General features: G+C 34.4%; 4 protein-coding genes across 9 annotated transcripts; 2 read left to right on the top strand and 2 right to left on the bottom strand.

The window, feature by feature from the left end:
• The first annotated feature begins 2,072 nt into the window (after window positions 1-2,072).
• LOC106644726 (BRCA2-interacting transcriptional repressor EMSY) lies at window positions 2,073-3,690 on the top strand. Its single transcript, XM_014360372.2, has 6 exons — window positions 2,073-2,406; window positions 2,605-2,779; window positions 2,861-3,030; window positions 3,111-3,220; window positions 3,300-3,413; window positions 3,497-3,690. The coding sequence occupies exons 1-6, from the start codon at window positions 2,367-2,369 to the stop codon at window positions 3,584-3,586; spliced, it is 699 nt and encodes a 232-aa protein (XP_014215858.2). The 5' UTR covers window positions 2,073-2,366; the 3' UTR covers window positions 3,587-3,690.
• A 6,632-nt stretch (window positions 3,691-10,322) lies between these two features.
• On the top strand, window positions 10,323-37,764 carry LOC106644728 (6-phosphofructo-2-kinase/fructose-2,6-bisphosphatase). 6 transcript variants are annotated; one of them, XM_089596129.1, is made up of 7 exons: window positions 10,323-11,373; window positions 13,223-13,224; window positions 33,478-33,648; window positions 34,499-34,659; window positions 34,768-35,151; window positions 35,289-35,558; window positions 35,662-37,764. In XM_089596129.1, the coding sequence occupies exons 1-7, from the start codon at window positions 11,240-11,242 to the stop codon at window positions 36,088-36,090; spliced, it is 1,551 nt and encodes a 516-aa protein (XP_089452255.1). In that variant the 5' UTR covers window positions 10,323-11,239; the 3' UTR covers window positions 36,091-37,764. The 6 variants fall into 6 exon arrangements, with proteins under 6 accessions (XP_089452255.1, XP_089452254.1, XP_023246612.2 ...); XM_089596128.1 differs by lacking the exon at window positions 13,223-13,224 and having other exon boundaries at window positions 10,323-11,387; window positions 33,484-33,648; XM_023390844.2 differs by lacking the exon at window positions 13,223-13,224 and having other exon boundaries at window positions 10,323-11,387; window positions 33,481-33,648.
• On the bottom strand, window positions 20,568-26,360 carry LOC149373700 (uncharacterized). The gene is made up of 11 exons (XM_089596046.1): window positions 26,211-26,360; window positions 24,436-24,528; window positions 24,140-24,358; window positions 23,605-23,962; window positions 23,229-23,443; window positions 22,741-23,130; window positions 22,279-22,649; window positions 22,084-22,194; window positions 21,462-21,956; window positions 20,861-21,136; window positions 20,568-20,778 (listed from the first exon to the last, which is right to left on the bottom strand). The coding sequence occupies exons 1-11, from the start codon at window positions 26,358-26,360 to the stop codon at window positions 20,568-20,570; spliced, it is 2,889 nt and encodes a 962-aa protein (XP_089452172.1).
• On the bottom strand, window positions 37,214-44,165 carry LOC149373699 (uncharacterized). Its single transcript, XM_089596080.1, has 5 exons — window positions 44,033-44,165; window positions 43,807-43,984; window positions 43,341-43,730; window positions 43,023-43,227; window positions 37,214-37,327 (listed from the first exon to the last, which is right to left on the bottom strand). Exons 1-5 carry the CDS (start codon window positions 44,163-44,165, stop codon window positions 37,214-37,216), a joined length of 1,020 nt encoding a protein of 339 aa, XP_089452206.1.
• Window positions 44,166-60,686: the final 16,521 nt, after the last annotated feature.

Raw genomic sequence — 60,686 nt, 5'->3', positions numbered from 1 at the left:
AACGAAAAAATTGCTTTTTCATACAATTAAAAAATGATATGTATTATTAAAAAATAATGGAAAAGGAAATTGGGAAGAAATGTCACTACACTCATCAAAAGAAAAGTTGCTACTTAGTAAGATTAAACTTTCTAAAAGTAAATGTGACTGCTACTCAAAGTAGATAAAAGAAAAGGTTTATGTTGAGCAGATCCTACTTTTTGAAATAAGACTACTAAATTATTAAATTAGATCACGAAATTAACGGATACAAAGTTGGTCCCACAAATGAATATTTCAATCATATGTATTGCAGTATTCTGCAAGGTACAATAGGTTGATTTATCAAGTGTTCATCTATATACTAAGATCTTTTACTATCTAACGTATTTTATAATCTAAATAAATATTTTAAAAATTTTTTGAAGAGGTTATTATGAATACTTTATAGAGTTGACCTCATGCTTCCGTAGGAAAAATTCAAAAAGAAAATGACATGTGTACTACGTTTGTACTCACTCAAAATAAAAACAAGGAAAGAACAGAAAAACTTAATGTTAAATTCATTTTGTCATATAAATTTTTCTAAAAGTTATTAAGGTTCGTTAATTAATAAACAATTAGTATTGAAGATACATTATACATATACCATGTAAATAATTTTACCAATTATTCACCAGTTTCCATAAGCTATCATGTCAGAAGAAATCCATCATCAATATTCAAATATTGAATATACAACAAATGGCTTAATTTAAACAAAATATGACGTCTTGTATGTAAAGCACAACTAATCCATGAATTGCTAGAGCAAAAAGTGTGTAATACAATTAGAAGAATTTTATATTTTTAGATCATGTTTGTAGCCTAATGTCATATCCCTAAACTAAAAAGTGGCCCGAGAATTCTGAAGAAGAGCTTTAGCGCTGAGAGACACTTAGCATATTACAAACCAGCCGCAACTCATCTTGTAGCTATAAAATAAAAAAATAATTAATCATGTGTTTTTGGCGGCAAGTTAACAATCTATCTTATGCTCGAAAATTTATCTTCAAAAGTATAAATACATAGTAGGTCGATTTTTGGTAGAAAATAAACTGTTAACTTGCCGCCTAAAACACATGTGTCGTTATTTTTTTATTCTATAGCTTCATCATCAGTTGCGGCTGGTTTATAACTAATTAAATGGCTCTACGGGCAAAAGCTCGGTTTCAAAAGTTAAGGGCCACTTTTTAGTTCAGAAATTCGCAACGCTAGATGGCACTGTTCCAAATAATTATTACTTTTTCTTATATTAGAGCCATTTAATCAATTATAAACCAGCCGCAACTAATTTTATAGATAGATAATAAAAATTTAACTTAGTTTGTGCTGTTTTCGGCAAGTTTACAATCTATTTTTTACCTAAAAGTCGACCTCCAAAAGTATAGATATTCACATGGTTTAATAAAATCGACCATATGGCATTACTTAGTAGTAATTTCTTTAATTACTACACATAACTTCGAGTACATCTTACACCGTGCTCTCTTTACCAGAATGATAAAATCAGAGGCTGTAAAGTTACGTATGTAGGTCGTGGTGGTAACGCCGCTTGGGGTGTGTTTTCCGCAATCGTCGTCACTAGCAAGTAATTTGAATTTGCGCTCTACGTTACCGTCAGGTTGGTAAGTCAACTACCTAGAATTAAACTGGCACTGCATACATATATTTCGCAATCTGGCCAGATAAAACAGCAGACGACGTGACAGTCGAGAAAAAAGTGAAGATTTTATCGCTGTTGACTGTCGTCTGTTATTTTAACTGTTGGCCGCAGATTACGGAACAGAGCGCCAGTTAATTCAAGGTAGTTGACTTACCGACCTGATTATAACGTAGAGCGCAACCTTACTTGCTGGTGACGATTGCGGAAAACACCCAAAATATATTGATTTTCGGTTTATAATATGGCAACCATGACGCTGAGATGGTACAATCCTACAACCATTGGTACCAACCTTAGTGTGTGATTTCAAAATTTGTAGGTTAGCTGGAAACAATTAATAACAACCTCGCTGTATATCTATATAATACTGTTGCATCCATATAGAATTTCAATAACAAAAATGCTGTGGCTTTTAAAAAAAGTTATAATCAATTAAAGTTATCTTGTTAACGGTCGACGAAAAATGTTGACTGATGAGCATAGTTTTTTACGTTCATCAAGTTGAGAGATTTGAAGCATTGACAGTCAGAAATGGTTCTTTAAAAATACAGTGTGATTTGTTCATTTACTTTTGCATACTCAAACAATAGTACCTCATACTTGGGGTACTTTGAAAAGGTGTGGGTTATTCTGTTGTTCGAATTTGTGTAGTTTTTCAAAATAAATAAACAATAATTCTAATATGTCGCCGGAAGAGTGCAGAAAATATTTGAGATATTTGGGTAAGAGGTTACTTTTTACAGTTTTGTACATACATATAAGCCATTATTGTTTACTCAGTTACTTTGCAATGGAGAATCGTGGCGAATAGTTAAAATCTTGTTTCTTTTTTCAACCGGAGGCAAAATTTATCTTCTGTAAACGTGTGTACATGGATGTATGCTCAAAAATATTGTGATGATTATGTTTTCATATTTTAGAGTTGGATGCTTATGCAAAAATGGTATCAGCTTTGAGAGCACAAGGTCCTCTGACCGAAGAGAAACAAAAATTACTTGGAGAATTAGCACATGCTCTTCATATACCTAGTGAACGGCATAAAGCTGAAGTTCGCAGAGCTGTAAATGATGATAAATTAGCACTGATAGCAGAGCAGTGAGTGTACTATTGGAGCAATACAAACGATCCAAATATCCATCCCATTCTTACTTGTATATTTTTGTTGTATTACTCTAGACTATTTGGTCCTAATAGTGATACAGAATGGTCTGTGGAAGGTCGCAGAATGATTCCTTTATTTCCAAGACTAAAGGGTCGAACAGCATACACGACGTTTGCCAATAGTTTGTCTCTGACTACTGCCATTGCTAATGACAGACCACCATCTCATCTAAGAAAACCAGAAGGTTATTATACGTGAATTGAATAACGATGATAAATCATCGTTTCATACAGCTCTGTTCTATTATACAACATTTTGTTTCAGGAAAATACAAAACTAACCCTTACTGCCATCCCAAGTACAATGACAAATACTCAAATAATGATGGTAAAAACACATTTGTACCTAGAAAACGAAAAAGATCATCACATGAGGTATTTCATTGATTTTCATTATAGCACTTGTACTCAGTAATATGAAAAAATCTAATTGTAATAAACTCTTGCACCTTAGATCAATAGCTTCAACAATGGTGCAATAAGTTATCCAAGCACAAGTTACAATAAAAAGACATTCAAATCGTTGAATAATGCAAAATCGTATTTGCCACAAACAGTTAAAAGCCAGGTAACAAAATACTATGTAAGAGCAACGAAATTTTTGTACAAGAAAAAAAAAAAAAAATTAATTTGTTATTAAAATTTTTTCAGAACACAGTCAGTAGACAAAGGATAGATTCCGTAAATACCTCAGAACCAAGCCACAGTCAAGAAAATATCGAATTAAGATTAGCATCTTAACTAGCAATTACTATTAATTATAATTATAATTAGTTGTTTGTAAAATAAACATGTAATATATCTTATTCGATTAAGAATTTTGTAAAATCTTACCGTGAGTTAGAAAATAGCAATTGAAACTTTTGAAAAATAATATTTGTATTATTCTGTAAAGAATTTCGGAATTAGTGCATGCTGATTCAAAAACTTGATTTTCGTAAAATTATATTATTAAGAATGTTAAAGTCTTTTTATACAAAATAAATTATTATTTTTTGAAGTAAGCCACGTTCTTGTGTTGTTCTTCACTACCCACTGGAACTACAATCGGATGGATCGAAAAAATTGAAAATATTGATAGCCCGATCTCACTATGTCATTTTAAGAGTATTTTTCCATCATTTCGAAATTCAACTTATTTACAACCAATACTTAACAAATGGATGGTCTATTGCACAGTGCCATGTGAAAGAAGAGATCTGTAACATTTTTGTCTTACATTTAAGGCGTTTTTTTTTCTAGTCCTTCTGCTCGTTTCCAATTGTGTAAGTGTGTATTCATCCCCCCACACAGCCTGACTCTCTGAGCACGTCTAAATGGGCTCAACGAATTCAATTCGCCTTAAACGTATGTATGCGTACGGACTAAAAGTTGTTATGCAAAAAACCCGCCACTCAAACGCAAATCTGCTAATCGAGAGTAATTACAGTCAATGGCGAGAAAGAGCACAAACAGCACTAGTGGCAACTTTTTTTTTTTTTTAACGTTTCGAGCCAGTCAATATTGTCAATGGTCGGGCATTGGTCTTAACGATTTAGGGTATAGAGTCTCCAACGATCAACAGAGTATATATATGATTTACCAAGTTTTTGCTTGCTGTTCAATTTTTGAGCGTATTTTTTTTTACCAGCACATCGATGATTTTTTAAATAAACATTTTACAAAAAAAAACTACTAGTAGCTTTTTGTGTTCTTTCGTTAAGCTTGTATCTTCTTCCTATTTGCACAATTTTTTAGAGGAAAAAAGTACAACAATTACAAATTTTATTTAGTACATTTTGTAAATATTTGGCTTTTTGAAAAAGAAAATTATTTTTTGTAACTTTTTTCTCAGACATTTGGCAGAGTGTAAATTTTGTAAAATGCCCCAAAATCGAAAGCCTCACAACTTCTTACGTATGGAGTAAAAATCATTAATTAATTAATTTTCTGTATTTGTTTGTGATTGATTATAATTTTTTTGTAACTATTCTATATTGTCCCCCTTTAAAGAATTGATGAAGGAATTCAAAATACATACATTGGAAAAACCCTTGTGGGTTTGTGAAGATGCAAGTTTCGGATACAACAATTCCCCTGGTCTCAAAAATAAATTTATATTATCATGGACAGTTTCTAAATTATCCAATTAGTCGAAGGAAACCGTTAATAGCATTTTTCGTTCGAAAATAATTTGATACATCGTCACAAGCATTAGTGTCTAAAGTTTAATTTTGACAAAAATCGTATACTTATTTAAAAAAAAATTGTATGTCTCAAAAAAACTATATAAATACGTCATACTTCTCAATACAGCTTTCAACCTCAAAGTAAAGTATCTCTGAAAAGTAGCAGGCCCAAAATGTGTCCATGGGCGTAAAATAGCGTAAAAAAAACATCATTTATGAGTTGTATTCAGGCCTTTTTTTAACTTTCAACGTTTGTTGCACCCTCGGTGTAGAAAAGGTAGGATTCTCCACGTAAGGACCATCCAACCGGGTCTACCCAACAGTCCCTTGGGTCAAGGAATGGCTCCAGTGACGATTTTTTTCTGTATAACAAAAACTCTGTTTTTTTTTTGTTTTTTTTTTTTACATAAAAACTAACAAAAATGTTTCCAAATCTTTGTTAATTTGAGAGAAAAAATGGGAATATCTCAGTATCTGGACACTCATAAAATTACGGTTGATTATTGTTATTAAGTTTGAAAATAAACAAAATTCACCTCGTAATTTTTTATTATATGCTCAAAAATCTATGCACTTTCAAGCCCATGTAAGTAGGCACATGTACATCTAATGCATAAATTGTTTCTAATCGAAATTCAATAGAAAGTTTTTTCTTCCCAATATAATGCATTTCCAAGAATGTCAAAACGAAATATCAAAACATTCTTTTTTAGTGAAAATCGCAGACACGGCATTGAGCTTTCACCAGTTATTCTCAATGAGTACACTGAAATTAATTAACTTGAGTATTTAAGAGAAAAAACAATTCGCCTAAAATTGGCGTTCTATTAAATTTCAAGTCATCTAGAGGCATTCTCTAAATGTAACAGTGTATTTAAACAAATGATTTTTAAAGACAACATAGTTTTAGCAGTTTTGTCATTTTCTTTTTTGCTTACAATATTTTTAGTAAAACAGTAAAAACTATACGGCATCTCTTTTAGTTTTTACCTACCCTGAAGATTGACTTACATCTCAAGAAAAATGTTATTAAAAATTTGATATGCAAAATTTAAGATTTTTGGAACTTGAAAACTATGTAATACATAAATAATCGAGGTTTTTATTTATATAAAAAAATTAATGTCATTTTTTAAAATATTATTTTTTTAGAATTAGAAAATTTTGGAAGATTAACTGTAAGAAGCACAATTTTTGTATGGTTTTATTGTATAATTTGAAACAAAGTATTCTGGTAAATTATATGTATTTTATGTTTAAGGTAAATATTGTTAAATACACACTTGTTTTTAAGTACTCTACATAAAATTCAAGTATTTTTAAACATCGGTGTATTTAAAAACACAGCAGAAACTTGGGTCATTAAACGTAAATTACAATTTAAGTATTAATTAACTATTAAAAGTTAAAGCGTGAATGTTATCTTGAGATTTTATTTTATTGCTGTAACAAATAATCATTGAAAATAAGAAATCTAACTCAAATTATAGCTCATATCATTAACTATTGTCAAATGATGAGCTCTCTTATCTTCATTTTTTAAATCGTCCACAATAAATAGTTCTACACCCGTTTTAAAATAAAATTAACAGAAACAGCTGATAAAAAAAACTGATCTAACAATATTAATCTAAATTTGACGTGGCCAAAAAAAAATTAAATGTGAGAAGTTCATTGAAAACTTATGTATAGAGATGTTTTCATTTATAGTTAATACTTTTTCTAGTCATTAATATCACTGAATGATTTGTCAGCTCGGATATAAAAATAATTTTATCGAATAAGCTAGCTATAAGTAAAATTATGGTTGTATGCTGATTAAGAAGGAAGTTTTTAAGATTTATGTTTATATGATGCAAAGTTTGTATGATCTGGATTTTTCTGCACTTATTTGTTTAAATGAGGACACAGTAGTACATGAGAATGTGTACGACCTACGCAACTATAATTCGCAATCATTTAGACTTGAGATTTCTAAATTTAACCCGCACAAGTGCTTTGCCATAAATTTATTTCTTACGTATTACTGATGATTGAAATCGTTCATTTTTCAATTACTTAGAGGTATAATCTATAAAGTAAAATATGGTGCTATAAGCGCTCCAAAGACTCTTAATTATTTAATTTTTTAAAAGTTTTTAAAAATCTTTATTAATTGTACGAATCATTCATTTATGTAAAGAAAATATGTTCATTATTTGTTAGAAAAACATAAACTTTCGTTTTCTATGAATGGTATTTAAAAAAATATTTTCTTAATTAAAAGAAATCATACGAATTAAATAGGTAGAAGATTTCTTGAGCTCCTGTAATGACTTGATAAATAAATTAACACTAACATTTTGAAAAAATCTGTTTTTATCAAAATGAATGTATTAGTAGCACTTTTAAAAAAAAGAAACGACATGGTATGAAAATTTCGAGACTAAAACAAATTATCCGCACATGTTTTAATATATAAAAAAAATTTGCAATTTTTATTTTTAAAATTTTTATTTAAGTCATTAACAAGTTGAAAATATAGAGGTGTTGAAAAAATATTAATATTAAGTGTAAATATTTTTAATGCACAAAACGAGCAGTTTGTTACAAAATGTCTTCCCTTATAAAATATGTATTTTCAAGCTCTCGATATCCTAGTTCTAACAAATAATTTAAAATTTTTTATAGCAATACATAAGAATATGTAATATTACGTGGGTTTTTTCGTTATTTTTAATGACAATAATAAATTAAAATAAAAAACTCGTTTTGTTTAATTTTCTTAATTTTAGTAATTAATAATCAAAATTTTGATAAAAATTCATTGACATACATTTTATAGTCTAAAAAACTGATTTTTAAAGTATCAGAGCTAAACCAGTCTATATTATTATTGGCTGATAAGCAGAGTAATTAACTAATACGTACTTTTACGGAAAACTGTAACATCCAGCTTTGTCCCGATTTTTACTATTTTTTTAAATCCACTTTAAGTTATTTAATTTTTCAATACTTGGAAATGCTTATTTAGTAGTTGTATGAAAATAGATCTCAATCTTACAACCAAATAAAATTTTATAAAAGAGAAACCATAACAATTACTGTCAAAATCCATAAAATAAATAACAGAGGAACGAAAATTATTTGTGTCACCGTAATTTTTAATTTGTTGGGTTTCGAACACATGTATTTGGTAATTCAATAGTACTTTTTCAGTATATAAAAGGCCCATTTTAAGTCGTATTTGGAAAATTATGCTGCTCGAAAGAACACCAATAATGTTGATGCTATTGTTACATCTCGAGTTGATACGAATTATATTATAACTAAAAGCTATCCGTCCGTCTAATTCAGATAAGATTCAGCTCACGAGCTGAATCCTAAGAGACTCACGAATGTCACTTAAATAAAACAGTTAAGATCATAACACTATTTTTAAAATAAAAATAATACCAATTATAATAATGTAAACAGGTTAAATTTCCATGCAATATTGTTCTTTTTGAATAAACAAATAGATTTTCTTGGTTAATAATGAACAAAAATTTCTGGAAATTAAAGGTCGCAAAAGACATTCTTCCCTGAAATTTTTAGGCTCTTAAATTTTCATATTGAATAAAAAGTTTGGATTTTTGACAATTTTTGGCTATTATTTAAATATGTAATTAATTTACTTCAATTTATCAGGATTTAAATAAATAGTTTTTAAAATATCTAGACCACAGAAAAAAAACTAATTTTCCGACCCCGGGCGTTTTTGAAGGTCGGGTGTGCCCTCGGTAGGAAAAATAGGATTTGCCATGTCAGTACCATCGCTCAGCAGCTACCTTGTAAGGCTTTGCTTCGCAGGTCCCTCGGGCCGCAAAGGAGCTACAGAAACGATGGCACTTATACGACAAAAACTAACATTTTCATTTGGAGCTTTGGCATATAGTTTTTGATAACAATGATGATTGAACATTTCGTAATGATATCTTATTTATTTTTTTCGACATGGATTTCCTAAAGATATGACTTTTTATGAATACCTAACATATACTTGTATTGGTTTGAACATTTTGACAACAAAAATGAGAGTTCTAAAAAAAATGACAGTATTCAATTATTTAGGTAATAGTTTTTATCAAATAATCATAAAGGAGATAAAAAGAGTGAGACAATTTTGCTGGCATCCGGACTGAGGTACAAAATTTGTTGTCGAGCTATTTTCACTTACTTGAGCACATCTTATACAGTAAAAGTTTTTTGTCTACGAGAGATCCCATGGAAATGTTTACTCATAAATTACTGACGATTAAAAAATGTTTTTATTGCAGATAGCTTTGGGACAAAACTTTATCCTTCCATATGACTTAAAGTATATTTAAAAAATTGTATACATGCAATAAAACAAGTAAAACAATTTTTTAGACTTAACTGTAGTTTAAGTTTTTATTGCAGTTTACACTTAAATTAGAAGAAAAAAAAAATAATAATAAATAGTTTTTCGTAACAAATAAAGTTATTCCGAACTTTCTGACTCTTTCAGATGAAATTTTAACCTTAGTAAAAAAAATTAAAAAAAGAGAATATTAAAAATTATTAAAAATTGTAAAAAACTGAATGGTTTCATATTTTTACACTGAAGAACAAATTGTACACACGTAATGAAACGAGTGTAACGATTGTTAAATGTTAAGTTTTTACTCTAGTTTACACTTAAATGAGACCAAAATTTAAATTTTCGTAAAAAATTAGGTTTTAAAATTTTGTCAACTCTCTCTGATTAAAAATTTTTTATTTTTCAACTATCGTAAAAAACTTGTGATCGAATGACCTCGAAAAATCGTTAAAAATTTTACGAAATAATAGCGACCAAAAAAATTCAAGATTCTTCAAACTTATCAACTCTCTTTCTATCTCCACCCATTATTCGCAATTTCAAACTTTTCAAACAAACAACATACAACAATAAGCGCCTTAAAAATTTTCCCAACGTTTCATTCGAAAATTCTTATCTCTATTTCCAGTACAAGTCCAAAAGGTTATCAAAGTCTGGATTGTGCTATTGCACATCCTCGAATATCCCAATCTGTTTGAAGGGTAAAAAAAAAAAAAAAATAAAAAAATCTTCCTTCCAGCCCCATACAATTAAAATCTCGAACGAGCAACACTTTTCGGGGAATCGTGCATATAATACATCACACGTATCCGACTCTTTCTCTCTTCAGAGTATAGCGGGGCAGCATGAAAAGAGAAACGGAGCACCAGGCTGCGCGCGTCACGTGCGCTGGGTTCGATGATAAAAGCCGCGGCGAGCCTGGGCGCCGGCTCAGTACGGTCCCAGCACCAGGAGTATAGGCATCGCCACCCACACACCCGTTAAATACCAGAGTCGCTTGTCACCAACAACCCACCACCCGCTCTTCGTTCTCCCGCGAGGGTACAGGGACAAAGTCAAAACACGCAGGCGTGGAACAGGAGATTGATACACATATACAAGCTCGCGGTCATCTGGAGTGGCAACAATAACAGAGAGAAGAAACTCATCAGCTGCTCCGAGAGGATAACTCGCGAGGACAGCCCCAACGATAAATCGCCGAGTACAACACCGTCGCGGCTTTACAGGGCAGATCAGTGAACATGTGAACATCGCGAACTTGTGCTTGCGACCCACCTCCACCCAATAAACTGTACATCAAGTAGTAAAGTCCTTTAAAACGTACCCTCCGCTGTCAGCTGTGCACAACCACAAGGAGAAAACGCGGAATTCGAGGTCAGAGGGACAAAAGAAAAAAAAAAAAAAGATAGGGAGAGGTGCCGGTAAAAAGGGGCGAGTGTAGTCGTCCGTACCTGGATAAAGTGCACGAAAGCCGCAAACTGGCTCCGGAAGTGAGGATCAAGCAAATTGGAATGAGGGAGGACCTGCTCTCCATCATACGGCACACGAGTAGCGACCACTTCTCGGAAGAGCTCTAGCCCGCGATCGATCCTCCTTTGACGTGTATATATACATAAAATATATACAATTACTTTGCCGTTCTCCTTTATTTCCGTGTCACCCCCGTGACTTATAATTTGCGAAACACATACACCCGTGAACTGGATGTCCCACGGGGAGGAAGATTTTACCTTCGAGAGAGAGAACCCGAACTCGCCTATAGACTATATACCGCGGGACACTGTTCAAGCGCCCAAGGACTCGTCCAACATTGGAGGTCGTCGGGGTGAATATCGTACCCGCGTCCACGTACACGCTTGACCAATGCCTTGGGTCGCCGCTTGTCTGAGCTTGCTCTCGGAACCGCTGCTCGGCTACTGCCTGCTCGCGAAAAACCTGGCCCTGCAGGCCGGTATCATCCAGAACCCCGTGAAACCCATGGCGCCCAGTATGGATCAGCAGCAACAGGCAGGTCAGTTCCACGTCCATTTAACCTTTTAATATAATATTGTGTTGTCTATAAACAAAAAAAAAAAAAAAAAAAAAAAAACTCTTTCTTCGACCCTGCACTTGGGGATGCATAGTGTAAAATGACGTAACATTACCCAAGACGGTATCAATGATAATTACTGACATGGCACTTGAAAAAACACAAAACCAAAGATTCGTATACCTGCATCAGAAATATGCTACACGATCACATAACCCGTTGGGTGACTAGTATGGGTTTTTCGGTAAATTGCGTAGTGTGCTCTACTGATACTGTACACAGGTACACATATGCACGGGTTCCTCCTGTTTTCGTCGTACACATTGTGCTCCTACAACTCCGCTTTAGTGCCTGCACGTTCGTTTCTATTGATTTTTGCTTCTCATATATTTATATACGTATACGCTGGTTGTCTTCGTGGGCCGGTCTCCCAATTACAATGTAATTACTCAATGGTCAATTGTAATCGAGCAGGCGTCGCTTCACCCGTTCGGCATTTCATCGCATTTACGATCGCGGGGTTATGCAATCCTTCATCTAGGGGCGTATTGGGAGACAAACACAACTGTCATTTGGTGCAGTGGTGGAAAACAACGGGGGTATCGAAGATCAATTATGTAAGATTCATTTGGCAAAAGCTCGTTGGGGCACGTTAATTAATTTTTTGCGCCAACGTCGGACTTTTTTTGAAAATCCAAACGGTTTCGAGGTCAACTAGAAGACATAGGGGTGGGGTGGAGAGATAAAAGCAAGATTTTTCCTTATTTTTCCAAGCGCGTTGATTATCTTTTCTTCGCCCGAGGAAACCATCGCCTTGGGTCGTACGTAGTGACGCGCGCGCGTGTATTTATAGATAAGCCGATTTTTCAGTGCTACTCTCGAGGTGCTCGGAATACAATAAAAAGCCCCGGTTATCAGTAAGGAATGATTGGATGAGCTAACAATTAATGAGTAGGTGATATTTATAAATACACAAAACATTAAATACCCTGATACGGTGATGGAGATGCAACGCGTGATTTTTTCGCGACATTGTCTGTTGGAAATCGTGTCGTCGTCATGTCGTTGTTTCGCTTTGACGAAAAAAATTATTCGTGTTCTCCTGGTACCTGTGTAGATGGTATGTAAAAAACTTACTCCCTAGAGGCGCCGGCGTTGGGGAAAAGTCGCGAATTTTCCTGCAACCGCATGACGCAACATTTTGGACCACTAAACGAGAGACTCGGGTCACGGGAGTGAGAGATGTTTACGCTCCACATGCGCCCATTGTTCGTCTCTTTCTCGGGTCACTCTCAGCTGTCGAGGAGAAAAGAGGCAGGTATAGATACGGTTACGTACTGCGCAGGTCACGCACAGTTTTCAAGGGTATAGGTCGTAAGCGCAGAGCGGGTGTTTGCTGGGATATACATGTCAACCCTCGACCCCCAATCTAATGAAACACGTTTCCCTACGACAACATCGTTACACAAAAAAACAAACATTTTTTTTGCTCTTTGTCTTCCTTTACAATGGTATTAGAGATCTACGAAAACTTGGACATTTTCTTGATTTATCACCCTTAGCGTCCATCGACAAAAAGTGTATATACCATCGACACGTGCCTCTCGTATGAGCTGAATATCATCGAACGGCGCAGCTGTTTTTTCGCAGTTGTCGATCGTCTTGACCTCCTTACTCGCACGAGCACATAGCTACATGCGGACACACGTGTGCAAAGAGTTTCTCTACTAATTTGCCACCGATATATTTGAAATGTTCTAGTTTAAGACCTATATATACTCGCTGTAAGAGTGTGTTGTTATATACACACACTGCAGTCGTGGGGGGACGAATTCAAGTTTCCACCCACATCTCTGGATCAATAGTGCAGGTTGCGATTACATTTTTACCGCTATGTACATAACTGCGACTTGCGCCTTACAAACTTATTCACTACATCGTCTTTAATTGTATGTGTTCACCTCGTGTGACTTTTGGAGGACGAAAATTATAGAGACCCTTTTTATGCTGTGGTTTTAATTTTTTTCGGTCAAAATTTTAAGTTGAAAAAGAATTGTTTTTTTCGTTATCTAACGTTTTTTATAAACGTTTTTTTTTTTTTTTATAATTATAACAAGGACTGACGTACGCGGAACCGTTTTTGTGCCAGGTGTGTGCGATCCCGAAAAAGATTTTTAATTGTACATGAATTTCGTGGTCGAAACGGGTTTGTAGAAGTTTTTGAAAAATAAACAGGTGAGAGGATCAGCGAGTTGCCAACGACACGTTTTTCCACCGCATTAGCACGAGCAACGTTTTTTTTTTTCTTTTCAAAAAAAGGTCTGTATCTAACTACACGTACAAACAAGGAAAATACGTTTGATTAACCAAAACGAGTCTGGTGCGATGGATAACCTATCTTCTAGCAAGTTGGTGGCTGTTTTTGTTTCAACTGCATAATGCTGCCAAAAACTATATTTAACTTGTTTTTTCCTTCCTTGCAATCGTTTGCGTGTCTTTGTTTTCAATTGTATTTGAAGATTTCCTCGGAGTGACGCTTTTGGGCTGGTTTTTTATTTTTTTTATTTTACCAGTCTGCAAAAAATAATACCCAAAATAAAGCATAGACCTATACAGGAAAGAGAAAAGGGTCTGCAGTAGCTTTCGCAGAGCTTACAAAATCATCAATTCTCATTTGAATTTGAATGTCGATGAGTATAGGTGAACATAATTTTCGAGAAACGGCGAAACGAGACTTTCTATGTCGAAAGAGAAATTTTGATTCCACAACGAAATCACAGACAATGATTAACTTTTACGAGTAAAATGTAGTCATGTTTTTTCGTAGAATCGACGAGCCTTTGAGTTTTGGTACCAACATTGCGGATATAGTCCGGCAATAGTCCAGGGTCAACGTGGATGTGTAGCAAATGTCGAGTCCTTGACGAAATTGGCTGCAGACTAGGTTAAGCTCGAGCTTTTTAGAAAAAAAAAAAAAAAACAACCACCGAAGATGCATACAGGAAGCGTCGAGGCTTCGAATTTTGTTTTCAGCCATTGGCTGTAATTACATGAGGATTAAATTGCAAAATAGACTCTTGGTCATCAACAAACAATTTGTGCTTGGATAAAGTCTAAAATAATAAATTAATCATAAATAATACAAGTTAGAAGAGCAAAAATAGCTGCAATAGGTATAGACTAAAGATATATGAGAGGCAGGCAGGTTTACATCGAGAGACAGGGGCCCGTCATTGCTTTCGAAACTTGTCCAGTGGTTCTCAAACCAGTTAGTTTTGCGACTCACAACGGCATAAACAATCCACATCTACCCATTGAATTTTTTAAATTTTCTTTGATCGTTTATACCGTGTACACCCTTATATAAATCATGTGGTCGTATGGTCTTGAAAGATCAGTCTAAATTCGTCGGCGTTGGACTGGTCAAAAAATATGCTAAAAATCCAGGGAAAAAATAATCAGAGTGAGCAATGAAAGGCGTAGTATTTTTTTTTTTTTTCGTACGATAACAGGAGACTAACGCGTAAATATCTAAGGCGTGGCGAATGGATGCCGGAGAGAGAGTATACACTTGTACAAGAGAAATAAAACAAAATTGAAAAAGTTCTTGCTCTTCTCCCATTCGTTCGTGTTTTATATGCTCGAGACACAGAGACGCGGGACTCATAGAGATGAAACTTTGATGCTGAAACCAACACGAGCCACTGGCCTAAAAATAATGAAGCTTACAGATACGAGCATCGAGTCGAGAGAGCGCTAGGACTTCTCGAGGTTGAGAACCACTGGGATCGTTGAGAAAATCTGTTTACGTAAAGCGCGCAAAGAGCATTAAATATTGTTATTGTTATTATTATTTATACCACCCGGTCGATACTAAGGTTCTCACGGCCGGAGAGGAAAGTTGGCTTATCGCGATTCGCAAGTAAATACAAAATATATTCACGCAACGCCAACAGTACGACCGATAACAAAAAAAAATTCGTGTGAATTTCATCTCATTGACTCTGGCGTTTTTTGACAAAGTTTTGAAAATTCATGATCGAAACACAACATAGGCACGTTCAACTAAATGTATAAAAAAAAAAAAAAAAAAAAAGACATAACACAGCAGGGGGAAAACGAGTTGGCAAAAAAGAAGCAGAGCTAAATACCACCCGCCCAACGAGTGTTGTATAAATACAGCTGCGTCTCGGTGTGAATCTTCTCCCCTTCTTACAAATCTATACGCTGTAGATACACACACGCGAACATCGTTATCGGTAGGGGGCCAGACCGCGCCTCCGGATTTCGGCCAATCGCAAGCGGCTCTCAAATCTCCTCGACCTTGAGACAAGAACCGTATGTTGATTCGATGTCTTCACATGTTATCAAATTCGATGAGATGACGAGTGTATATGTATGGCCGTAGAGAAAGAGATTGTGGTATTTTTTTTTTACATCAAGTAGCACAAACGGACTTGGTTACTTTTATTGCCTCCTGTATACAAATATGTGACGCCCTGCGCTGAATTGATTAAATCGAGCGAGGCCGGTCTTTCAACCGCGTATACATATGCATACCTGTGATTGAGACACGTTTTTCTTCAGCCATATGGTGTACGAGTAACTCACGGAGACAAGAACGCTTATACTATTTTAGTTCGACAACCTCGGTCCGACTGGTTTTTTTTTGTTTTTTGTTCTCGTATCGGTAAATACCGATCCGTTGCCATATAATATACTGTGCACCAGAAGATTTTTTTGTTTAAAGTCTGACGATCGTCAGAACACCTTTTCCGTTTAATAGTTCCAAGATTTTATCAAAGTTATTAACTTTTGAGTATCACGTACGAATTTTTACCTCCCATATACGAATGACTTATATACTTTTTACAGCAAACAATGAAAGACTTTATTTGTGTTTGTTATTCTGACGATGATAGTATTTCCAATAACAAAATACTTGGCTGGAATGATAACAAAAGTTCAAACTTTTATCGATAAAAGGATAAGTTTAACACACGCGTGTTTCGACGATAAACAAAACTTGGCGATAGAGATGATAACGTTTGTTAATTTATGAGTTTAGTGATCTCACGTTTTCCTTCAAGTTATAAAATATTTAAAACGTTTTCTGTATTATATTTATCACTAAACTGCATCTCCAACATCTATTGCCAATAAGTTGTAAAAAATCTTACAAGATATGAGGTACTTTTCGTTCTTCTGTTACTATTACTCTTAGATCCATAAAGACGTCTGAACAGTCTCCATCTGGCATCTATACTCTCGTTAATCACTTGCACGTAATATCGTGAAGATTTTTGAAATCTTTCTTGGTGGCTGATCGGTCTGAGCCAAATTTTTGGTATACAGAGTACGTGTGCACAATTAGACGTGGGCTCAGTAAATAAAGTTACGGAAGTGCTTTATTTACCTAAGAAGAGGATTTTTGTCTTGAGACGAGTAATTTTGTCAGTATTTTTCATGGCTCTTTTTTTCTCTTCAATAAATATGATTTTAAGAAACCGAAATCGCCGAATCGAGCAACAAACAGTATTAACCTGTCAAATGAATTTTTTCTTTATTTTCCTTGTAGAGTTAATTAAAGATCATCTTAATGTTACTTAAATTTACAAAAAAAAAAAATAGTTTATTGCATTGCTAACCCACGTATACATTTATCCATTAAGGGACGTGACAATTTTATTGAATCTTGTAGTCTCTAATAACAATTTCGTAATTAAACGAAAATCGTTATGAGCTCAATGTCAGCTCTGAGAACGCCACTTCCAATCGATAAAATTGCACTTGCGTAACCGATCCTTCAATACATACATTCGGTGGATAGATAGGATTGACAAAACAATAGATAAAACCATCGTTCGAGAGAGTCGCTCATACATACTGCAAGCGTATAGAAATAGAGACACATGCACACTCTTCTTTTTACTCTCAGTTGACCTCGCGCAAGTATTATGTATAATGCGACGAGCGAGAAGATAAGCAGGTATGCCGTACCAGTGCACTTGCGTGCAAATAATATATTGATAATTTATCAGTTATGAAATAATAATGTTTTAGTTATTAAACGTGTGAGGAACTTACGGGAAGAAATAACGTTATTTGTCTTAAAAACAGAAAAATTCAATCTTGTACTATAACTCACAGGTCTTTACAAATCTACATCAGATGAATTCCCTGTAATTCGTTGGGTACCCATCTCTTGAGTGGAATTCATAGTTTTTGGGGATATGAATCAGCTTTAGGTGTCTTTGGGCATTTGTACGACTCATTCTATAACTTTTGTTTTATCTGCAATACTTGAGTCATATTTTTGTATAAAATACATTATAAACTCAAAGTCGTAATTGTTTTTTGAGATAAATTTTTATGTATTACTTATTTATTGATTACTAAAGAGCGTATGATTATGGTTTGTAAAAAAGCTCTTGTTATTCAAAATTTGCATTCATTACTATAAAAATAGGGGTCCTTGTGGAATTTTAATTACTCAAACAGCGGATTCCAATCTTTTTTAGCTTGTATTCTGAATGTTTTTCTAAACCAACTGATTAAAATGGTGAGTTTTTAATTAACAATCCATTTTTGATGAAGCTACAAGTATCAATTATCTCAATAAACCTAATATAAATTCCGTATGCAATCAAATACTGGTCACGTGATCAGCACGCAATCACTGTATTGACGTAGAGTGATTTGCGTAATAATACTTCCAAAGTTCAACTTGAATAAGTAATCTCGAAATTACCGATTAATATCACATCATGACTAAATTTTTAGATTTTTTCATCAGTTTAAACAATTATTTATAAAGCTTACGTTTTTTGTCACACAGCAATCTGTAAATAACTTTGTTGTAAGAATTTAATCATACCCTTCAAAAATTATGAATTTACTTGTAAAATTAAAGCGTTAGAAATACAAAAAAAATTCTCAAAGTAAAAATCTCGTATGCTCGCTCGAGTCCAATAATAAAATTGCTTTTATTCAATTTAAACAAAAATTGTCATTAAAGTACATCAGCATACTATTGGTGGCTTTCTGTTTTATTTTTGGCATATATACAGTCTGATTTTTTAAATCCCATTTTAATGTTACAAATACAATTTTATTTTAAACCATTAATTGAAAAAGTAATTTCGTTTACTTTCGTCTTTATTGTAAAACAAGTGTTGTGTATATACATGAAATACACATGTAATTCAAATGTACTCGAAGCATTTCACATTGGCTGTTTTTGTTCACGTTGATGATGGTCTGGCTAGTGCAACAACAATGAAGTACCTAATATTTCTCTTAATCGTTCCAAGAAGTTAACATTTCTTTTTTTTTTGTTTTCATCAATATCTCAAGAACTTCCTTATAGTCTCACACATTTTCATTATTTCTTTATTCTATCGAACCCTCTGCCCATACACTAAATTGTGCTCTAACTGATGTGTTTCTAGACGCATTCCTCCTTCCCTACTGCCCCACTCTTTTTTTTGGATTTATTTTTATGCAACTGCTTATCAAACCGCTCGATATCGTTTCGCTTACGGATATGAGTTCATGAAACATGTAAATGCCCTTGTGATCGGCATTTCTACCCGCATCGTTAAATATTCACTAGCTTTGATCGATCGATGTCATCGAGCTTTTCCGATTGGCTCACTATTTTTACATCCCACGTGTACGGAAATTTTTGCAAAAATCCGAAGATTGACACAAAGTTTTGCAATCGTGCCTCGCAAATAAGCGCACGTGCCCGCGGACTATTAAGTATGTGTATCTTTTTTTAGACTGGAGCGTAACGAGATCGTTCTTTGTAAAATATTGTGCAAGCGATCGAAAGAACAAAGTTTTCTTAGGTATTAAAAAAACACAGAGCAAATTGTTTCTTCGCCATCCTCGAGCCATTAACTAATTACATTTTTTTATTGGAGCTGTAGGCCTCTCTAATTAATTTACCGATCTTTAGAACACAAAAAAGCCGGTTCTATTGGTTTACACAAAGACACGAGATCTAATAGAGTTTCAATTCAACTTTCGATTTAGAAAAAACTCACGGACCAACTTGTTTTTCTCGCTCTGGGTAGTAAATTACCATTGCATAACTAATGTATAATTGATAAATTGAACAACAATTTCAACGTTGAATTGTAATAGTGATTTTTTTCCGACTCGCACATGCACAGATATCCAGAAAAGTAAAGAAGGTGACGTCAAAGAAGAAACTGCATAAATATGGTTACGACTGCTCTCTGTGAGAAAAAGAAAGCGTTTACGTCTGCGCCAAGAGACGATCATGCACTCACTGCCTGTTATCAAATGCATGAACCGTTATACATATGTATTGATGCCCACGAAGACAAGATTAGATTTTTTCCCTGTCTTACTCTAAAACGCGTGCGCACATAATTTCTTTTTCAGCACACGTGCACCGAGTTCACTTGTGTTTCTTTCTCTTTGAAATTTAGCCATGAGTTATTCTGTTTTCGTACTGTGCATTGAATAGTATAGCTAATTACTTAGTTTTTCCTTCTTCCCCTATCTATATCTTCAAAAGCGGATAATATTATGTAAAGCTGTGAAAAAAAATTTTTTTAAATTATTTATTCCATTTTCTTATTACGCGTTTAAGTTAGATTTTCAGTATGCATCACGGTGATAGATACTATTACCCCTTTTCTTAGACTGAAAAAGAAATTATCAAAATTTCTTGAGGTATGGCACTACCATCCAACCTATGGTTAATGCATACATGTCATAACGGTCTATATTAACTTTTACTTATGAACGTAAGCTGTTTAACAGTAACTTTTTTTAAGCAGCATAAAAACTTCTTTACTATAGTTATTACTAATTTTAATAGCATATGACACATTAAAACTTGTAATTAATATTCTGTTGGAACTTATAACTGATTTGTTCAGCAGTTTCTACGATTTTTCGAATTAATTAACGCTTTTTCTTTATATATTAGTAAGATAATTTATTTAAAAAAGCTATAAAAAATATATACAAATTAAAATATTCAAACATGCACAACTTAAAAAACTATAAAAGACAAATTCAACAGTTACATAAAACAAAATTGAGCAATCACAAGCGACTGGTAGCTCGAAATAACTATCAACTCCATTGTCATGTCCAGACTAGTCAGGCAAATCTCAAGATTTACAAATGCACACACTTGAAGCTGTTGCGTTTGCGATAGCAGGTACCCATGCCATGGCACTCAAGCTTGTTACAGTACTTGTAGCTGTGCACCCCGCAGGCAGCAGCATCTGATAACTTTTTTCGTTTTGTCGGGACATTTATCTCGTGGCATTCCAACTCTATTTCTGCCAACGGACGCTTCTTTTGTGATTGAAAAGAGTAGCCAGAACTAAAAGAAATTAAAAAAGAGCCGTGTGAAAAAAAGACAATTAATACATTATCATTAAAAAAAAAAAATGAAAAAAACTCACTTGATATGGTACGAAGGCTGAGGCACACGCTTTAAGTGCTTCTGCTGGTGCTGAGTCGGAGAGATCGACGACTGTGGGTAAAATATCGTCGGATCGTGGTAGATCCGACTGTTTGTAAGATCGATCTCTCTGTAGCTGTCCGCGACTGTCACGCAATTGATAGCGTTTGTGTGGAGATCGCTCTGGGACCACGAGGATAAAACCGAAATGTTGTTCGTCGTTGACTGAGCATATTGGGTCTGACGTTTGTGGACCGCCGTTGGTATCAATTCAGTCCTGTAAAACAACAAAAAGACGAAATTAGACAAGAGCTTTCTGCACTGATTATGTGTTCAAACAGTTGTGTAGTGTTAAAAAATATAATTTTGTTGCAATCCATTTACATTCATAACTTTTTCAAAATACATTAATCGTAGAACGTTGTTAAAGCTTATTTGGACTAAATATGAAACTATTTTTCCAGTAAGTATCCAAGTTTAATTTTACAATAGCTACTTAAATCCAAGCAAGTTCGACCAAAATCTGGTATATATAGATTTTTTTATTTTATAGTGTGTTCACCTCTCATGAGGTATTTATACTGGTACATATAGATACTTACCTTTTTTTTTGGGACTCATCATCGTCATCGTCGCTGCTGACAATAATTACAGAGGCCGCAGGTGAGCGAGTATCATAAATCGTCATCGTTTGCTGCCTGCCGTCCGATTCCTGAATTGAATGATTGTTCCGCTGATGTGAGTGGTGTTTGCTCAGAGACAACGGAGACAACGAGTGATGATTATGATGTGACGTTAAAGTTGCCGAGAATTGCGAGGTCAGTATCGGCTGCAATGACGACGACGATGAAGAAGGCTTAATCGTCGACAGGGGTGAGTATTGCATTTTACTCCAGCCACTGTTCCTTGGTGGCATATTCTCTTTCACGCGCTTCTTCACGGGGTTGCGCTGTTGCTGTTTCTTCTTATGCTCGTGGCATTGGTGCTGCACCTCATTGACAGCAGCAACAGTCAACTTTTGTCGTTTCGTTGACACATTCATCACATGGCACTCCACCGAAGGACGTTTCTTTTTTGATTGAAAAGAGCAGCCAGACCTACAAAAAAAAATAAACAAAAAAAAAATGTAAAGTTACGCTTGAAAAAGTCATACAAAGTACATTGTTATTGAAAAAAAACCAATAAAAAAACAAAAAAGAAAAAAAAACAGAAAACAATGCTCACTTAATATGGTGCTGGAGCTCAGGCACGTACTTTATGTGCTGAGCATGTTGAGTCGTTGACTGAGAATGTTGGGTCTGACTTCTGTATATCGTCCTTGATGTCGATTCAATACTGTAAAACAACAAAAGGATAAAATAAGCGAGATCTTTCTAACACCAACCGATTAAAAGTTCAAATAGCGTGTGGTATATTAACCCTTTCTTCTGAGACTCGTCGTCGTTGTCGTCGTCGCTGCTGATATTAATGACAGACGCCACAGGTGAGGGCGTGTTGTAAATCGTGATCGTTTGCTGTCTGCCATGCAACCCCTCGGCCGGATCATCGTTCTGTTGTTGCAGATGGTGTTCGCTTGAGGACCACGAAGATGAGGACAAAGACAGTGAGTGATGGTCATGGTGCGATGTCAAGGTAGCCAAGGATTGTGAGGCCAGTATCGACTGCACCGATAACGGCCATGACTGTTGAATAGCATTGTGCTGGCTAAGTATCTGTTCCCAGGGATGCACGATTGTGGCCATCTGGCTGCTACCATCGGGATAGGGTGTTTGCATTGTTTGCACCACATTCTGTAGATTTTTACACCAAAACGAAAGCAGAGCCATGTGTGACGATCGAACGTACAAGACTAATGAGTATAGGAGTAGTAGAAGTACTTACCGTCAAAATCTTCTGCCGGTCGGTTTCCACCATCGAAACGGGAACCGCAAACTGCTGGGTGGCCGCAGCCACAGCAGTTGTCACCATTTGATAGTCAGGTTGTGGGCATAGAATATCCTGCACAAGTTGTTGCGGAAAGTCGTTGACCTCACTTCGGCCCCCAGTCGAGCTGATAGACGAGCTATAGTGCTGCACTTGGTTGTTGCCAGTGGTGCTTCTAGACGTTGACTCGTGGAAGTTTGCCATGACAGACGACAGTGCTGGTTGAGGTGTGGGAGTGGATTGGTGGTACGGCAAACTGTTTGTCAAGTCACTGGTACGGAAGTTGACGAGGTGGGTTAGGGTAACGAAGGCGTGGTTCAAGGCTTCGTCTGGTGTTATACGCCACTCCTAGCAAATGAAATGACAATTGTAGATTAAATTTTGCTACTGTAAAAGAGCGTTTTCTCTTGTAAAGAAAAATTATTAGTTCAATTGAATTTTACTACCTGGTCCATCGTGAGCATCCTCTTGAGTAGGTCAATAAACTCCTGGCATTCGGCCTTTTTGGAAAAATATTGACCTCCTTCATGATCCACAGTAACGTTGACTCGACCAATGTCGTCGAGAGAATTAAAGATGTACTTTCTGTTTTCTTTCGGCTTAATGCTAGTCTCGGCTTCGTATTCATTGCAAGTTTTGAGACGCCAAAACGAATACGTGACTAAAGGAACAAAAACAATGCCAGCATATGAAAATCCGAGGTTAAATTAGGAACTACTGTCATATAAAGCGAGCAGAATAATAAAACTGCGGATAATGAAAAATACTTACGATCGGCCGTGTCAGTTTTATTTGAAAAGTACATTCCATTCATATTCCGACAGAAGAAATTGCTCGTTTTGCTGGCATTGTTAAGCATTCCCTCGGTTGGCAGACCCTGGGTCTGGCTAATGTAACGAATCTGATCGTACTCCGAGCTACCAGGGTATAGAGGCCAACCCATGAATAGCTCGGCAACGACGCAGCCAAGCGACCACATGTCAATAGCCTCAGAAAATGGAAGACCAAGTATGATCTCTGGGGCACGGTAGTATCGCGTCTGGACGTAACTGTTGCAGACGGCCTTGGATACGTGACAGGCTGAGCCAAAGTCGATCACTTTGATGCGGTAGGGCTGTCGGATGGGGTCAACCAGCATGATGTTGTCCGGCTTCAGGTCTGTGTGGATCAAACCCAGTTGCTGTAAAATTTATAATTGTCTTGTTTACGTGTGTTTACATTTTTGTTTTCAAACGATCAAGAAACCAGCTCTTACTGGTCTCCTTCCATGTCATTACAGTAAACGCAAATCAAAATATTTCTTATCTTAAAAAAATTCCGATAAAAGATGCACGAAAAAAAAAAAAATTTTACTCACTTTGAGTTTGAGCAACGCCGTAAGAACCTGCTGGAGGATTGGCCTAATGCACTCGAGTGGCAAAGGCGAGAATTGGTGTTGCTTCATAAAGTCATAAAGACTCTGTTCCAGAATCTCGAACACTAAGCAGGTGTGCGATTTGTGCTGGAAGAATTCGTAGGCACGTACGATGTTAAACTGATCCGCATTTTCTTCATTGAGACGTAACAGGTTGGAGATCTGTGGAATTGAAAAAAAAATGCAACAAGTCTACATCAAACCATACTTGTATGTGAGAGTTTATGGTGCATACTCACCTCGATTTGACCCTGCTGAATGTACAACGGATGGTTTTTTAGAATTTTTATGGCCACTTTCTCATTAGTGCCTTCTTTCAAGCATTTGACAACCTGTGGAAATTAAAAAAGTTCAAAGTCTCCTGCGTGCCAATCCTCGACCTAGCTGACTGAGCCACCGCGCGCTCTTTATATATACATATATAGATAATGCGTATAGATATAACAATAGCATGTACATCGCGGTAAACGGGTGTTTACACTCACTGAAACCTTTGTTCAAAAATTTTTTCTAATAGTATATGGCATTGCAAGTAAAACGAGCCCAACTTTGAAGGTCTGTCTTCGAAAAAAAATTTTTCTGAATGGGTGACAAAAACGGGATCCTTTTTGTGGATTTTCTCATATAAATTTGTTCCCCATTTTAATGAAAAAATTTTTTTAAAGCATTTCCTCAAAATCAGGCTTATATTACTTGTACTGTCATGTACTATGAGAAAAAAAATTTGTAACACGGGTTTCAGTGAGGGTAACACCATTTTTCTGCGATTTACATGTTAAAATTATATATATATATATATATATATATAATTTGAAACATATAAAGCGTGAAAAAAGGGTGTAACCCTTACTGACACCCTTGATCAAGATTTTTTCTTCATAGTACATGTCATTGCGACTAGGATGAGCCGTATCTCCAAGTTTTGAGACAAAAAAAAATTTTTTTTTATAATATGAGGGCCAAAAACGGAGTGTTTTTTGTAGATTTCCTTACATAGTTTTGTCTCCTATTGGATTAAAAAATTTTTTTTTGTGGTATACCCTCGTAACTAGGCTTATTTTACTTGTACTGTCATGTAATATAGGAAAAATTTGGAAGATAGATTTCAGTGAGGGTGACGCCCTATTTCTGCGATATAAATGTTAAAATTATATCTATACATACGATGTGTATCGATGGAATTTAAAACATGTAAGTCGCAAAAAAAGCTTGTCACCCTCACTGAAACCATTGAACAAAATTTATTCTTAATAGTACATATTATTGCCAGTAAAATGAGCCGTATCTTGAAGGTGTGCGTAAAAAAACTGTTTTTATTCAAATGGGGGACAAAAACGGGAAATTCTTTTTGGGTTTCCTTAAATATGTTTTTCTCCCATTTAAACAAAAATTTTTTTTTAAGCATACCCTCGAAACCAGGCTTATTTTACTTGTACTGTTAGGAGCTATGAAAAAAAATTTTCAACCCGATTTTCAGTGAGGATGACACCTTTTTTTCGCAATATAGGTGTTAAAATTATGTGTGTATATATATATATATGGATGAAGTTTGAAACATTTGAATCGTGATAAAAGGTTTTCACCCTCACTGAAATCCTTGTTCTAAATTTTTTCTTAAAAGTACATGTCATTGCGAATAAGATAAGCCGTATCTTGAAGGTGTACGGCAAAAAAAATTTTTTTATTAAAATGGGGGACAAAAACGGGGCTCATTTTACTTGTACTGTCGTGAGCTGTAAAGAAAAAATTTTAAACACGAATTTCAGGGAGGGTGACACCCTTTTTTCAAAATTTACATGTTTAAAATTATATCTACATGGATGATATGTATAGATACAATTTTAAACATGTAAATTGTGAAAAAAGGGTGTCACCCTCCCTAAAATCCGTGTTTAACATTTTTTATTCATATCTCACGACATTACGAGTAAAATTATTGAAATGGGGAACAAAAATGGAATATTTTTTAGGTATTTCCTCATATTTTTATGAAATGAAATAGTACAGCACTTACCTGTCCAAAAGTGCCTTGTCCGAGAAACTCGAGGACCTTATACTGGTTGGTCATGGAGTACAGCACTTCGTCCTTAACCAGCTGGTACTCACCTTCACCCTGAGAATTGGATCCACCTTCGTTGCTTGCTTTATTCAAGCTGTTCTCCATGATGCTAATTCTGCAAGTGACGGCTTTTGTTGTTGCTTTGTGTTGAGGACTGGAGCTGGTCACAGTGGTAAAAACTATGATGATGGGGTAGAAATATTCGTCGCAAAAAAACAGAAATAGATGACAGAAATGTTTGTGGTGTCAACCTTTCAAAATTTCAATTGCTAATGAAATAATGCGACTTGCACCCGTATATTATAAGCAAATTGTACAAAGAGAAAATGTTGCAACGTCATTGTATTATTAGTAACTCCGTAATTGTGATTTAATTATCGAAAGTGGTCCTTCTTCATTAAGGAAATGCTAAGCGGTATCGTCGTAGTTTCGAAAATGCGTACAACGTGATGATTCTAGAGGTGAAAGTTGTCATTTCAAGAAACTATTAAGCCCTACGATAAGCATATGTGAAATTTACCCGTTCGCTACATCGATATTTTCTCTCTTGTTTTTGTTCACATTCGGACGATTTTAGGTGTCCTTCGTCTTAAATGTGAAGTGCGTCCCAAGAAAAAAATGATTGAGTTGCATCTTGATGGTTTTATTTCATGATCGAGTTGCGACCTCGTTGATTTTATCTTATGGTTAAACACTCGAGCTCCGTTGCAGTCATTAGCACAAACGTACTTTAAGATAAAACTAATGACTTTTATATTCATGTTGTATCCTCGGTAATTGTTTCTAATGGTTGAGTTGTATCCCTGATAATTTTATCTTATGCTCGTGTTCCGTCCAGTCATTAACTCGATGAACCATAACTTTTCTGACATGCTTCATCTAGGCTTCAAACTTGTAAACATTTTTAATTATTTCGCTGAACTTACTTATCCTTTCTTTGCTAAATCTAAATTTTATACAAAGAATTAATATTTCCTAGCACTGTGAAGTGAACACTATTATAATCCGATTATCTAGTTCTCTATAGATGATGGAATTTTCCAGCAGTGAAGAAAATAAAATTTTAGCACAGTCAGGAGATAAAGTTTTCTACTTTGTTGATAAGGTTGTTTTTCTTTTATAGCTTAATAAAATTATTTATTCAATAGCCAGAGATTTCATCGAAAAAATAAGAGTAGATGCATATTCTCGACACTCAAAAGAATGAATTAAACCCAAGATTGATTGAGAATTTAAGGTGATAAATGAAAAAATCAATGAATCTCGCCTAAATCAAGCTATATATATTTCGTGTTAGTTTGCTAATAAGTACTGTTTTATTTAAATAAGTCGATTTTTTTTAATTGTCAATAGGTATTGTCATTGACAATAAATTAGCAACAAATTGAGCCAAATACGTTTATTAATCGTATTCACGGTTTAAAAATGTGTTGATTAAAAAAGGTATATCCTTGGACCTTGTTCAGCCAAGGACACCTATTAGAAAAATCCAACTATAAGATACGGGTGTCTTCCCGCACGTGCGCGTGTAATTTCTATCTTTTTTCTCTCTCTCTCTCTGTACTTTTTTTGTACTTGCAGGTTTTTTTGTATTTTATTTATTAAACTAATTGACTTTTTTTTATTTAGACTACATAACATAATTAGAGTTTACATTTAATCTTTGCATTCGAAAAAATAAATCAAGCCCAAATTTGAGTGGAATGTTTGAAAACTCGTGGATAAAAAAATAAGAACTCGTATTTTGCATCACTTTACTTAAATTAATTTCATTATTTAGACTGTATATATTATTACATAAGAAAAAAATCGTCATAATATCCTCTTTCGGCAAGAAAATAACTATTTTTTTAATCAACAATGTTATTAATTAATACTGCAACAATCGATGAGCAATTACGATAATAAAGACCTTCCTTAAGTTACACTGCCGGCTCTTTACGCGATAACTTCTTTTTTACAGAAAGTAGCGCGCTTTTGTCTTTCCGTTTTTGACATTGTGAGTCATTTGGTTGTTCTTAAAATTCGATTATTATTCCGTCACCGCGATGACTCATGGAAAATAGAAAAGTGAACGTTGGCTGCTCGAAATTTTCTTTTTTCCACTTTGTTTCAAGCAACTAAGCCTAATGACAGTGTGTACCGCCAATTCTAGTCAATTTGAAGTAAATGGTAAATGTACCTACTACTCGAGGGTTTAGACTAGTATACGATACAATAAATGACAAATAGAGTGTGATGTAATATAAAATATTGTTATTAAAGGTTACATCATTTAATAAATTCATTAAAAAAAAAAAATAAATAAATAGTCCATGACCATATGTAACGCTATCTATATACGTGATTATAACCCAGACCGTATAGATAACAGAAATAGGGCTAAATATAAAGTCATTGACCTCATAGAACAGTGGTTTAGTCAGGGAGGAAAATTCAAGACTACGACGAGAGAGTTATTTGTTTGGTTTGAAAAGTTAGTTTTTAACACTTATTAAATAAAATAGGTGGCTTACAGTATCTGTGAAAAATTAACATTTAAGTTTAATCCTATTAAAACGCGTCCTTATACCATTTACAGTGCTAAAAAAGATTTTGAAAAAATTTCAAGTTGTATTGAGCTGATAATATATTATTGAGCGTGAATATCAAACAGGAAACTCACAATAACACAAATACTATAAAAAAGATCATGTTTTCACCATTCATAGCGCACGCGATACTCTGTTATGTTGTGTAACGATAATGTATCACATGCGATTTATATATTAGAATTTTAACGTAATCCGTAATGTTTAAGTGTACTTGTTCAATATAGTTTTATTTAAGTCAAAAAATTTTAAGGCCAAGTTTTGGGTAACGATGAAACTACATGTTCTTAAGGAAAGTCAAAATAACATATGTACTGATACAAAATATTGGATAGCTCAGGCTATAGTTAAGCTAACTTTTCTTCTTTTTTGTATCAATTTGACCAGCTCAGTCGTTTGGTATATGTATACGTATTGTATGACAGCTGAAAAACATTAGTTTTTAACCGATATCAATTACTATCAGCCCTAACAGGCAATATATATTTTTAGAGATGCCAAGTATTCCTGTGGCTTACAATTTATGCCCCATCGATTTTTATCGAGGTTTTGTTGGTAGTTCTTGTACACTTTGGAGTTTATTGTACAAATACTCCATTAGACCATTAGAAAACGCGCTAATCATCAACATTTGAAATATCAATAATTTCTTTTACATGTACTCTAGGAACGAAAGATTTTAATACATATATTTTTGGATTAACATAAACCAGTGTTTACAACTTCATTGACATCTTGTATGTCAATCCATATATGGAAGAGAAAACAAAAAAATCTGAAAAATGGAGATAAAAATTGAAATGAGACAAAAAGGTAGACGAGTAAATTATATTGAGTGTACAAAGCCTCAGGTGCCCGAGCAAAGGTCTAAAAGCTCTCACGGATTCTAAAAACTCACGGTCATGAAGAAGCGAAAGAAAAACAGGAAAAAACAGAGAATATATAAAGCGCGACGGCTCGTGTCATACCGTGGAGCGCGGAAATTTTTCAAACGGACCCGTCGCGATACTATCCACTCACGAGGGGTATATACTTAATCCGATGGCAATAACAGGAAGTCTCGTCTGCAACACCCCGACTAGTACACATCCGTTGGCTGCACTCGACGATGGAAGAGTCGGAGCACGAGGCCCATTGTTCCCCCCCCCCTCCTCGTTGAGCTTCTTCTTTCTCCGAGTCTATTATCAGAGTCACGTTTTTCGGAGCGCAAAGTGGAATCGCAGGTGACTAACTAATCAGAGGCAAAAAACGATGCGATTCAGCGGCGAACGGAAGTGAGTCAGTTCTCTTTTGGCCATAGGAATTATTTAGCGCTACCTATACTTCCTGCATAATGGTGTTGTCCACGATTATTGTCAGGACGCGATATTGCGATAATACATTGTTTCGCGTCTCTCGGCTCATTGGGATTGCAACATAAACGATTTTCTCGCGCATCGTATTTGTCAACAGACTGATAAGTAATTGCTCGGTGCGACCGATGTTTGTAAACAACCCGCGAGCTTTCTAACATGTATAGCCGTTTGCGTAATTGCTCGATTAACGCTTCGAGCGTCATTGTACACAACTGCAGTTAATGACATTGTTTATGTATTTTTTTTTCTTCACATTGGAAAATTCGACCGTTCAAACGAAGGGGGGGGGGGCATATTTACTGGTTATGTAAGACGCTCCCTAGGAGTATTTTTCTCGGTCTGCGCTAGGTAATTTATTGCAATGCGCGCTTGCATTATCGAACGAGTGAAATAACTTACAATTTCAAATTATCCTCGAGCGTATAATTTTATCGGGAGAATCGAAAACAACTGCTCGGATGAAATTCATCGGGTTTTAAAGTATGGAACCGATCGAGCGTAACCTTCGATCTTTCAAATTTCAAAAGCAACCTCCGTTGCCGAACGCCATTTATCTCAACGCGTTTTTTATTTATTTATTTTTTGTAACAATTAAAAACTTTATTGCATATCTAATTTCATACGTGCACTCGTCCACCCTACGGGGATGCGTACACCAACAAAGAAATTCAAGTAGTGATTCAATTCAAATAGTGATTATCGTCATCGGCTTTAAGAATTGACGAGACCTGATAAACATATACACGAAGTGAGTGAACAAGTAGCTCTTCGTCAGTGGTAAAAATTTATTTATTCGTCCCCCCCACACACACACACGCAACCGATCATCGAATCGCGCGCGCGCAGGCGATCGAGCGCTGGACGTATAAAATCGGCTCGCCGTTGATGCAGCCCCGGCAGTTAGCAATCGACTTGCGTAAAGACACAACGCTCATATATGTCTCTTTCAAGGGACCTCACGGCGCTCATACGTCGCAACGTGTCACACGTTCGTTTTTCCAAGGAGTTTTCGTGATTTTGTCTTGTATTACTTGCAACGCGCTTCGCGTGGACGAATTGACTGTTTTTGTTGTTGCTGATCTCGTTTGTACTTTGGAAGTGAATTTTTCCGCATACAGTATTATATATTTACGCCGTTGACCGTCCACCATGTGCCATATCGGTAAGCAGTGATCCACTATTTTTTTTTTTTGTTGTATTGAAGGGCCTTATGGGAATTTTTCGCGACGACCGTATTTTATACCTTTTGTAAGCGAAAAAACTTATCTACCAACATGGGATTAAAAACCGCCTTTTTTTTTAAATAACGATATCTGATAACGATCATTCCCCTCCCTCCCCCCAAATACTCAAGACTCGCTTGTTTCGATCTATTCTTCCGCATAACGCGCTCTCTGGTATCTTGTAACGATGAAATCGCAAGTTTGGGCAACGTCTCGCGGTCTCTACGTGACGATCACGTGCTCATCGGCTCTGCTCTTTCGTGCGAACAAAAATAGCCATGCAGTGCACGCTTGACAGTTCACTTGATACGTGTAGCAAATAGGTCTCTAGGAACAACTCATCCTGTACGAGAGAACATTTCTGGGAAAATCGTTCGAATGACCAAGTCTTCTTTAAACGTCGAAATGTGCAAAAAGGCCTAGTTAAAAAAACGTCCCTTCGGTCGTTACCGTATTGTCTCGGTGAACTAGAGACTACTGTGTACGTATACACACGCATTAATAATAGCAACTCGTCATCGTCAACATCAACCGTCCCTGAGTAAATATGTATGCGCCGTTTGTACACATCCCCGGCTTCCAAGCATCGATCGAACTATTAATTCCCGCACGTGATGATGGACCTGTTTTTCCCAAGCCCGTGGCACTCGTTTTCGCGAGCGATACAAGAGACATTCTCTATTTTCACCTGCAAACTCGCTGGACTTTAGCCAACGGGTGTGTATATACATGTGATGCTGAATGTCGGCTCATCTGTCCACCTCCACACGAGCCAAGTATTTCGTGTGCACATATATATATAACATTTTGTTTCGTTCGTCTCGTGTCTCTTTGAATCTATCTAGAAATCCGCGCGAAAATAGAAAAGCCAACGGACACGATGCACGTCTATTTCGGTCGTCGAATTTTCACAGCGCGCATATCCGATGCTGGTTTGTCTATTTGCGTGACGGGGAAGCTAAGAATAGCGCCAATTTCATTCCACGGTTGACAAGGTGTGCTGCATCAACTCTCGCACATAAAGTTCTTTACTTCGTGTCTTTGTTTTGCAGATGATTCGGGGATAAGAAAGATTAATGAAAAAACAGAATGGAAGATAACGCTATTTTGTTTCGAAATTCGTGTATTGAACTGTCCAAAATGACAACGAAGCCGAGAGCTCGAATAATCTCTGTGTGTCTCTATCGTCGAGAGAGATAAATACCAAAGTGTTAGCAACGCGTAGGTGGAATCAGACTGCGTGGCTCGTGTGTTGTGCCTATTTATACATATATTCTACCACGGATATATTTGAACACTCGCGTTGCCCAATTATATGACGATTCTAGAACTCGTGACAGGGCTCCCCGGGGATGGTTTGCGCGAATTTTGATGATGCCTATGTTATATTCTTCCTTTTCTTCATCATGATATGAAATTAGAAAACGGACCATAATTATTTAAAAAGAGATGTCGAGTGTTGATAAGACGAGTCATCGGCGATACTTTATCCGCTCGTTCGAAAAAAAAAATCGGTACCCACAGCTGTCAAAACAAACGCATCATGAAAATACAATAACATATAACGAATTCGTTGTTTATTTATATAGTTAGAAAATCTTTTGTGTTCGAACAAATCATTGTGTAACGAGCGACAATTAAGCGTTTCTACGTCACCGATAACGATCTCGAGACGCATAGAATTAAAATTGAATGGTATTTTAATACATAAATAATATGCACTTGGTAAAAATTAAAAATGAATTTCCAAAGATTACGCCATTAAAACTTTTCCACTACTGGATTTACAAAAAACGTGGTATGATAACATCAGTCGTATTTGTAATGTACATCCAAGTCGACAAGAACCCCCGAAGCATTCACCATACAATATTATGTTTTCGACGGAATCACTTTGGCCGTTTGTTAGAAACTTTTTCTCTCTACTCGCCTCGTACAGCGCATATGAAATGGGTACCTATATATACTACAGTTTTATCCCCCCCTCCCCCGCCCACAAACGTACTGGCCTCGATTCCAATTGTCCTCTAACCGCCGGATTTTCTATTTCCAGCAGAAGCTACTCAGGAGAAGGCTGTGAGGACGCCGGCCGCGGGAGCCGCAAAACCACCTCGGAAGTTTGCCGGTGTCGTGGTAGTGACCTGCGGCCTACCGGCCAGGGGTAAGAGCCAACTCGCCCACAGCCTCGTTCGACGGCTCAATTGGAACGGCGAGTCCGCCAAGGGTGAGTTTTTACCTGTATTCTAATGCACATATTTTTGACTTGGCTGGTGGTAAGGGTAATGGGAACGGTTTTTGGGAAACTATGTTCATTTTGTACGGATTTGGGTCTTTTCGCGTAGTTTTTGTTTCAAAACGATGCCGTTATCATCAATGCCACATATGGGACATACTAACGATCGACACTTGCTTATCCATCTTCGAGTCCGTTGCCCCCACTGTTGAACGTATACGAGTACGCGTTTCATTACGTTGTACATACACGTGCACGTAACAGTTACTAGCGTTACGTAAGACGTAAGGCCATTGGTAATCATCGATCTATGAAAGCATTACGCAATTCACAGCTCAGCTTCTCACTGCCTTTTTTTTCGTTGCAATCTCTGATTATTTCCTTTTGATCGAGACTAAATTTTGCGATCCACAAAGAACGTGCTTCGATTGATAAAGAGGCCTTTTCAATATTGTATGAATGAGTGGCAATGTAATTCCCGAAAGCGTGGATAACGTTACGTCACAAAAATTGAGGTTGATAAGTTTGGCCAAAAACAAATTTTGCAAGCGTGAAATCGCCAGAGGTCCAAGACATTGATACATCGAACGGAAAAGTCATCGACATGATAAATTGTTCCCAACGATTAGGGAAATCGCAACGATGTGATTGATCTCTCGACCCTGGCTTGTTTTTGTGGAAATATCACCTTGAAAGTCAAACGTCCGCAGCAATTTATTTAGTTCCTAAATGCTCTACCCACTTACCATCAGTCGATAAAAAAAGCTATATTCGTCCCCTAAAAGAGGAGCTTCAAAGTATTTTTTTTTTTACTCGGTAGTAATTTTTTTATTTTTTTCAGTGATGCGAGTGAGCGACTACCGGAAGAAGCGGCTCGAGCGCTACGCGTCCCACGAGCTCTTCCGTCCGGACCACGAGTCCAACGTCGCTCTACGATCCCTCGCACAACAGGACGCGATGCACGACTGCGCGGCCTGGCTCGCTGCCGGCAACACCGTCGCTGTACGTGTATTTTTCATTATTCAGTTTTACTGCCATCCTTAGAATTTGTTTTTCTTTCAAATCGATATACCTACATACAAAGTCTCACGTGTGCCAATGTATTTGTAGATCCTGGACGCGACGGTGGTGACGCGCAAGCAGCGCGCCGAGGTGCACGACTACTTTGCGGCCCAACTGGGCCATCGCATCCTTTTCATTGAGTGCGTCTGCGAGGACGCGTCGCAGCTCGAGGCCAATTGCCGCGAAATACTGCGCCACAGCAGCGACTACGCGGGCATGGAGGCCCAAAAGGCGGCCGAGGACCTGCGACTGAAAATCGCCCACTACCGGAAGATCTACCAGCCGATGGACGAGCCCGGCTACCCGCGCATTTGCATCGACACGGCCACCATCGGGATCACGGCCCACAAGGTCACTGGGCACCTCGAGACCAGTGTCCTCGGCTACCTAGCCAGCGTGTCCTTCAAGCCGCACACCCTCTACTTTTCACGGGTAAGCCAACATTATCTTTCATCCTTTGCTTCGTTTGGTGATCGGTACCGGAAAAACAAACAAATCCACAGTCCCTTTCTGAACCACTTTTCTGGATAAATGAAAAGAAAAAACAATAACCCTGAAATCTCTTTCAGCACGGCGAGAGCGAGTACAACGTGCTCGGGAAGATCGGCGGTGACGCCGTGCTGAGCGCTCGTGGTGAGCGCTACGCGCAGGCTCTCGCTGCCAAAATCAACTCTATGCACATCCCGGAGCTGCGAGTCCTGACGAGTAGGCTGCGGCGCACCATAGCTACGGCCCGAGGCATCGAAGCACCCCAGGAGCACGTGGCCGCCCTCAACGAGCTGTACGCCGGGGTGTGCGAGGGTCTCTCCTACGAGGAGATGCAGGAACAGTATCCTCAGGTGAGCCCGCAGGATATCTATTCTTTTTTTCCCCTGCCCCGCGCGCAAAAATAGGCAAAACAAGAGTGTAAAAACCATACCGATCTCTCGATCGGCATTGCAGGAGTTCGCGTGGCGGGACCAGGACAAACTGCGCTACCGGTACCCCTGGGGCGAAAGCTACGTGGACACAATGCAGCGCGTCGAGCCGGTGATCGTGGACCTCCAGCAGGCCAACAACGTCCTCGTGATCTCGCACCAGGCTATACTGCGCTGCATAATCGGCTACTATCTCGACAAAACCCCCGAGGAGCTGCCCTACATGGAAGTCCCGCTCCACACAATCATACGCGTCAGCAGCCAGGGCTTTAACTACAAGCTCGAGTTCATAAAATTGGGGATCGAGTGCGTCAACACGACCCGGCTGAAGCCCCAGAACTGCAGTGCCAGCCGGACGGCCGACGACGCCCTCATCACCGTGCCTGCCCACTACGACATTCCCGATCCCTGGCGGAACCCCGGCTCCGGGCCCACCCTCGTCCAACAGCACTGAGGGACGACGGAGGGGACGCGTGTACAGGCCTCCTCCTCCTCCTCCTCCTCCTCCGACACTGCTGCAGCCGACGAGTGAGATGTGCCGATTGCGATGCACCTTTTCTTGACTCACCTTTGCCGATTTTTCCTTCTTGGCTTCCATGTACAACTCCCGATTTGTCTCTTTCCTTTCGCTTGGAACCAAGATGACCGCCATATGATTCTGGGCGCAAAATTCGCCGAGACACCTGTCGTGGAAAAGTATTTTGTCCTCAAAGCTCAAAGAGACGTGCGAGCTCAATATCGACTTGCGTATATTATGCGAGATATGAGGTATATAACGTGTAAGTCTTTAAGATATTTATAGTTTGTACTCGCGTACTTTTTTCGCTACAATAGAGGATCTTGATGATGAAAAAATGAAACTAATGATGCTATCACGCGAGTAGATTTAGAGCTGTTGTAGTGTTAGGGAGCGTCGGGTTATAACTCGGGAGAGCAACCGATGCGAAACGATATTATTCAACGTATTACACACATTTTGGTCCGTCTGCGAGTTTGTTCGAGTTTGCGTGCGTTTTGGAATGTATGTACTTACAGTAGAAAGAGCGAAAGGTCGCGGAGGTACGAACGGGTTATATTGATTTTCGACGATCCGCCGGTCAACGAAAATCTCTTTCTCTCTTAGAGGTGCGTCGTGCGATTAGTATGTAATATAGGCACGTTATTGTTACGTTCATTTCATCGAAGTATGCATTTTTGGATAAATAAAAACCATTTGACATTTCGATCGTTTCACCGTGACGTGAGTCCTGAGACTCGTAAGATAGTATGTATATAAATATATCGTTGTATTCTTAAGCTTAATTATGTCATTTACTAGTTGTCGAGGTTACTTTCGCTGATCGATGGTTGGCATCGTTGACGATTGGTTTGTATCACTACCTTTTTTTTTTTTTTCTTCCATTGGTTGAATTTCTTTAATTTTTTGACAATCAGTGCAACGCAGTAACTTTTATTACAAAAGCCTGCGTAAGCAGGACAATTTTCATAAGGTTTATTTCACTTGGGCGTATACGATGTCAGCCTGCGATTCGGCAAAGTTGAAAAGAGCATAAACACGCATAATAATTAATGATAGGCTAAACGTCTTCTCGAGCCAAGAGCCGAGCGTTTGCAAAGTAGGATATAGACGAGTGTACGCGATTGGACGAGTGCGTGACTGAACGTTGATGGGTAAGCTTGTGATCCCGCAGCTGGAATTGTATGAGATGATGAGAGAACATCACTTTTAGTTGTTATTTAATTACATTGGAATCGTTTGCCCTTAAGGTTTCGTTGCGGCAACGGTTTTGAGAAAATGTTTTACAGCAATACCATAGGTTTGTTTCGATGCAAATGTATGTGCATCCACTTTATTTGACCAGAGTACACCTGCGTTTCTCCGAGTCTCCTAGAGAACAGGGATGAACAAACCTTATCACTCGTGATGATGAATAATATTTTTAAAACGTATGGGTGAGAATGCGATTTTTTAGTGACTGTAACGACAATGAGATTCCTTGTGCCAATGAATGGTTGAAGAAAGAGCTGTTATAGAGTGCTTAATGTTACAACATTTTATTATTAGGTCGTATAGGCGACAAGATTTTTTATTGTAAAAGTATGAATAAACATTTTTTTACAAAAATCACACAGCTTGCCTTTTTTGTCCTACGAAAATGCTTATTTGTATTTTTAATGGTTTGGAAAAAAATATTTCTCAGAGTTCATGGCATCATCTATCACTATGTCTATCACACTATCACCTATAATCATTGATGTTTTCTGAATTTTCTTCGACGGCTGTACAATACTTGGCGCGTCTTCGACAACAGTGTAGAGCTATATTTTCTATTTATAAAAATTTATGAAAAATAGGCTGCTTTTCTAATAAAAGTGTTCGATTGTTTTGCAGAATATTAATTTTTAATTTTGTTCATGTCTTTTATTACAAAATAAATTTGTTATCTTATTCGATGTTTGTTTTTTAATTCATTGGAAATACACGGTAAGCGTCATTAATTGTTTTTTGATTTTAAGATAGAAAACTTTCATCAATCAATATGATAAGATTAAAACCATGACGACAAAAATCAGTTAAATTGAATAGATATTACATTAATTACCATAAGTTAACTGATCGTAAGTATGTTTAGCATGCACAAATGAACGATAACTTTCATGTTTGCCATCCAGCATGTTTGGGAGCCATTTCACGCCTTTTTCTCAATTGAACAACCATCCTGGAAGTCAAGGTTTTAAAACAAAATTACTTTGGTTTTTCAATTTAAATTAATTTTCATTGCTTAATAACTTTGAGAACCTTATTCCTCCGATATTAGGGTTTTATAAAGAAAGGGTATAACATTTTTGAGCCAAGGATATAGATGTACTTAGAAACAAAGACAAATAATTATAAATGTGAAAATTGAAACATAGAGTTATGTATAAAGATAGACGTACAAAGGTAAGAGCACAATATTAGACATTTGGAATGGAATATTGCTAGAATTAAGAATAAAAGTTTAAATACAGACTAATAGAGGTAAAGACGTCAAGATAAAATGTTTATTTAACTTTTTATCTATTTGATTTGATCTATTGTACTATTTGAATCATCTTTAAGTCTCTTTTGGTGCGTGTATATTCGCCCCTTTATTTACCTTCCTATATTTTATGTACTTCTTGTTTTCATCTGATGCACGTGTCTTTGTAATCGCTATTACTAAACGTCTCTGCTAAAAAATTTCATCCATATTTTTGTGATTTTTTTAGACGCTATATATTTTCTTCTTGTCCTCTTATTTTTACTTACTGCTGCATTTTTGTTCAGTTTTTTTGTGATTAAAAAATTTTTTTTTGTACGAGACTTTTTTTCTACGTTACCAGCTCTCTGGCTTAATGTATGTTAGTTTTTGCTCTTTCTTTTGAATAATTGTTTCTGCAGTTCTATAGCTCAAGTCTTTAACTATTATGACTTGTAATCTTAATCATTGAGTTTCTATTTCTATGTTCCTGTAAATGTGACTCTATCTCATTTTCACTTTATTAGCTCTACATTATTCCCAAGTCATAGAAATAAGGCTGGTTTCTCAATATAATTAATTAAGTTTTCCAGTAAGTTTTTATCTATTTTTAAAAATCTATTTTTCTCTCTCCTAACGCTGCCTATACGATCCTGTTTTGAAATGCCCACTTTTGTGACGTTGTATTTTGTTTATTACTCTCTACAGATTATAAGCTCAATCTGCGTTACTTTGTTCAAAAATCTCTACATTTGCGGCTATGATTCTCTATATGTATTTCGGTTTTGGTTTCCAAACGAGTACCTTATTTGCTTCTGTATTTTTGACATTACCACCATCATTCTGCTACTGCACCGTAAATGGTTGAAACTTATTTTTATTTTATTGTTGTTTTTTACTCGATTTGATTTTACTTTTCTCAATTTACACATGCAAGTTATTTTATTATCATTGCTTCTGTAATTGCATTTTCAACGCTTGTCTCGATTTATTCTATTTTTTATGGGCAATGCAAAATTATACTTTTGTGTTAAGTTTTTGCCTTACCGACATCATTACCTCAATACATTTTCATCAATATTAGTAATTTGATAGCTACTTTTGCGCGAAATGATGATAAGGGGTACAAAGTCTGTATGTGAAGGAGTCAGTAAAGACCAAATTTATCATAACCCATTGAGAATTGAGGCAGAAGTGTTGCAGCGCATAGTCGTTAAAGTTGCATTACCAGGAATTACCAACTACAAGCACCTTTTGAATACCCTTCATAATTTGATAAAAATATTAGATTCTAGATATACCTATTGAAAAATTTTTACGTATCCTATCCCTATCTCTATCACCTATTTTTCTTCCTCTTTCTCTTTTCGTACCGGTCTTTAGTGTGGGTTCCTAGTAGTGAAAAGTTTCCCTCAGTTGACTCATTCATCCATCCTACTATAGGTACTATTTGCAGGGCACATTTAACGTCTCAAGCACAACCCAGCTGTCTCTTGGAATCATTGTATCTTAGTAAAATATTTAGCAACATTACAGTCATAATGCATCATAAAAGACCTTCATACTTTTCGCGTCTGCATTTTAAGTGAGCGCTCGAGGTTGGGAAGCAAGAACGTTAAATAATACATGGATGATTATTATAATGTACGGTTTGAATTCTGCGTGGCTTTGATGACGTAGTGGTTAGCGTGAGAGCCTCCTATCCGGAAAAACTCGAAGCGTCGTTGTGGATTCGAATTCCATCTAAAAATGTGATTTTTTTTCTTAGGCTTTTTTGATGGTATGAGTACCCGAGATGCCACTTATTCGATTTTTGAGACGAGTAGTGGAATTTTTCTGGACAATGTCTGGACCTCTTTGTGCTTGATACGATCTCTGCTCCATGCAAATAGTGCCCAGTAGGATAGATGATGACCAAGTCATCTGTAAGGGGGTTTTGTACTAGAGGCTCGCACGAAAGACTCGCACACGTGGGGAAAGAGAAACATTACCCATTCGCTATGCGCCTGTCATTTAGCGCCATACTTGTCACTTTAACACATATATTCTTAAGAAAATGTGAAGAACTTCTGTCGACGGCGGTAGCTTTAACTATTTTGCTCTATAAGATTTAACATAGGAAATTATAAACAATGAGGGCAGCACCGTAGAAGCACATACTGCATAAGGAGAAAAAGAATAAGGTGGAAGTAGAGAGATAGGAAGAGGATACTCAAAGATGCCTCAATGTGGATACATGAAATCAAATGCAGTGTAATAATATTTTAACTTGTTATTTCAACTTTAATGTCAATAAAACAATGTTTGTAGGACTCCAAGAAATATTCAGTCAATTCATCTTCGTCATGGGGTGGCATGGGGCCCCAGTTGGGGCATGGACATTCCTAACTAGACTATTCTTAACGAATACAGCTTCGATTAGTAGCAACTATGATCTAACAGTTTATATTCTGTAGACCAGCGAGTAGGAATATGGTAATCTCATGAATCAGAGTACCACTACTTTTGACTACTTTAAGTCGTTTATTTAATTTGGTGCTATTTATACAGTATTACATAACCAATTTCTGCATGAAAAGCAAGAAGTCATAACATACATGCTACATTTAAGCTATGACAATACTTTAAACCACTCGGTGACAGCTCATTTTTTCTTCTTGAATAGCATGTTATTCTGTGCCTCGTAATGTTGGACTTCATTCGTATCCACTGGCCTAATCAAAAAAATTTCCCATCCTATCCAAGACTGTGGAAAAATTTTATGTAGACCTAAAAGTCCGTCTCTTTTGTCGTAATTTCATTTGTTATTGACATTTATTTCTGAAACATGAACAATAGATTAAATATGTGACATAATTATTTGGATATTTTATAGTGAATTTGTGATTATCTTCATCAACTAAAAGAGTGGATTTGTTAGACGTTTTCCCAAAGTGATTTTCAAATATAATGAGCCTCCTAACTTGTTGTTCTTATTAAATTATAGATGGAGTATGATCTTTTCAGAATCTAGTAACATAGTATATTAAATATGTATTTTAAATTTTAAGAAAAAGGAAGAATTACAATTTGAGATAAACTTACTACAATGTAAGACTGGAGTGTCAAGCGTAACAATGGGCCACATTTTATTACAATAGGACTAGAAGCACGAATCATGACTAATACTAATGTTCTGCGTGTGGAGAAACTTAGTTCAATCCAATCTATGTTGTAGATAGAATCTTGAAAATCGACACTCTAATTGAATAAAAAATAATAGTTGTAATGAGAAAATTAAGTGATTAAAACAGTCAAAATATATTATACATGTTTCGTATTTTTTATATTACTGAATTCTTAAACAGATCTTGAATTAAGACGTTATGAAAGTTATTTAAAGTAACATCTAATTTGACTTAATTTTACGTTCAATAAGAAAGAATACAGGTTATATGGTTTTTGCCAAAGTAATTTATTTATCAGTTAGATAGGTAATTGTGAAACAGATTTTTGGAGCGATGTAAATGAACAAGTTTAGAGCATGTATTACAAAAAAAAAAAAAATCTGTTTATAAGCTGTTGAATACATCTAGGACTCATTTAATATGCCTCACCCAAGATTATTACAACAGTACTTAGATTATACATCTCAAAAATTATTTACCCTCTCCTAAAGTAATACGTATAATTTTAACACATACGTCTCGTTCTATCAAAGTACCAGAAACTAATAAATAAAATTCGGTTGTTAAAAGAGAGGAGGTATTTAGGGCAAGCAGTGGTACCACTGTAGTAAATAGTCTTCAATACTCCACAGTGGAACAAAATCATTGCGTTATGTTGGATGTGCATTAAAATCATTACAATGTTTAGTAATAAAGTATAGTTAATTATTTAGGGCTTTAACTGTGCGGAGAAATATAGAGTAAGTCATGCAACTTCAAATAAATTTTACTCGATATTATGCATCACAAACGAAAGTAGCTCTAAAATGATTAAAATGAAATAAGTAATGAAAAAAATATGAGTTTCATGGTTTTGTGTCAATTTTATCCATACGTATCTTTATTCCTCATCAAAAAATATTACTTTTCCAAGCTCATAAAACTGTGTATTTATATATCATGCTACACCAGATGTAAGCTTCTATTTACTTTGGGTTGCTTGCAGTCTACTCAAGCGGATATTTGAATGAACCTAACAATTTGTAGACTACATCCTTTTTTTCTTAGATTCACGGTTTATGGATTTTACGTTCCAAAGCGTAAGTACTTTTTAAACTAATTGTTAATGAACTATATGTAATAATATAGTTTGAATAATATATTGAACTAATTTATGGGCAAGAAGAAAATTCTAATCGTAAACATTTTGTAATTAAAAAATATATGTAAAAACTAACCGCTAAATAAACTTCATTGCTGAACCAAAAATACATTAAAGATTCTGCGAGTAAACCTATAAAAAGAATGATGCAAACGACCATTCCCATTGACATGGATGGTGATGATCCCAATTGGTATATACTCGTGGATAAAATAACCGAGCACGAGAGAATTTGTTGTAACAAATGTGTGTGGAAAGTCTCGTTCATGCACGTGGCCAACCTGTAAAAATATTTTGTAAAATTTATTGTTAAATCCAGACAGAATCACGAAATTTTTCAACGAAAACCTATACGACTGTATAAATAATTTAGGAGAAAAACCACATTATGAACCTATAAATGTAAACATGGTGTTGAACATTTTCTTTTATGGTTCTTCTTTCGCAAGCACTAATGACACTCTGAGGTTTTTCGAGCTGACGTAATCTTTTGATGTACCGCGGAAGTTGGTCCCAGCGATGTGCCAAAGTTTTTAACTGAGCGGGTATAGCACACAAAAAAGAAGCAGGAATCCAACCAATGTTTATCAAATAAAGTACTATGAGAAGTGTAGAGATGAATTCATAAATGACGAACATGACGTAAGTTTTGTTGGTAGTAATGGTAAACGGAATCCACACTTTCAATGGTAACGCGAATTCTTCATCTGAGGTTAGAATTGGTGGTAGTGTAATACACAAAGCAGCAAATACTGCTAAGGAATTGCAGGTAATTTGAATAATCCTATTGAATGACAAAAAGTTCAATGAACTCATAGCAACTGAAATACGCTTTAATTTTCCAACAAAGAATCGGTTACCTGATATAACGGTCAAATGCTTTTTGGATCAAAGTTTCATTGGCGTCTCGAGGAGTACACAATTTTGTCATAAACATTTTTTCCACTTCGAGTACCTTATTTCGAATTAAAATTACATGAAGTGCATGCGTGGAATAACATACGGTGGTAGGTATCAAAAACATTCTGTCTACGAAATCTGCGAAATCCTTTGCATGAAAAAGATACATGAGTCTGAAAAATGTACCCATACAATGAATAGCATTCAAAGTGAAAGAATAACCGATCCACAACAATTTTTGTTGTTTTGTCGTCCAATGCTCTGGTCTCCAAACACCCGTTAATCCTAAAAGTTTGTAAGGCAATTTCAGTATTTCCATGTCACTCGATCAATTTTACACTATTCGTATTTTTATATAAATCTTTGTTGCTTTTAAGAATTTTCAATATGTTTGTTCCACTTTGTTCGCTCATTTGCTCACTAAAGAATACTGACACTTTATGTTGGAAATGATATACAACAATCCTTGCGGACCTTTATTGTGACCTTATGAAGCTTTTATCCCTTTCAATATAACTGCCTACACGTATATTATGTACGAACTTATGGCCTGTCAAAGGAAATTATTCATCTTTGATTAAGATGGAGGGTTTTCGTGAGTCTGTATTCACGAAACTACAAAGTGTGAAGAAATTTTATATTACCTGCATAAAAATACTTTTTAATTACTTTATTTCTTAAAAACGATGTTTAATACTTCCTACTCTTCTTTGTGAATATAAATTTTTTTTCTTATGGTCTATAATATGACACATTGTGATCATATGCAAGAGAGATATTGATTTGCAACAATTTTTTAAAATCTACCGTCATTACTACCTGTCCTGTATGTCAACTATAACCGTTCGGCTCATGAATAAATGAGACACATGAAAAGTGTATGAATATTGTATAGTAATTCCGGATAAGCTATAATAAACTCATAAATAAATGATTAAAGTAAAAAATTCAATGCAAGATGGTTCTTCTTTAGGTTGGGCTAAAAAAACATTATAAATATGGGAAAAGGGAGGGAAAACAAACTGGAAAAGGGGAGTATGAGGTGAAAAGACTCTGATGTAGGGTTGAAAGATTATTTAAAGAGGAGAAAAGATGGACAATGAAGATTTGACTACATGACATTTAAAAGGATAACGAATAGTTATTATTATTTCCACGTTTATTACTGTGCTATTTTTACTAATATGATTTTTTCAATACATTAAATAATTTAAATTACGATATGAACATGAAGATACGAAGCAGATGTTGAGATTTTTATTTATCATTACATGAAAACTTGTGGAATTTTTGTCCTAAGACTTTAGATAGTGGTATTTTAAATCAAAAACTCTATAAACTTCTGGAAAATAATATCTTCTCGAAGTGGTAATTTTTTTCATTCAGGGGAGTAAATGAAGTCTTATTGTAAGTTAAATCCTTTCAATTAGTAGGGACTTTTCGTCTCGATTTATAAAAAAATTCTGTTGTTCGTTAGTGAACGGATTTTTACTTACTAGAGAACAATTTAATTGTAAAAAACAAAATAACTGTCATATTTGTTCCACCATTAAAAAAATTCACGTTTTTTATGTACATAATAAAGTATTGATGGCTTCAATCTGTTTTTTATGCTCACTGCATTATTTACCGTACATTTATTTATGCTAAACATAATCCTGATATCAAATTTACCCTCGATTTTTTTGGTGTAATGTTGTGTCAGATGTGGTAGTGTCAAAAAAATTTTTTTTTTGATGCAATTGACTTAGAATATCTTAAAAAACTAACGTTAAGCTGTTTGTATGGCTATACCCAAAATCAAAATAAAATATAAATAACTAACAACTAAAATGAATAAATTGAAAACCTTTTCTGGCAGAACTGCCTGATAAATATATTCGACAGATAACGATAGTCAACTAAGATTACATCGAGAATAAAATTAAAAGAATCCCATCATAACGCGTTAAAAGAAATTTCTTTGCCACATAACTTTTGTCTTGTGCATAAACAATTCATCATATAATGGTTAACACTATTGTTATCTAAAAATCTTGGGATACGAAATTTTTTCATTGTCCATAGAATTCCTTCATGAAATTAAGCTCCAGAGTACAAAATACAAAACATTTATGTAATGCCATTGTTAGTCTATTAATAAAATTATCTATTTATATTTAAAGAGCATCTTATAAATTTACTTTAAAAATTATGGTAAAAATTTTATTTATCATTTTATTTTGCTGAAAATGCTTTTTGACATCATAAAATCTTACAAAACATACTTATGGATATACTTAAATATTAAAATATACTTAAAAACTTCTATATTTTGTTAAGGTTATATTTGACGAAAAAAAAATCTTTAATAACTTTTGTATGTTTAAGAAGTTACTATTTTTATGCAGGGTTTTTAAAATTTGTAATTGTTTATCTACTCAGATATGAAAACAATGAATTAAAAAAAAAAACTAAAAGTACCAGCAGGCAGTCTCTTTGAAGTTAAAGATCTGAAAATACGTGGAAAAGTTACACATCAAATAAGCTCGAAATATTTTTATAAAAATTCATTTGAAGGCTGTTTTTACTATCATTTTATCTAGTTGTATTTTTCAGTTAAAGAAGTAAAAACAATAGAGATAAAAAACAAGGAAAAAGTAACAGAGAAACGCTGGTGTCTTTGTAAAAACTAGAAACCCTACCGTAAAAGATTAATTATCACATAACTGAAGCCTTTTTGTTCATTGGATATTTGCAATAAAGTAAAAAAATATTACAGAATAATATTATTTTATTTTTTTAGTTTGTTCTATGAAAAAAAAAGAATCTTGATTAGCTTTAGTCGATTTATAATTTAAATATATATGTTCTTAATGTACAACGTTCGAATTTTTATTTTAAAAACAATTTTCCTTTTTTTAGTAGTCTACTTACACAAAAAGTAATTTAAAAGAAAACAATTTAATAACTTACGGAAATTGTCATTGTCTTTCATATATATGATGTATTTAAAAAAGATTAATCGACGATTACGTGAGGATCAATAGGTAATTGAAATACTCAAGTTATCGACGCGTTAATAAAGACGTGTGGGTGAAAAAGAAAAGGAAGTAATGATCTTAGTAATTTAAAGTAATATATATTTACAATATTGCGATAAATTGTAGATATCCTTCATGTCAACTGCTTTGGCATAAAATTCACCTACAAACATTAGTTTCGAGTATATTTATAAATATTCATTACCAACAAATTTATAATGTAAAATAAAAATTTTGCAATTAAAAAACCTAATTTTAAACAGTGATCTTACATAATACATCTTTTCACATAAGGATAACAAATATTTAAAGCGTTAGGTTCACTACAATCAACTCATAAAATCATAACATTTTTCGCATGAAAAATTCGTATAGCAATAATAAAATACCACAAAAACAGAAAAAGATTTTTTTTTTAAATAACAGAAGATCATTAAAATGTACTTAAAAAAAAAAAAAAAAAAAAAAAAGTGGCGGAAAAATTAAAATAAGACTAAAATAAAAATATTAAAAATGTTCTTTCTATAAACAAATTACTGAAAATAATTGAATTCAATAAAGTAACATAATAATTCTAACCAAATTAGAAAGAGAAGATTAACAACAGAAAGTTATTGAAAAAAAAATTCTTAGAATTCTTCAATTAGTCGTCAGTGCACACATCTTGGAGTTTTTCCAGTTTTTGATCGACTCAGATAAGTACCATCCTCAACCAGTTCATGCAAAATTTTTTTGATACACACTCTCCTATCCATCAGTAAATGAATAACACAATTGTTTTGAAACTTATAATGGTATTTTAAAACCAGGCGTTCTTTCATAAACTCCATACTTCTACTCGATATTTTTGCTTCTTAGACACATGTTGTTATTTAAATGCAATATTGTACGCATTTTCAACTTTTTTTTTATGAATTCTTGTAAAATTTTCTGTCTTTGAAAAAATTGAATCGCCTTTTCTTCACAGTTAATTTTAGGTCCAATTATAGGGAAATGTACAGTGCCAAAATAGCCTGTATTGAAATTTTTACTGCGTAACTTTGCGAATGTTTTGAAATGGTAGTGTTGATATGTATATTTACATGCTGTGCATGGATTTGATGCGAGTGATAGAGGAGAATATAATACTTACACTAACTACGTGTATGACCATCCAGTACATTTTTTTTTTTTTTTTTTTTTTTTTTTTTAGTATTGAAAGGGAAACGACAAATCACTAAATGATGAAAAAATTCACTATTTGAGCATAAAGTTGATTGGTTGAGCCATTCAAATTTTAAATGGATCAAAAAATTGCCTGAATGAATAAAGATTAGTGACGATGAAATGGAATGACTTACTAGCTGCAATCACATGAAAGTGAGCCTAAATTAATAGTGTAGAAACAAATATGCAAAGTGTGACGAATTAATTTTTACGTACGGCAAGGACAAGATATCCAAGGAAATTCAAAGGAAAGCAGCACATTATAACTTTTGAAAATAAGAATAATTACGTAATAATGTTTTATCCAGGACATATAGAGAAATAGGTTATAAACCTAGAAAACAAAACCGTTTCGTGGTTTATGTGAATCACACCCAACTTATTTTTCAACTGAGTGTAGAATAACAAGTGATTGACGATAATTTGAATCATGACGAAAAAGCTTAAGTGTAAGTTATGACTGATACGTTTGTTGCAATAGCAAACAGTATAATTACGTGGTACATAATGTTTTGTACGGAAAAGTTTTTTTTTTTAAATCTTTTAATTTTTTGTTGAATATTTGACTTAAAACAGTAAATTCAATTTTATCTATATTCTTCTTTTTAAATCTAAAACAGTTTTCTTTGCCAACATTTTTTCGATGACACTGTGGAGGAAAATGGAAATTACAAAAAATGTGTACTTTTTTTTCATCCACAACTTTTGTCGATAAGTTTTTTTCGTGAAATTTAAAAAAAAAGGTAGATGCCGTTTAAAAGTTAGGACAATGTTTCTTTACCGTGACGAAAATACGCGACGACAGCTGGTACGTTCATAAAACAACTAGTAAAACCCGAGGTAAATCCATACACCAGAGCACAAAATTTTATGACTGAACACTCTAGGTAGTTTTTATTGTGAAAAAACATGAGGATTGTAGAAAGATAGAAATTCAAAATTTTTTTTCTCAATAAAGATGATATTACAACGTTAGTTTTTTAACTTGAATTTAAATTTTTTCGAAAACTTTACATCGAAGCAGTATCAATTAATACTTGTTTACGATCAAATGAATTTGTCTATCATATGCTTTTTTTATATACATTTTATTACAACTTCTTAAGAAAATACAATAAATAGTAATAATTTTGAATGTTTCTGATGTGCTTAGTTATATCAGTCTTCAGAAAATTACTGAGGTTAATAAAAATTTCAATTCAAGTGCACATTTTTTATGTACACTAACAGCCAAAAGATATTTAATTCAACATTAAATATCGGTATAACGTGATGTTGTACAATATTTAAAACGAATGTAAGTAATAAAAGTTTCCATCTCATATTATTTTTTTTTACGTTAATATTGAATTTCTTTCTACTGTTCGTTGTCAAGAAATGTGACCATAAATCATGAGCAAGGTCTTTAGCATAGGTCACGGAACGTATTATTGTTGTTTAATAAAACAACCAGAAAAAAATTTATTTTCAATGATATATGTGCGTGTGTTATCGCTATAGTTCTGCTGAATGTTTAATGGCCCAAATAATGGAGTTGTAGTTTCAAGAGAGACATTTTAGGCAAGGTGAAGTGTAAGAATAAATAATCTAAGGTTGATGTAAAATTTTAGAAAAAAAATGTATATTTTATACCCTTACATCAGTTATATTGGCATTACAATATAGGGCGTACAAATAATTTTTCAGACCGATTTCAACTTATTATCACTATTGTTATTAGTATGATTATCTAATAATCAAATTGACTAGATTGGAACAATGGCAATAAAACTACGTGTTCGAAGTAGAGAGAACATATACAACGTGATTGAGCAGTTGGTGAACGTTCATTCCCCCTTCAAGCGAGTGGCGTAGTCTCTCTCTTTGGCTGCCAGGTGCAGATCGAAGCTTCTCAACATTTGTTTTCTTGCTTCGAATTCGGTGCGGTTGAGGTTACAATTATCCTAACAAAATCATATTTTATTCCATAATTTACTTACAAAAGTGAATAAAACCACTATATTTGTGAATTATTATTCAAGTTTCTCAAGTACCTGCATAACATCAGAAATGGTTTTAATCGTAGGTGGACAGGTGATTTCGTCTGCAAAATTGACGGCGATTTTCCGACACACTTGAAAGCCGTGCAATTCCATACTTTGATCTGTTGATGCGTCCAATCGGATCTTTTTGGATTTTTGTGCGTCGTTGATAAATTCTGTGTCCTTTTGATGAAGAGAATCAGGAAGATCCTCAAAGACTTTTGTTAATACTTCTTTCATTATATCATCATCCGTATCTTCTGATTCCGAATCACCTATTTTTTTAAATTTTTTATTTTTGATGGTAACTTAGAGAGTATATTATTTAAAGGTTTGTATATTGAATTAGGAATCGTTTTAAGCATGTATAAATTAATTTATAGAATACATGATTTGTTTACGTTTTCCATGCAACTCTTTGAAAATTCCCAATAATATTTATCTGAAAGCAACTTTGATCATTAAAATTATTTATAAATGTGTGCAAACTAAAATTTTGTACAGTGGTAACGGAAATGTTATAAAAACTTATTTGTAAAAGGAGGAAGATATTTAATTTGAATTCCAAAAAATATGATTAAAAAAACTGTATTAAAAAAAAGTCATGCATTTATTTTGACTAATTGTTGTGGTTTAATTCTAATTACAATCATGATAAAAAATAACTACATAATTTTTATTTATTGTTTGCGTACTCCAGATTGAAATTACTTTTTATAACATAGTTAACAAAATCATATTTTACATATCTTTATTTTCAAATAATTTCTTAATTAATATTGAAGTAATGTAAAATAAGATCACATGATCATGAAATTAAAAAAGTACACCTAATAATTACTTATTTTCTCATGAAGTAGTCAACAAAACCATTATATAATAATTTCAAGATTATTAAAATCACAACGATCCATTTAATAATGAGTAGCCCTCGCAATGGTTTTATTGATGAATACGATCATATTTTTAGAGAGACGTGGTTGAATTATTATTAAAATGGTATGAACAAAATGTAAAATATGTTTATTAGTTTTCTAATTGTTGATAATTAAAAAGTTACCTAAGTCACTAGTTTCATCGTCATCGTCGTCAAGGTTATTGTAATCCTCTTCTGATAGCTGTCTTTGAAGTTCCGTAATTTTAGCTAATACCAGTTGCAAATACTCTTGATTTTTGGATACCTATCACGTCAGTCATTAATAAGGCGGTAAATTATTTAGCTTTCTACTTAGATCCAAAAAGTTTTAATCATACCAAATTGTCATCATGATATTTTATTCTTTTTGTGTTTACATTTCCATTCTCAGTGCTGAGACTCTATTTAAAGAAATCAAACAAAACTATTAAAATTGACTCAACAACTCCAAATTATTAAAAGAATTACGAAACATTTTTCGAATTTTCGATTACTTACTGTTGATGACCTTTTCATTGTTGCAATCTTGCGTTTCGACTGCTGAAATAATCATTTAACAACGATGTATCTCGAGTTGATAGAAAAGTCATAACAATGAAATTATAAAAACTATAATAATTGCACCTTGCTTGTAAAAATAAAAAATTTTTTTTGATGAACTAAAAAAAATGTATTGTTAGTTATCATTTTTAAACAATCATAACTAGAGATAAACAGTTTTTAATAATTTGAAATGCTCTTAACCATTGTATTAAATCTTTGATCAGAGTTATTTGAAAATTTAATTACTTTACGTACAAAGAGTTTTAAAACAAAATACGTTATTAACTATTAAATTTAAAATAATGTTTAAAAAATATTATTAAAAAAATACTTCGTTTTAAATACTTGTAATGTCAAATAAATACACTAAATTATTGTTTTTTAAGTGCAATACATTATTTATTTAATATTAAGTAGGAAATTATTAAAACGTTGAATTTCGAAGAATAATGTCTAATACTTGTAGTAGTTTAATTTTAAAATCTTTGTAGATTAAATATAATGGTATTAGAATAGCAATACAATTGTTCTACTTTCAAAGGCATTATAAAACATTTTTCTTCTTTAAATAATAAGTTTTAAATTCTCCTCTACTGTAGTGAATTTATTTATCATTTAATTCCACCAAAAGTTACTGATTTTTTTTAAACTTCATCAAACTGCACTCGATCATTAAAGTACTCATCCTCAACTAAACTGTCAAAGTTAACACAGCCGTAGAGCGTCGCATCTAACAATTTGAGAAAAATTTTAATAAGACAAAAAACTTTCGATCAAAAAATTTGGAACAAAAAACGACTGAAATAACAAAAAAAAAACTTTAAATGAAGAAACAAAAACTCGAAACAGATAAACCATGACCATCGCAATCGACAAGCAAATACTACTTCTCTTACGTCGCAAGCCTCTCGTCGCACTACTCTACCAAACTCGCACCGCACGTGACACCAGCTCCAAGTATATCAAATTGGCACCATAATGAGACCTCCTCAACGAAAAAAAAAAGAAAAAAATTGAATGAACAATTAAACAAAATTTAAAAATTTTCCAAAAAAAAAAAAAAACCCCGTCTACTAGCGGAGAAAAAGAAAACGAGCTCGCCAGCACACTGCTTTGGCCACTCGATGGACTGACGGTTACGCGCCGGGAAAAAACGGGGGTGCCAGCAGGCGCTGCCACTGCCACAGCCGCCGGCTGCAGGTCGCGTGCCCCGGATCCCCACCCAACCCCTGGCCCCTTCACGAAACGCACACACGCACGCACGCACACAGCCAGCCGTGGCAAACACCGGCCGGGCAGCTGCAAGCCTCCACCTCGCAAAGAGAGCCGTAATGGTGTAACGCCCCATCGCCAAGTGTATATACATATACATATACACGTATATGTGTGAGTGCGCGCGTTTGTCCGAAAGAGCCGCGTGCATACGGGCATGTGGCACGAGTCCCCGGGCCCAGCAGCGCGTGCTCGGATATTACCTGGGCCCCAAAAGCAGCAGCAGGACGTCTGCCGCTCTATCGGGCCCGGCTGCTGCCGCGTGCGCGCGTCCCGGCCAAAGATTATCAGAATCCGCTGAACATCTGCCGCCTTTCCTTTCGTCATAACGCTACGCCTGCTGCTGTGGCGGCTGCGGCTGCTCCTTACGTGTATATGTACATACTACTCGCTTTCTTTTTGCCGGTGTTCGAGTTTTTTTTTTCTTTTTTTTTTTTTTTTCCTTCTTCGATTCACCGCTGTTTCTTGAAATCTTGCATATTTTCAGAGAGCTTGCTTGGTTTATTTGGGCTGAGGTGTTTTTACGGTAGTACGACTGAGCGAGGGGCTCTTTTTAAAGCTCGATCGATTTTTACATTGTTTTAGGGAAAGTCCTGCTCATGGTGTGTACACACGTGTATACGTGCAGGTGACGCTGTAGGGTAATCACACGAGGGATACGGTTTTAGAGTTAACGAGACAAATATTGTAAACAAATTTTTTCTTCTTGTGCAGTTGATGAATTGTAAAATTTATTTTTACGGGCGAATATAGTGGCATATTAATTCAGAAAGGGATTTTAAGGGGGTTGCTGTGATAATAAAGGCATTTTTGTATCAACAGTTGAAATGTGTAATTACATATATTCATGAAAGTTTCACGAATGTATCATTTTTTCATTTTTTTTCACTTTTCATTGTTGTATGAATTTACTCAGTCATATCTCTGAATTCCCTTAATCAGTTTCAATTTGATCAAGCTTGTTACAAATTTTTTTTTTTTTTCGTATTCTAATTGTCAGTGGAAAAGTAAATGTTTGTTTTAGGGATGTATCAAATTTATTTTCAAAAATTAGTTTTCAAGTTTTTTTTATTCTGGTTTGATGTTTAATTAAGTGAGGAATTCCACATATTTGTAAAATTTTCTACAAAATCATTTTTAGAGAACTGTTCTTAAAATATTAATTTCGTTTGATTTATTTATATAAAAAAGTTTGGGTTTAAACACAGACATGAAATTGTCAAAAAAATTCTGAAAAATAATAATGTAGAAACATTGTACCACTATATTGGTAGTGATTTTTTAGGTTTTTAAAAGAAAACATGATACTAGCTTCCAACTATGTATTCGCATCATCTTCAACTTCTAAAAATCATAGTTATGTCGATAAACAGCAAAAAAAAAAAATTTCATAAAAAAGTGTCTAGGGTAAAGAAAGAAACCGTAATAAAAATGTCTGCAAGGTAAGGGCCTAGTTAAGTAACGATGCAATAATTTATTATTTTACTAGCTAATAGTGGACAGTTTAAAAATATAAATTCATCCCCCAATTTTTTAATCAAAATTTTTTGAGGCATACCTTCAAGATGAGACTAATTTTGCCCACAATGTCATATATTATGGAATAAAAATTATGATACGGGCTTCAGTGGTTGTGACACCGTTTTTTTCCATCATTGAAATTCTAAAATTATATCTATATAGTATGTAAATTGCGAAAAAACGGTGTCACAACCACTAAAACTTTTATTTTCACACACTCTTTACATTTTCATTCCCGCCACCATGTGTTCTTGTATATTTGATTTTTTTAGTCACTATCTTCTTATTTAAGCCTTTATATCTGTGCCATTGAACTGGTATCAAAATTTTTTTTGGAGCTATTGTCTTAGTAATTTGTAATCAGTACTAATTGTAAATTAAATATTGAAACGTATCTATGTCTTTTCCACTATTTTGTATCTTTCTTTATATTTCGATAGTTAGAACAAATTTTTTTTACATCTTATATTTGATGCTTAATAATGTGTCTGTGTTTCTTTATCTCTTCACTTTCCATAGCTTTCTCTTAAACCTTATTCAAGTGTTTTTTTATCTCTAAATGTACATTTTAACTTTTTTTTACTTTTATCTATGCTTTCAAACTCATTCTAATTATGTTCTTTTGTTTTTATTTTTTGCAAGTGTATTTTATTTCATGTCTCCAATTTTTTCTACAATAACTCGTTGTCGACTTGTTTTCAATTTTTGCAAGAAGTTGTATAAACAGGCTTTTATTGTTTTTTTTTCTTGTATGTATTTTTTTCTGTACACCTACAACTTTGTTTTTTTTTACTTTTCTGTTCATTTACTGTATCATTAGACATTTTTCTACAATATACGTAGTATTTATTTTCATTCCTTCGAGCTTTTCTCTTTACATGTCCCTTTAACTGACAAAGTACCTTCACCTTGACTCTTATACTGTATGTCTGTATTAAATTATCTTGCTATATAAATCTGTTTATTTTAATTCTCTGAATCTACATCCAACTCTGTGCTGTTTAAAAATATAATTTATTTCGTCCCTAGTTCCTTTTCTTTGTAAGTATTCAAATTTCTTAGTCAACTTTACTTTCACTTAATCTCTTAATCTTTAATTTTACTCAGACCTCATTGTATCTAAGTCTCTATTTCCGTAAATTACGTTGTTTTCGTAGGTATTGTCTTCCGATTGACGTATCTTTGTAATCGTACTTCAGTCTTTGATTATATTCGAATGCATTTTCTAATACATGTTTAATAACTGTTTTTTGTAACTTTTTTTACATAATATTACTTGCAATGTTGAAATAAGTTATTCTCAGGTCTTAACTGTACCAAAAAAAGTTTTAAAAAAAATAATAAAAATACTCTGCGATTGAAACAATTATTTTCTTCTATGATAAAAAAAATGAGGGGAGTGATGGTGACAGAGGGATACACGAAAGGAGAAGTACAGGACATAAAAAAATGCTGCGAGTGTGGAAGACTATCATATTTTTTTATTATTCCAAAACATATAAGGACACGAAGGAATTTTCCCTTATTCTGTGAAGGAGCTGTCAACAATGGAGAGGAGAAGTGGGGGTCGACAGGAAAAAACTGCGACTGAATGTTGTGTCCAACTTTGTAAGTATAATATTTACTGTATATAATCGAAACGTAACGTTGGTTAAAAAGTACTTAACACATGTTTTCACAAACTGATAACTAGTTAAATCTTTACAATTTACAAGAATGCATAATTTAAATTTAAATTATTTTTGAAAGCTTCACAGTTTATTTTATTTTACTGTACTTATATATATACAATACTTTACTAATACTGATTCTCAAAAATTTTATCTCCATTATTTTGTAGTTATAACATCATACGTGTATTAGGCTTAAAACTGGCTGCATGTATTTCAATAGTATTTATTCTCGTAAGTAGACTTTTTTGTTTGTAGCGGTTATGGAGCAATTAATACATGGTATACTAGTGCATCGAACTGTGTATCCGCTCAGGACTTCACCTGGTGATGGATTGGGCCTTATTTAGTGCCTTACCTAAATTACTTAAATTGTAGTAGTATGATTCAAAAATCATAATTTATTATCGGTTGGGCAGATTTCAATGGTGTACTATATTCCACAAAATGTTCTATAAATGAGCGAAAATGAAGAAATACTAATGCGATGAAAAATTGAAACATTTACTGAATGTAAACAATTTCTTAGTTTACCACACTGATATTTTTTAGAAGTCAGTAACAATCAAACAGTGTGCATTTTAAAACAAATCAGAAACAATTTTTCATTAGAGGTTAATACTGGATAGTTTTGGTGAGATATAATAAATCACGGACTATTCATTAGATTTCATACATTATTTATTTATTTAGTAACTTAAACAGTAGGGCACAAGTCTACTTACGTTAGTTACAAAGTAAAGCGTGTGCATTTGGCGTAGTGCAGTGCATATACTTAAAACTATAATTAAAATTTAAAAAAATAAATTAACATAAACCTTAACATTAATTTGATACATTTATCAAAAACCTAATTTTGTGGAAATGGTATTACAACCTTATAATAAAATAAATTATAGAGACCACACCTCGTAATTAATTAATTAACGATGGTGTTGTTGGAAATTGTAAGTACTAGTAATGGATATAGTGTTGTAAAGGAAGGTTCGAGTTGAAAAAAAAGTATACCTACATCGTTCGATGAAGTTTGAAACACTTGTTGATAAAAACAACAACGGCTGAGGGAGTTTGACAGCATGAAATATTGCTGGTATATTACATGTGCATACTGCTGAGGACTTTTAAAAATTTTTATTTTTTAATTTTTATCGCCAATACGCTGATTTTTAGTACTCGCACAATCACTCTGAGAAATAATAAAAATTCGGTTGCAAAAAGTATAAGATTTCTATACGTGGAAATTTCACCGCAGTTTACAGCGATGGCATAGTAATTTTTACCATTTTTTTTCTTTCAGTGATGTACACACAGCTTATATACAAATACACACGCTCACGCTCGTAAATCTCATCGAGATTTCAGGAAGAGTTTCGTCGGTTTAATCGGAGCTGGAATGGAAGCAGCCATCAACTAGTGCTGCATATGCTACAAACGAACAGATGTGCACTTCTCAGTGTTTCACTTTAGTATGTCGAAATGTTTTTCGATACTGCGAGTAAAAGCTTTCGAGAGTGCAGGATTCGATATAGCGCTACACGCATCTGTGCGTACTTGAATTTTTCCCTTTCGATTTGCGTCAAATGTTTACGATTGAATCCAAAAATTAAATACTTCTAGTTAAGTTTAGATTAAACATATTTTATACAAGAAGACATCAAAACACATCATTTTTTAAAAATGTATACAGAAAAATTCTGATCGTTTTAACTTTTCTACAGTTGATATCGTTCTCACAGCACGACTTATAACAAGTTGGTTGGTACAAAGAACTGTGAGTTTTAGTCAGGTCTTCAGTAGTAAAGATTGTTATAAAGCCATATTAAAGAGTCTTTGTCAACAATCACAAGACAAATATTTTTTCCATTTTCTGTTTTTTTTTTTTTTTTTTTTTTTTTTTTTTTTTTTTTTTTTGTCTCGGCTATATGCACTGCAATAATATGATAATAAAGTTTGTAAGATGCAGTTGGATTTTTGAAAATTGTTAATACAAATAATATATTTGGTTTCATTAAAGTATGTACTATTGTGCAATAAGAAGTTTCACACAAAAAAGTAATTAAAAATTTTGTAAACAGAAACATTACTGAAGGAATATACAAGTGGACATACTTTCAAATGAGTAATTACTACTGGTTTTTTAGATGGCTAAAAGTAAAAAAATTCAACTGTAGTACTTTAAAATAGCCTGTTTGTATGCAAACCAAAAAACTGCTTTATGACGTATGACAAAGTTCACTGTTGCTAAATTTTTTTATAAACCTTACTGTAGTATCCACAAAAATACAAGCATCTAACTTTGCATTAATTTGAAAATAGATTAGGCAGATATTGGTTTTTTTTTAATGTTTTCAATTGTATTTATCAACAGAACGATTTTAATATTGCAGTAAACTCATCGAAACGCCATCTCTTACTTATTTGACTTGTTTCTAAAATTAATATAATTAAAGGACATATTACGTAAAACAAATAAGCAATATGATAAAAAATGACGTGACGTTTTAATACAGTGACTACATTTGCATGGTATAGAAATGTAAAGATTTAATCCATCCCTAAAAAAAAAATGTATTAGGATTCAAAGGTCAGTGATTCGCGATAATTCTTAATTCCACATTATTCTCATACCTTTTATCTTAAAGAAATCCGTACAATGCTTGCATAACACATTGATTTATGTACATACGAAATGATACTTACCCAAACGTGTCAACCAAAGGGGCCCCCACCCCCCGGCCCCAAAAAGAGTCAATACGCGAGAAATCAAAAAGCCACCCTCGGCACGTATGCCTATACAAGTATTTCGAGCGCAAAATGTCCCTGCTGCGTCTGCGTCGACAGCGGTCCTCCCGCGCGCGCGAAAATGATAGCCTGGCGTTATCAGACTCCGCTGCGGCTGTTTCAGTGGCGCGCAGCGCTCTCGATTCGCCGGATATTCCTGACGAGCCGACCCTTATCCCAGGAACAGTTGAAAACGCTGTAGAAGCTGAAAACGCGAGTGGATACTTTTTGTTGAGTCCAAGCTCATTTTTTTTTCGCTCCAAGAGAAGAAAAAAAAAAAAGCATCCCTTTAGTGTCAATACTTGGAAATTATTGGTTTTTATGGAATCGTAGATTGGATTTTTTTCGTTTGCCCTTCTTCCTCGTGCTACATGTGCATATGACAAGAAAGGCATCGACGGTGTCGATAAAATCGAGTTTCGTCTCGGGCAGTAGCCGTGAACTCGATACCATCAGTCTTGGTAATGGAAAAGTAACGAGATATCTCTCTGGTCTGGAGCAGGAAAAACCGAGGAGAAAACCTTAACTTGGAGCAAGTCCATACGTCAAGCTTCAAGGTAGGAAAAATCTTGTGTCTTCTGAGGGTGGTTTTACTGGCTGCGGTGACTTTCTTTCTACACTGTTGCACGTCGAGAAATTGAAGTCTCGGCAATTTTCTTGTGTTCGTTGTTTTTGAAAGCCCCGTTGTTCAAAAAGTTGGTGCAAAATACGTCATTAGAATTTCATGATAAGCTGCAAACACGGTAAATCTTTATAAATGTATAAGTAGAAAAGTTATCGAAAGTTTTGATTCAAATTTTTTTTTTTTTTTTTTTTTTTTATGGCATATCTTGCATATTTCCATAGAGACAATGATTAGTTGTCGGGAATCGGTAAGTAGAATCATAGAAATTCAGGGATACACGGTAATTGTGCTGTCAATCTTTACTATCAATGAAATTTAATGATCAGTCTTTATACAAAGTTAAATGAGTGATTACTAGAACGAATAAAGTTTCTGTAACGTAATGTATTTATGTAATGTGTAAAAACTGTAATAACTTGAAAATACGTACAAATTAACATCCAAATTGTGGTAATACTTTTTCAAGAAGAACTGTTGTACTAACGTAACAGTTAATGCCTAAGGATTAAACAAATTAAATAAGGTAGTTTCGTTTTTTTTATAATTTAAAAAAATCATTTGAATTTTTTTCTTATGATTGTTGAATGTTCATTTTCTCCACATTAAATATTGCAGCTATAATTATTTCCAACCAACATAAGTTTCGTCTTCATAATAGGGAACATTTCAATAGTTGAAAATACATCGCATTTTAGTTTTAAATTTTCGTCAACCCAAATAGACATCAAACTGATTTTTTTAATTTATCGTAATTTCTCTTCTATACCATTAGAATCTAGAAATTTATTGAAAAAATCATTAGATTGATAACACGATTTTTATTATAATTATTACTCGAATAAATAAGTTATATCAGTAGACAATACATTTTTAATGAGAATTTGACGTAGAGTATCGCAGTATAATCATAATTTAATTATAATACATTTATAATTTTAATGTGTAGGTTGTTTAGCTTACATATTTCACTCATTATTTACAATTATAATTTGATCACTACACAATTTAATTTAATTATATTATAACTATAATTAAAATGTAACTATACTATCATTATAATTTTATTATAATATAATTAAAATATAAGTTGTGATCAGGTAAAATTTAAAACACCATAAAGCTGTATATTTTAGAAAATATCGATAAGATGTAGCTCAACCTTTAACAAAAGCTTTGTATGGCAATAATTATTCATAAATAAGCAACTGCATTATTATAATGGATGATGGAATTTTTTTTTTAAATATATTTTTTGAAATAAA

Source organism: Copidosoma floridanum, unplaced genomic scaffold (assembly GCF_036245765.1).
Source record: "Copidosoma floridanum isolate Cflo_tuat_1 unplaced genomic scaffold, Cflo_Japanese_pri ptg000029l, whole genome shotgun sequence".
NCBI classification, from domain to species: domain Eukaryota; kingdom Metazoa; phylum Arthropoda; class Insecta; order Hymenoptera; family Encyrtidae; genus Copidosoma; species Copidosoma floridanum.
The sequence above is the reverse complement of the archived record's forward strand: the minus strand, read 5'-3'. Positions and strand labels throughout refer to the sequence as shown.

Coding starts and splice junctions, on each gene's coding strand:
- LOC106644726 (XM_014360372.2), top strand. CDS start 2,367: ATGTCGCCGGAAGAGTGCAGAAAATATTTGAGATATTTGG. Junction 2,407..2,604: donor AAAATATTTGAGATATTTGG/GTAAGAGGTTAC, acceptor TTCATATTTTAG/AGTTGGATGCTTATGCAAAA. Junction 2,780..2,860: donor TTAGCACTGATAGCAGAGCA/GTGAGTGTACTA, acceptor GTATTACTCTAG/ACTATTTGGTCCTAATAGTG.
- LOC106644728 (XM_023390843.2), top strand. CDS start 11,240: ATGCCTTGGGTCGCCGCTTGTCTGAGCTTGCTCTCGGAACCGCTGCTC. Junction 33,649..34,498: donor GAACGGCGAGTCCGCCAAGG/GTGAGTTTTTAC, acceptor TATTTTTTTCAG/TGATGCGAGTGAGCGACTAC. Junction 35,152..35,288: donor ACACCCTCTACTTTTCACGG/GTAAGCCAACAT, acceptor AATCTCTTTCAG/CACGGCGAGAGCGAGTACAA.
- LOC149373700 (XM_089596046.1), bottom strand. CDS start 26,360: ATGGAGAACAGCTTGAATAAAGCAAGCAACGAAGGTGGATCCAATTCT. Junction 21,957..22,083: donor GAGCTCCAGCACCATATTAA/GTGAGCATTGTT, acceptor TTTTTTTTGTAG/GTCTGGCTGCTCTTTTCAAT. Junction 20,779..20,860: donor CAGCCTTCGTACCATATCAA/GTGAGTTTTTTT, acceptor AATTTCTTTTAG/TTCTGGCTACTCTTTTCAAT.
- LOC149373699 (XM_089596080.1), bottom strand. CDS start 44,165: ATGGAAATACTGAAATTGCCTTACAAACTTTTAGGATTAACGGGTGTT. Junction 43,731..43,806: donor GCATTTGACCGTTATATCAG/GTAACCGATTCT, acceptor GTCATTCAATAG/GATTATTCAAATTACCTGCA. Junction 43,228..43,340: donor CACCATGTTTACATTTATAG/GTTCATAATGTG, acceptor ATATTTTTACAG/GTTGGCCACGTGCATGAACG.